General features: G+C 39.2%; 4 protein-coding genes and 1 long non-coding RNA gene across 6 annotated transcripts in view; 3 read left to right on the top strand and 2 right to left on the bottom strand.

Annotated features, from left to right (window-relative positions):
• LOC112560853 (protein DDB_G0287365-like) overlaps nt 1-3,494 on the bottom strand; it is a 10,292-nt gene extending 6,798 nt beyond the window's left edge. The window contains exons 1-9 of the mRNA XM_025232947.1: nt 3,412-3,494; nt 2,836-2,992; nt 2,443-2,641; nt 2,156-2,325; nt 1,782-1,908; nt 1,340-1,489; nt 805-1,005; nt 278-382; nt 1-20 (exon numbers count right to left, since the gene is read on the bottom strand). The exon at nt 1-20 is cut by the window's left edge and continues 165 nt beyond it. Coding sequence (XP_025088732.1) covers nt 1-20; nt 278-382; nt 805-1,005; nt 1,340-1,489; nt 1,782-1,908; nt 2,156-2,325; nt 2,443-2,641; nt 2,836-2,992; nt 3,412-3,419 — 1,137 coding nt within the window. The 5' untranslated portion in view covers nt 3,420-3,494. The remainder of the gene's footprint in view (nt 21-277; nt 383-804; nt 1,006-1,339; nt 1,490-1,781; nt 1,909-2,155; nt 2,326-2,442; nt 2,642-2,835; nt 2,993-3,411) is intronic.
• A 2,752-nt stretch (nt 3,495-6,246) lies between these two features.
• LOC112560113 (prenylcysteine oxidase-like) lies at nt 6,247-13,130 on the bottom strand. Its single transcript, XM_025231699.1, has 7 exons — nt 12,974-13,130; nt 12,032-12,238; nt 11,536-11,716; nt 10,541-10,749; nt 9,127-9,395; nt 7,975-8,259; nt 6,247-7,432 (listed from the first exon to the last, which is right to left on the bottom strand). The coding sequence occupies exons 1-7, from the start codon at nt 13,089-13,091 to the stop codon at nt 7,121-7,123; spliced, it is 1,581 nt and encodes a 526-aa protein (XP_025087484.1). The 5' UTR covers nt 13,092-13,130; the 3' UTR covers nt 6,247-7,120.
• Nucleotides 13,131-13,398: 268 nt separating this feature from the next.
• Nucleotides 13,399-20,123, top strand: LOC112560264. The gene is made up of 4 exons (XR_003098500.1): nt 13,399-13,825; nt 13,950-14,074; nt 18,288-18,368; nt 19,126-20,123. It is a non-coding gene; the product is annotated as an uncharacterized LOC112560264 (long non-coding RNA).
• A 16,177-nt stretch (nt 20,124-36,300) lies between these two features.
• Nucleotides 36,301-55,470, top strand: LOC112560864. The gene is made up of 7 exons (XM_025232959.1): nt 36,301-36,557; nt 51,596-51,700; nt 52,026-52,115; nt 52,359-52,400; nt 53,216-53,365; nt 54,016-54,105; nt 54,386-55,470. Exons 2-7 carry the CDS (start codon nt 51,606-51,608, stop codon nt 54,525-54,527), a joined length of 609 nt encoding a protein of 202 aa, XP_025088744.1. The 5' UTR covers nt 36,301-36,557; nt 51,596-51,605; the 3' UTR covers nt 54,528-55,470.
• A 1,834-nt stretch (nt 55,471-57,304) lies between these two features.
• Nucleotides 57,305-67,728, top strand: LOC112560898 (meiosis 1 arrest protein-like). 2 transcript variants are annotated; one of them, XM_025233008.1, is made up of 13 exons: nt 57,305-57,369; nt 57,673-57,741; nt 58,716-58,873; nt 59,286-59,474; nt 59,599-59,718; nt 60,198-60,300; nt 60,599-60,694; nt 61,123-61,202; nt 61,615-61,758; nt 63,500-63,601; nt 64,923-65,150; nt 65,556-65,684; nt 66,371-67,728. In XM_025233008.1, exons 2-13 carry the CDS (start codon nt 57,681-57,683, stop codon nt 66,629-66,631), a joined length of 1,671 nt encoding a protein of 556 aa, XP_025088793.1. In that variant the 5' UTR covers nt 57,305-57,369; nt 57,673-57,680; the 3' UTR covers nt 66,632-67,728. The 2 variants fall into 2 exon arrangements, with proteins under 2 accessions (XP_025088793.1, XP_025088794.1); XM_025233009.1 differs by having other exon boundaries at nt 57,327-57,523.
• The last annotated feature ends 4,161 nt before the right edge of the window (nt 67,729-71,889 follow it).

Genomic DNA, 71,889 nt, shown 5'->3' with positions numbered 1-71,889 from the left:
GTGCATGTTGTCAAGTGCTCCTGTTTCAAAATCATGTGAAAAATATGTCTACATTGTACCTGGATTTGTTTGTTTGTTTGTTTTTGTTTGTTTTTTGTTTTTTTTTGTTTTTGTTTTTTGTTGTTGGTTTTTTTTTACAAATGTGGACATTTATTTGCCTACATTAGTAAAATGAATCTTTATACGCTAATTAAATAACGTTAAAATATTTCGTTAAACGTCCTTTACGTGTTTATTTCTGCCAAAACAATCTCTTGAACAAATAATTATGGTTTACCATCCAATCGAATTTGATTCTTGCTGCAAGTACTGCAAGGCAAGATGCGCCGAACTTCGACCTGTTCCCAGTCGTAGTCCGTGGAGGTAATCACCACCTCATCCCCTTTAGTCAAACATTTCGTAGTGAACTTATGTACAAGCAGGCTAAGTATGCCAAACAAACTCAGGTAGCAAGACGGTTGATGGATTCCTCAGAATATTCAGTCCTAATATTAAGCTTCAATCCACCACAACTGTCCCTTACTACATATACACAAATTTCTTTTCAATGTCATATAAAAACAACAGTTAAGGTCAATTTTCTCAAAATATTTTGTTCAATTCAGTTGTGAGTCAGTTTAAAAGTATGAAAGGAGTCTACACTAGATGCTAGACAAACGTGTAAAGAGAGAAGAGGAAAAACGGATAACATATTTAATAACATATTTATTCAAAGCAGTTTACTTGTGCTGTGCTTCTTCACTGGCTTAATCGAATGTCACAGGTCCTGGGAAAAAATCCAATGTTTGTATACTTGATGTTTACCTGGTTCCCAGCTCGACACGTCGTTGTCCAGTGAGATGACAGGAAAGGCCAGGTCGCTCGTCAGTACGCGAAAATCAACATTGGTACCACTTGACCTGACACTAAAGGTCAAGTTACTCTCCGCAACTGAGAGGTGAAGATACTCGGTGTCGGGAGACTGAGTTCCTGAGGCCAGTCTTTCTAGCGCCGTGGTCTTGTCACCTGCCAGACAAACATTCTTTAAACTGGCCGGCACTTGACAAATAAGTGATCATAATAGCTAGAGGATGCATAACGATGACACCTAGGAAGACATCTATTTTGCCCATCGACTGTAAAAGTTTTAACATTCTGTAGACTTGCTGACATTGGCGCAGCTGCCAGACAATGAAAGGAAAGTAATCCAGAAGGAAATCTGAAATGTAAGGCATCTGCATTGTGAAAAAAATGTCTTTTTGGATGCAAAGCTACAAATTCTGGGAAATTCTTTCTGTTATAAAAATAACCTTCCTACGAAAACACACACACACTTCTTATTTCGTTAAGAACGGCTTACCCATGCGAGCTATAAAGGCATATGAATCGCCGAGTCCGATATTCCTGACTTGCTGAGCACCGAGGCGTTCCAGGCTAGTGAACAGCGCTTCACTGCCAACTCCCAGGCTGCTGCGCACACTGGCCGCCAGGACACAACCCTGCGGCATTTCTGTCAGAACATATTTTAGTTTGTGGCACCAGTCCATTGCATTACGAGTGATTATGCAGTTTTTTGTACCATCCAAGTCCACTTAGGCCCACGATATATATATACACACACAATACCGTGATATTACAAATATTGCGGATCATTTTATCTTCTAATTTTTCTGAACCTTTCGAATTCTACCATTATACTTACCACTTGAATCCAGCTACACCACCTACCTACTCCCCTTATTGCGTAGTACTACTGCTACTAGTACTCTCTGGTACTAACAGTACCACTTTGGAATACCTACTTTCTAGAAATGTTGGGAGATCCATCCACGTGCTGGCGTCGAAAGATCCAAAATCAAATACAGCGCCATCGGGGTACCATGATGTCACAAATAAACCAACTTTGTTTTCAGCCGCGTATGGTGAAGTCTGAAATTTGTGAATTCATGGCTGTACAAGTACCAAAAATTCGTTTGCTTGTTGAAAAAAAAAAATCATGTTTCTCTCATCACCAAGAGTTCCATCTAGGAAGTACAAAATATGTGCTTGTGAGGTATGTGTGGTTGATGACAGAGAAAAAGGTGGGATGGGGTGGGGTATTGGGAGGGAAACAAGAAGAGGAAAATGATAGTAAGGATGATTAATACTATTTAGCAAGCCCTCGTTAGCTGCTGACCGAATGACTGTAGACGAAGCCACAGCTGGCGGAGGACAAGGCTGGGACTGTGTGTGCTAGTCTTGTCCAGGATGTCTTGGGTTTGCCATGCAGCTCCATCACACCCCCACTCCGCACGCCAAGGAACTTTCTGCCGAGCCAGGTGTCCTCGTACTTTGAAATGGAGTTGCCTGATTACAGGAGAGCATATATAGGTAAGCACGAGACCCTGTATGATGCTGCTAGCTTCCTCAACAGTCATGACTAAAAGTTGTGAAGTATAAGGAAAGGGTGCGGAGGTGACTGACCGTATAGGCTGATGGTTGCCCTTCTGTTGAGAGGGCAGCTTTGACTGCCCATGTGGAACTCTCCAATAACACGTATGTAAGAAGCTTGAAGTAGGATGTCGTCCACATTGTCCCAAATGAGGGCGCCACCGGCGTCCACCGTGAGATTGGCCAGCCTGGGAGGACTTTCATCTAGTAGCAGCCTCTTTCTCACGGACACCTGTTGCCAAATAATTTTAAAACACTTACAGACTATAGACGCATATAAAAGGTCATTAAGCGCATGCTGGTTTTTTATTATTTTACTATCGATTTTATTTTATTAGTGAAGAAGATAAGTCTTGGTGACAATGAAAAGCAGGCTGAATAACCAAAGAGATGTTTGAAATGAGGTGTAAGTTAAAAAATACCAACCTCTGCGTTTTCTCCAGGCTTCTGTCCCAATGGCCACGTTGCACTGTCGCTCCATCTTAGTAAACCAGTCTGTTCCCACGGACATTGAGAGGCCATGGACAGGTGGCGCGTGAGCAGCGTGCACACCAGGTGCAGACAGCCAATGAACGTCTTGAGGCTTTGATTGAAGACAACATGTGATATACTGAGGTTAATTTTTACTTATGGTCTTCAAATAAATCCCTGATTCTACTTCACGCGCAGTGTGTTCATGTGTGCAAAACATTTGTCATGACGTCAAACAAACAAACAAATGATAAACGTCTTCCTATGACCTTTTGAACTGTAGCGAGTGAGGTGTTGGAGACTGCTCTCATATCTGGATGATTTATGAAAGGGGTGACCATCTCTCCTACCTCGTTGCTTTACTTTTCTCGTTTCTTTACCCCTTTGACAGCTTAATTTTGCTAATCAGCGTGGTGTTCTTCTAATGTTTCGCTTGCTGACTGAGCCTCAAAGAACAACTTGTGTAATTTATTGGTCAACACTGATGACACTTTGCTTGAATAGACGTTAGTGACAAAGTGCTTCTCTTACCGTGACATTATCTGTATTCACCATCAGTAGATACGCCTCTTTCTTCTTTTTCACTCTGACGATTCTCGGAACCTCGCAGAGACGCCACGGCATGCCACCCTTTCGAAAGGTATTTATAGAGAGTGTGCACGTGCACACAGGACGATCGACTCACGGACTGTGACGTGGGTGCGCGTGTGCTCGTTTAGTCTCGGACTATCGATACGATCTGCGGGTGTTTTGTTCCTTATCAGATATCTATTAGAACCTTAGGGCATCTATTCCGAAAAGACCATTAAGCATCTGGAAGTAATATCTTGCAAGACTGAATCTTTTTTGATTGCCCGTAAAATGGAGAAGTGTAGGAAATGAGAAAAGATGAGAGGCTCGCTGGTGTGGAGGCCGTGAAAATAAACTTTCTGACTGCAAGACCAAAGCAGTTACAGCTGTCGTGCTGGTCACTCAAAACAACAAATTTTCAGTAAGCAAGCGACAGAGTTTGAGGGTCTGGTACAGGAATGATCTCATATCTTAAGTATTCCCTTTTATGTGTGTATATATATATATTTCACGTTTTGCCATAGATTCCACGAGACTTTCAAGGTTTGCCCTCTAAATATTAAATAAAAAATTTCCAAAAAGTAATGAGAATTTATTGTAATTTATTTTATGAAAACAATACAAATCAATTTTATAATCTTTAAAATTGTATTCTTTTGAACGCACACAAGGTATACTCTGTTGTTCGGGGCTTTAAAATGTCAGCTGTGAAGTTGTTCGAATGTTCTGAGGTCTTCCCGTATTCACAAGTGTGTTGCTTTAAATATCATTAGACTTAGTATTAATTGGCTGCTTGATATCAGCTTCTTTAAAACTAGGTTTGTTGCAGTTTATCCTTCATTGTGATAAACCTCTGAAATAAAAGTTCTTCTGATATGCACTACATGCCTTAGTGCTGGCTTTCGCTATAACAAGGAGGGAATTCACTGTGTAGAAGCACTGGCTGTTTATACGTTCACAGCGTTCACAAGAAGACAAATCAGATCACACGGACTTATGGAAAGGTGACCAAATCGTACTCATATGTTTCCTTACATGCCTTTCTTGTCATGCTGCTGCAAGTTATGGCTGTTCATAAACGTTTCAATAAACCACATAAGCATCACTCATTGAAACATGTTTATTGTTGTCGATTTATTAATGCTCGCAGTTCAAAACCAATTCTACGCGCGCATCTTTACAGTCACGGAAATCAATCAGAGCTGCATGTTAGTACAACTTGAACATTTGTTCCCGTAAGCGCGCCATCTGTTTCACCCTGATGCCGAGTTGAGATCGGGAGTTGTCCTCGACTTCGTCCAACACAAAGTTTACAAGCTGACCAGGTTACCATGTTCCTCCATTTCGAGCTTGATTAAAATGTTACATTGTTCTACTGATGTCTTCAAGGTCCATCATACCTGTCGGAGTGAGTATCTGACATCTTACCATTGATGTGGTAGTCTAGGATCTCCTGGTGCTGACCTCTCTATGCCATGTTCTGTAGGATCTCCTAGTCCTGACTTCCATGCTATGCATCAGACCGCAAACATTTTACAGACGTTCTTCTTTGTTCGGCCACTTCGTCTGTAATTCTCTACCCACATTTCTTCAAACTGTCAATGTTTGCCGCGTTCAAGTCTGGCCTCGAAACACACCTATTTTGAAAATTCCTCTCATAATCCAGTGAACCGCTACAACTGTATGCTCTTGTTTTTCTTCGCGTTATCGTACACTGGTACGTTTGCGGAAGTCGCTAGTAAGCGTGAGGTGTAGAACCTTTTCAGACATTTCTTTTTCTCTCTTTTTTCGCAAAGTTTGTTCACTATTCTACTTTCATTAGAACTGTGGAAGGAAACTTAAGTTTAATATACTGGACCTGATGGCACATCTCATAACCAATACATGAGTCGCGTTTTGGTTAATAGAATATTTAATATCAATATTAATTACCAGATATCTACACATCTTTGTCGTCGGCCCCTTTTGTTCATAAAGTAATCATGTTAAAGATGTCTTGTAGCCATAGCTCTACATTTCCACAGTCAATGTTTAAGACTAGTGTGAACTTCCGAATTAGTTACAGTAAAACACATCAGTACATGAGATAAAAAAACAATATCGCGGGATCAAAGGATTATGACCAAATCCTGTTTTTCTGCAATAAGCTATACTTTTACAGACGCCATCCACCGAGCTGTTGACTGCACATACCTTAGACACTCGCAAGACCCCACAGCTGCTTTATAGAAAAATGGAGATGGTTGGAAATAAAACGGGCTACAAAACAGTAAAGGCTACAAAACTTGTAGGCTGTTAAAAGTTTGGCTACATCTCCGTTTGGTCACTAAGTGGGTAAGAATCTCTCTCGCAGGTTTAACTAAATGACGGTTCCAGAAAAAAACACCTTTTTTCAGCTCCCCAGCTGCTTACTTCCCTTGCGTGCACCATCGGTGGAAGGACAGGTGTGTGAGAACTTGAACTACAGAATGGGTCACTCATCAAATCCATCCCAATGGGAACTTCGTGTGATGTCTTACAGTAGGACTGTAGAGTCAAGAGTGCAATATAGGTGATATACATGTCAAAGTGTGTCTCTGTCATCAGTATAAATAGCTGCCAATGATGTATTCAGGAAACAAAATGCTATATAAATTTTGGATCATTTGCACTGTATATTACATGTTTACATTCAAACGTTTATCCAACAAAATATATGCACGCCAGACCTCACCTTATGTACCCATAGGTCTCATCAGGCATTCAAGAAGTACCAAGCAGCATGCTGATAAATAATAATGTCTTCTACACACCTTATAGATTAAATTCATCAAGTCATTTAATAAACCGTACACTTTTAACACATAAATTATAACCTGACAAAGAAGTGATATAGAACATAGGACAGGCAAAATGTCTTCCCCCACAGAACTCTTTTCTGATAAAAGTGTGACAAGTGTTTTGGCATAGCAGCATCTTCCCTTTTCCTTCAGGATGATACGTTAAACAAATAGTGAATAGGTGTCACTGGCAAAATCAAAACTGAAGTTCACTTATATAACTTATAAGCCTCAGAACTTGTGTAACACATGTTACCTACCTGTATTCTTTTTCAGTTTTTATAGTGATAATGACAAGTATTCTATACTAATGTTAAGACTACAGCAATTTTTTTTATTTTATTATGAATCTGCATACTATGCCTTAATGTTCTCATGATGTACATTTTTTATTGCATTTTTCCTAGGCTTTCTTCCTGAGGCACCCTGAAAGTATTTATAAATGCATATTTCAATATCTCACTCATAATAAATAATAGGCACATGATGTTGAATGTAAATGCATTAAGAAATAATAATCATAATCTCCCTCCATGTAGTCACCTAAAATGATTCAGACTAGAAACAAAGTAACTGAAATATTGTCAGCTATTTCAGTAAAATTTATCAACCCATTATGGCAAGTGCACATCAAATCTCCCTCCCTAATCCTCCCCTTTATATATCTCTCTCTATCTCGCACACACAAAGTGCATAGAACATCCCAAATGACAGCAGAATCACCAATGCCCAATCAAACAGCAAAGTTCCCAAAACAAACATTCTAAAGAAAAATATAGCTACAAAAGAATGAATGGCACTGTTCTCAAAGCACTTATACTGATCTTTAAACATGCTATCGAATTGTCCTCCTACAGTTCCTCAGACTTGACTGATTCCTGCGCCTGCTTGCCCTGAGCTGAGTCTTGAGAAGAGTCACTTGGGACTAGAACCTCATCAATCTTATCAAGATGCGAGTACCACTGGTTGTAGGCGAGCAAGGCAACATTCTTGGCACCAATAACAGACATTTCCATGGCTGATGCAGCTGCTTCAATGGCATTAATGAAGTACAGTCGATCATACAGAACAAATGATGGCAGCTCTTTGGTGGGTTGATACTGAGGATAGGCAAGCCAGTTCACCAGCTGGACAGACTTCCGAGTATCAAATAGGGCTTGAACCTAAAAAGAGATTAGATATATTAAGCACTAGAAATAATTTTTTTTCATAACGTCAATTAAAAATAGAAACAAGTAGCCTTGGTCCAAGGCATGTATCAAATGGTGTGCACATGGTTTCTTTGTGATTGTCATGCTAGAGCTTTCTAGCTACAAGTAAAATATGTAATACTTCCAGTGAAACAATGCTCTTCAGATGAATCAGAAAGTATTTTTTTCTAGGAATGTTATTCAGAATTAAATGTAATATAAAGCAACTCACATCCCCATTTCTAGTAAAGGTCCCCAAGGATCTCACTCCAAAAGATATGTGTTTCTCTTGATTCTACTGCTCTTCTCTTTCATTCTAGTAATCTTATCTTGTATACATTCCAAACCAATTCCTACTAAATAAAGAATTACCTTTATATGTAATAGTCATTACTTTGACATTGATATGTTTGGTATGTATGGAGCTTTCTGCAAATTTTGATACAAATTTATAAAGCTTACAACTTCCACTTTTCAAATCCATTCCTTAAACATTACCAACATTATGTTTATACCTCTGCTTCTGTGGGGACCTTGTTCAAAAACACTTTCCATACACCATATTCTTCACTCTCCTCTGGTTTGCCTGCTTTGTTTGATATCTCATCAACAGGTTCCAGCAAGCCAATGCTATTAAAGAACACTTCCGCATTTGTTGTCATTATACTGTCAGGGAGTTCATCTTGCTGATCCATGCCAAAAGTACTTAGGTTCACATGGCCACAGACAAACATAGCCTCCAACGAATGGAAAGGTATGTTAGGAATGTTGAATGTGCTCGGAAAACCTTCAAATACTACCTGCAACAGTTACATCTATGTTGTTAAATATAAGGTTCAGAGGAAAATATTGATCTTTCATAGTAGACATTCTCTCAAATAGGTCATAAACTAGGGCAGTTTGTCTTTTCTTTTACTATGCTTCTTAATATCCTTTTTAAACTCACATAATTTAGATATAACAGCAGAATGAGCATTATCCATTTACATTTTTGTCTTTTCACTGAGTTTAATCACTACAGGGCTCTGCATTTAGCTATGTGCTGTAATTACACTAAACGTTTATTCAAAATCTTTTATTTTCCTCTACTGATATTACACTGCATCAAACAACCAAAAAATAGCCTGTGGCTAAAGCATGCACTATATGAAATAACAAAAAACTGTGACAAGGGATGAACTAAAAACTTTATCCACTGCAGAGGAGTACCAAATCTTTCCATTATGGCCAACACTGGTTCACTATATCCTGTCTAGCAGAACTACACCAATGCATCACACTTACTGTATGCACAGAGTATCATGTTGGCTCTATGAGCTGCATATTTGTACTGTTACTTGTAAGCAGTAAGAGCACTAAATGGTACTATATGAATACCCATCACCACTGTGGTCATCATCATCCAGTAAATCACATTTCCCTTCATTGCTTTTTGAATGATTTTGATTCCCTTTTATGAATCTCAGGTGTACAGCGCTCTAGGCTATTATTTCATTAGCAACCATACTAAGCAGAAATTGACAAGATATGTTAAGCATTGGGAGTATAATTTTTCAGTATACAATCATTTCAGAATTCAATACTGCTAGATTCTACTCTTCAGGGAACCATGCATGTTGGAATCAACAGGTTTCCTCATGAAAAACTGGCTATCAAGCTGTCAGCACCTTCATCTTGGCATTCCCATCCAGTGGTGTTGCCATGATAACAAGGTCATACTCTGCAATAGATTCCTCTTGGTCTGCCTGTTGCCCAGCCTTTTCGTACTGTACTTCATAGGAGGGCATGCCAGTGGCACTCTTCATCATATTAATGTTGGTAACTTTTCCTTGGATGAGTCTTGCACCGGAGGCCTTCAGCAGACTTTCAGCAACATTTTTGTTTCCTCCTTTTACAGACCAGAGACCAGACTCCACCCCTGCCATGGACACTGCAGCTGAAAAACAAGATGATCATGCAGAATAGATTTTGGATCAGAAATATACTTAAATAAGGCAACTGATAAGAGAAATTACAATTTTGCTACATCCATAAAGTATTTATGCTCAACATTTAATGCAGAGCTAGTGTATATTTCATTCGCATGTTGCATAAAAGCTAGCATGCAAGACAATCAATTATTCTGAGGGTGTATGACTAGATGTGATGAAGCGAAAGTATTTATTAAAGAAAATCATTAAACGTCATTTGCTTGCCAGCCAGTTGTCCAGGTTTGTGTTGTCTCTGTTGCATGCAGGTGTGTGTTGGCATGTTGTCATGTGGGTATCATCTATCCTTATCCAGATGCATTATCATTTATTTAAAGATTATAAAGGTGTGATTCAGATACAAGTATCGTTTTCTCATTTGGATACCCCAACGTAATGAAACCACTGTCATTCATATTTCCATATTTATCATCCATCTGTAAAAGCTAATGTCATTTTCTGACATAACAGCATGACAATGTAATAGCTTAATAAACAACTGAGTTGTGTATGTGTGTGTGTGCGTGTGATTCACAGGTTGCCAGGTGTACAAGACTACATTAAGAATAAGGTGAGAAAGAAGCTGGTGAGGTAATATAAGCATCTTTAGAATGCACTCCTGTTTCTGTCAATAAAAATAAGGAGAGGGGAAATTGGTGTTTTACACCAAGCCAGCAATTAAGGCTATATCATGGCAAGGCAGCCAACTCTGTAAACAGATGCCACATGCAGAAAAAGAAGAGGGAGAAGGGAGTGAGGATAATACAGTTTTATTTCCTGAACACAAATGAAAATTCCTGTACCAATTGCGAATCTTACATAATTTAAGTACCCAATTCTGTTTTTACAGTCAGCAGTTTTGGTATTTTATTTTTGGAGTTTGCTCTTTCCTAAAATTCTTAGCTCGCCAGTCATTGCCTTTGTTCATAGCAAAGTTCTTGAACCCATGAACACTCATGCAGTAACCAATGTATTTTAGCTACCTTTGTGATAGTCGTGGACTTGCTTATGAGATTTATGACATACTAATTCTATGGCTTACATTATTTGAAAACATCAGATGTTGAAGCACTGATTTTACGAGGAAGGATAAAAAGTTAAGCAGTAATCTTACCAACAAAACCATGAGTATCTGTAGTCTGCCCATAGTTCACCCTCATTGCTGACATCACAAGTTCATTGATAAAAATTTCAGAAAACCCAGCATCTTTAAACATGGTCTGAGCAGAGATGCGTGTGTAGTTAATGAACTGTTCATCCATGGCTTTAAGCATATCCTCCACTGTTGTAAATGCCATGCCTTTCTCCTGATACTCATAGATTCTGTCATACAAATAAACACCAACTACAAATATTTTCTTCTGCAGTCAATTTTTTTTTTAGTGGATTACAGATAAGAAGACGAGAGCTAACCCAAAACCTACACATTTCAGATAGTTAATAAAAAGAAAGAATAATGAAGCATTTCATGCTGCATCCAGTCCAACCCATAAATATGGTCATCAACACTAGATCCGGCTGGTCACCATTCATTTGTTGGCATCATGGAATGGACATCTATGAACAATGACTTAGAGTTCTACATAACTTTTCACTTCTAAATGTATACTTTTAGCTGGAATATTCAACACTAATCCTCTATCTCAGCCTACAAACCTGAGTTAAAAATGTACCTATTCCAAAAGTACATGAAAATGTAGCACAGATTTGTTTAAATGTTTAAATATAATCATTGTTATGGCTGGAAAGTAGTAACTTCAGTACTTCTATAGTATTTTAATGGTGTCCATGGTTGAATGAGCATGCCAAGTATCAGTGGCATAGGCACCTTAAAAATACTTGTCATTATTATTACTACATCTACTAGTTATTTGTTGTAAGGTACACATTCTTAAATGTCAGCTTCATGTGGGTTGTTTTGTTTTTGTTTTTGGGCTTAGTCTCCTTTCAAAAAAGACCATATAAGAGTGTTTGCAAACATTTGCCAAATTAATTCTAAAATCATTTCAAATACTAAGATTTTTTCCAACAATTATAGAGAGTTGACACCAAATGCTGCTTGCAGAAAGCAACAAATAAGGCCTAAGCGTTTTTGTTCATTATGCTTACCTGCTAAAAGAAGACATCATGGTAGTAACCCATTCACCTATTCTCTTGATGTCCCAACCATAGCGCCAAAAGAGTTTTGCTATGGTGACAACTTTCCAAATGCTGGTTTTAAAAAAGAGGCCATCTTTGCTGTATAGACCCATGGTGCCGTCATCATCCTTTGGGTTTCTCCTTTCAAGACCTGGACCATTTTTATTACTAATATTCTCAATCAGCTTACATAGACATGCTTAATTCAAGTTTGAAGATAAAATAATATGACTGCATTAAAGACATCCATCTCCTTTAAACTTTACAAAGAAACATTTATTATAACTAACTGTAGTTTTCAAAATGAGATTAGACTGCATACCTTATATACCTCTAAGAAATGACATTTAAAACAGCTGATAAAACTAAATTTACTAAGGAAAATAAAACTGTCTTAATCCTTTTCACGTTTTCACTGAAGATCAATATTTCAGATTTTAATCTAATGCTTCATGATAATACTCACCCAATAGTTTTGTGAGGTTGACCATGTACTCATTCCTAGGATGGATAACTGCACCTCCTGCTTCATACTCTTGGCCTTCAATACTGATGACGGCTAGACGGCCACCTACACTCTTCCCTTCAAAAACATCAACTTGAAGCTGATCACCGAATAGTTGTCGCAAAAAATAAGCTGCTGCTGTCCCTCCCAGTCCACCTCCAACAATTGCTGACATGAAACATAAAAAAACTAGAATGACTAAAAAAAGCTGATAATAATAGTATTGCATTATTAAATTGAAGAACAACAACTCCACCTATCTTTTACAATGTAAAACTCTAGGTTCACAATGACAAAAAATGACATGCCACAAAAACATTCATGTGAAAAATTAATAAACAATATAATATAGAAAATGAAATTTATAAACAAAAAGCATACAAAGCCAAATGTGTTAAATATGATGGCAAAAGTGGGGGAAAAGATGGCAAAAGAACACACCTATTACCTTTTTAAGTATTTATTATTTAACTAAACCCAGAAATAGGTAGTTAATTTTCATTGTCAACGAACTAATAACTATAACAAAGAACGCATACTTTTAAAAAACTTTCCTTTTATGATATAACATTATCATTTTTACGTTAGCTATCAATTTAACAAATGACATAATAGATTACAATAGATTATGGAAGGTTTAAAGCAGGAAGAATAATCGTTTTACTAAGGAATGGCGATCATAACATGAAATTCGTAATATTTTGACGTCTGCGCTAGTGGTATTTTTTATGTTGTTTTCAAAATAAAGTATGCACACCACAAATAATAACTAAGGAAAAAAAAAAACAGTAATGAAAGTAAAACTAAATCGAACTTCCTAGTCACTGGCACGTCGATACTGACAGATGATAACAAATTTTCATGTTAAAGTGTCTTTACTATTACAGTAATTGATGTGAGTACCTATTTTGGGAAGGTCTGGGTCTTCTTGCTCAGCTGCAAAAAGAATGTGTGATGGAAGCGAAAGTAAAATGGCATACACCACGAAACGGTACGTTGCCTTCATGGTGCAAGCCGCCATCTTAGCAAAGCTGTCCGATAATCTGCAATAATTTATTCTCGAAGTTAACAGCAGTTGAAAGGAAGAGCATCAAGATTTTGCATGATTGTGACTTTGATTTTGTCATAATATATTATCGTAGCCACTAAGGACTTATTTAGTTTCGCATCACCCTTCAGCTTAGTGTCTTTCACGCTCTCATCATAGTTTTAGCTCAGTCGTGTGACTACTCCTCGAGGACTACGAGGAGCATAGGGCCTCAAACAGATCTCGTCATAGTTTTTGTTCAATCGTGTTACTCCTCGAGGAGCATAGGGCCGCAAACATCTCTCGTCATAGTTTAACAAATTATCCAATCTTTGATCAGTCTTATCTCTCAAAACACTCAAATCACATCATGCAGCAAGCACCCACGACAAGAGTAGGAACAATAATTAAGACAGTCTATGTCGTCGGTGTGCAATAAAATTCAGTTTATGCCACCGTAGAGCAGATGACGCATGCTCTCGTGTCGAAGGAAGTGCAAAAGGTCAATCTGCGAGCTGCATTTGAGTCGACGGCATGCAAGAGATCACTCGACCGCGGAATATGTCGAGGTGGTAATTAAATGATTAAGACAAAGCCACGTAGGGAATAGAAAGTTCTTGTTGCTCTCCAACGGATCGCGAATCTACCACCATCACGAATCCGCTCAAAAAGTAAACCCAAATTTATTTTTGCGGGCACTGGACGACTCGACCACTTTCAAGAGATATGTATGTATGCTCGTCGTTTTCTCCGAACATTATGATGATTTTCCTATGTGCATTGCGTGAAAAGTTTCTATCAAAAATTGCATCGTCATGAATCATATGTTCACTTCATTCGTTCCATGAATAGTACCGTTCGTTGAGGGAAGAGCACATGGAAAGACGTGGCATCTGACAAAAAGGCTCGACTCTCAGGCCTGTCTTGAACAATGGTGATCATGCAGGTCCTGCACGGAACAACCAGTCTTCACGTTCGTAAGCCAGTTCTATATCTTCATCTGACCACCTTAATTATTGTTGTCGACCTCCTTTCAATTACGGTACCTTTAACTGAAGGACAGTTTTCCTTTTTTTTAAAAAAAAATATTTTTCGTGCAAAGTGACTTATGCCAGTAGTGATTCTAGGTATCCCACGAGTGTGGTGACTGTAAGTGTACACGTGTTTCTTATAAAGTGAAATTGGTTTCTCCGTTCTAGTTACGGCTTCACCAGATGCTGTCCAGTACGTACTCCAGCCTAGCACTGCTGCTGTTACTGTCGTGATCCTGATGCGAATATGTCGTGAAGCTGCTGTCTTTAGATAACATCACGAACTTGTATTACATCCATGATATGATGGCTACCAAGTACTTATAACTGTTTACCTTTAGAAGCCATACCCCATTCTTGTAGATATATCTTCTTTGTTGTTGCCAATGACATATGACTTAACTCTTGTCAGTGCTGGTCTCCATTCAAAATGCGCTCGAACTATATCAGTCTGCAGTCTGTTGGTATGCCTCTGTATCTCTGCTATCAGGTTAATGTCGTCTACAAAGTGTAAGTGGCAAATTGGTCTTCCACCGATGGAACTGGAAGTGTGATGGTCGTGGAAGATTTCACGCATGATGTTCTCCAGAAAAACGTTGAACAGCACGGGCACTGGGGGTGGGGGGTGGGGCGCCCTTGATGAATATCAACTGTCGTGTGAAAGAAAGCTCATATTTGAAGTCTGCGACAGATGAATTATTATCTGCTCAACTCTTCCCCTGCCTAGTCTGATGTCAGCCTATCTCTCTGTTAGCAGTTCCACAGCGATTCTGGATTACTTTCAGCATCACTTAGCTTGGGTGGCTCGTGATTCTGTAGTTTTTGCACCGTTTAGTGTTTCCATTATTTGGAAGGGGTATGGCTAGTGAATGCATCCATCCTTTGCGCTCCAAGACTCTTTGTCGGAGAGCAGTTAGGGCATTTGTTGTTTCATCCCCACCCTGCTTGTGCACCTCATCTGGGACGTTGTCAAATCCAGGTGACTTTCTTCCTTCAGACTGCGTACCGCTCTTTTGACCTTTACCGTAGAACTGGTAGGTCTGCAGGTTTCAGATGTTTTGAGTGTAGTATTCTCTGCTGACAGCCGCCAGATTGCATCTGCTTCCAGTGGGAATGAGTATTTGTTTGTCTGTTTCAGCTGTTTTAAGCTAGGATGGTTGTTTATTCGAACTTGTAACACGCCTCTGAAATATCAGTTTTGGCCATGCACTAGATATCCTTAATACTTCTTTTTATCATTATATACACCTTTCGCTATTTGCTTTTCCTCTGGTTTTATAGACAGTTATATATATTTACAAACGGCATAAATCGGTACGGACGTGCTGCTCGCAAAGAATACTAAAATTATTCAAAAACAGAAGAGGCTGTTAACATTTCCTAAACAGTAAGTTATAACAGTGTGTAAACATCTGGCAGGATAAAGTGACAGTTCTAGGAAAAGACAAGTAAACCTCTTCACAGTGTCAAGGCCACAACAGGCGACTTAGGTGTGAATCAGTGTGAATACGACAGCGTGAGCGCTCTCTCGTACTGGGCTGTTAATTCTGTTAATGAACCGCAAGTCTGTCGTGCGAGCGAGGTTACGACCATCTGTTTGAATTAGCCGACACGTGCCGGGGTGTCAGGTGGAGGAGACGGTCTGCTTGCGACTGTCGGACCCGATCTCCTCACTCGACCGGACACAGTCTAGCCGGCCACACTGCTGCATCACGATTCTACTATGATACTATCACTTGCCAGCACCCCATCGCTCACATCCAGTGCGTGAACCATCGGTGGTAGGCCAGAGACTGGGGTACATGAAACCTTGCGTTACAGGATGGTGGAGGTCTTCAAACCGTGTCCCAAAGGGAACTCTGATAGCTCGAGTTTCAGAATGAGAACGTAGAGTCACGAGTGCGAACACACGAGAAACATCTGTGCTGCTAAGTAGATGTATACGGGTCAAGCACTAATGCTGGAGTCACAGAATTTTTCGCAAAAAAAACCATAAAAACCATAGAGCACAATTTTCCCTCTGTTCCGCCCTGACTATAAGAACATGACTACATCTTAAAATTAGAATAGTCCAAGCACAATTTGTTTTTCTCATAATCTCAAAGCTTCATTTCTTGCACCTGTGTCTAGACAATACCTCGATTCAGTCATGGTGATTTTCTACTAAAGTACTATATATTCTTCTATCTACTATGGTAGTCACTGATCAAGTATTTTCTTAACTTGAAAAGAAAAATTGTAACAGTGAAGAAAGAATATTTTGACATATCAGAGGTAGGAAAAAATACCAAAAATAATGTAGATAATTAGATGGCTAATACATGGAAGAAGCTGTTTAAATGATTTGCCAGTCTTTAGGTGAAGCAGAGATCCACACAGACAAGGTAGATATGTATCAGTGATTCAAAAGAAATTTGTTATTTTGAACGCGCTCTCCTCACAACCACTATATATATTATATACTACCAACTCTCCTTTTTAATATTTAGAGGCACAATGACTAATTTTTTGAAAACCTGGTGGAGGTCTTCAAAACATGTCCCAAAGGGAACTCTGTTAGCTTGAGTTTCAGAATGACTAATTTTTTTAAAACCTACATTTCCTTCCCTCCACCCTTCCCCCAGGTCAATTACCTTTGGCCACAGTTGTCACCTCTTTGTTCTTGTCTAAATACAATTCCACCATCTCCATCTGTACAACTGCAAAGCTTTAATAGCTCTATATCTTCAAGCTCCTAATTTTTCAAACCATGAAAATTTCTAACACACAAATATGGTTTTCTTTTCACTGGCAAAAGTCATTAGAAGCAAATCAAAAGGGCTGTGCAATGTGAAGTCACACATTTATAAAGTTAACATATCCAAAAATATGTGCACCTATAAAGCTTGCCGGAAATTCATCTACAAGCCCAGAAGTGTGTACAACACACATTACCTACCTATATTCTTTTTTAGATTTTTTAGTGATAATAATAATAATCATCTATATTTGTAGAAAGGTTGCCGTAAATTTGGAAAAATTTATTATTAATTTGCATATTATATCTTAATTATGTCTTAATAATAATTTGAGAAGCGTAATTTTTTTTAATACTGTGAATCACTTTAAAATTAATCATTTCAAAACATTAAGCATTTTATGAAGCAGCTTTTAAAGATTCATAAATACAGATTTATATTATTTAATATTTATTAAAATCAAATAATTAAATAACATCTTTTTCCAGTTCCAGCTGGGCTCAAAACAGTTAGCAGGCACACTAACACACTTTTAAATGTAGGTATCAAGTACACTTTCATGAACAAATACTTAAACATTCATACACATTGTGCAGCACACAAACACACGCACACATGATGGAGGAAACTAGAGTATTTGGAAAAAACTACAAACTGTCAATTATGTAAAACAGGTGTCACATCTAGAGAGAGAGAGGTAGCTCATTGCGAAAATGTGAACCCACTATAACTGATTCTCATGGTCATGGTGACAGATGCCTTAACTATCATGCCATCAACTACAAGACTAATGTTGAGTAAAAATGCATCAAGACCAAATAATTATCTGAAGGTATTGTCACCTTCAATAATTCGGACTAAAAATAGAATAAGTTGAATATTGTCAGCCAGCTCGGGCAAGATGTTTTAACCCATCATTGTGTACTCCCACCCTTCCTCTCCTCTCTTAAGTGTGCACTGAAAATCACAGATAACACAATCATCAGCATTCAACTGAAAAATCAAAAAGAAACTTCACAAAAAATACACTTCTCATAGTGAAAACATAGCTAAAAAAAGAATAAGCTGCATTGTTCTTGAAGCACTTATACTGATCTTTAAGCATGCTAATAGCTTGTCTTCCTATGGTTTTCCAGGCTTGACTTTATTTAGACTTTAAAAAATATTAAGCCACTCATATCAAGCCTTCTAGTGAAGAACCCTCCTCCAAAACATCTTCAAGGAAACTCAAGGCACAAGATATGCTGCTGTTGTTTTCCCCTTTTATGCTAATAAGCCTACCCTCTACATTCTACAACGTTGCTATAGGTGTGTGTTTGTCAGGACCTGAATTCCAGTTTAATTCTTAACAATCTCAGTCTATCGTTACCAGCTGATGCTGTTAAAGAACACTTCAGTACTTGTTTTCATTATATTTGCAGGGAGATAATCTTGCTGATCCATGCCAAATGTACCTCGGTTCATATGGCCACAGACGAATGCAGTCTCCAAAGAATGGAAAGGTACGTAGGAACATTGAAAGTGCTTGGAACACCTTCAAATTTTACTTGAAACAGTCATATCTATGCTGTTATCCATTAGGATTTTGGTAAGCTCCCAATTTTTCTAAACAGCCATTCTCTAATTATGTCATAAATTAGAGCAGTTTAGTGTCTTCTCTATATCTCTGTGTATCTTTTATTATTCCTTTGAAATTAGCTGATTACATATGTATCAACCATTTAATTTTTCATTCACATTTGTCTGTTTATTGCTAATGAGGAAAAAAATGAAGTACAAGGATTATTAACTTTCCAATTAAATCATTATACAGGCTCTGCATTTAGTTATCCAGGTGATGAATGGCATGTCTTCTTTCCTTCAGTGATATTATTATCAATATACACTATATATGCTATCAAAAGCAACTCTGTGTCTGACGTACATACAATATCAAATAACCAAAATTAACTCTGCAGCCTAAAGACTTTTCTGACATATCTTTTGCATCTTAGGTTGCATTTTTGGGGCCAGTTTTATTTGCGAGGGATGCCCACTTCTCTCTCACTGTTTCTCTCGAACCCCTATGGATCGAGTTAGTTGGTCAATTAGGGGAAGCCTTTTGCACCACATGAGTACTTTGAACCTTTAGGTTTAGATGCCAGTGCTTTAACCACTCAGCTATTTACTTCCCCTACTAATGTGTTAAGCATAAACTACTGAGATACATCAAATAGTTTGCTATTTAAGAATTCAATATTGCCTGATGCTCTATTTCAGGGTTGCATGTGAACCAGCTGTTGGAATCAACAGGTCTTCTCATGAAAAAAAGTGGCTATCAAGCTTTCACCAACTTCATCTTGGCATTCCCATCTAGAGGGGTTGCCATGATAACGAGGTCATACTCTCCACTTGTTCTTTCATCTGCTCTTTTCTCAGCCTGTTTATACTGTATTCATCGGAGGGCATGCCAGCACCAGTCTCCATCATATGAATGTAACTTTCCCTTGGATGAGCCTTGCACCTGAGACCTTCAACAGACTTTCAGCAACATTTTTGTTTCCTCCATGTACAGCCCATAGATCAGACTCTGCACATGCCATGAACACTGCAGCTGAAAAACAAATGATTGTGTTAAACAGCTTTTGCTTCCAAAAAAGTATATATGTTTTACATTTAATACTGAGATAGTATATAAATCACTCTCATCTTGTAGCAAATTACACAAAAGGTTGTGTTCAAGGGAATTCTATCAAGTTATTTTTGGCCACACTTTCACTGCATTTTGTGATATTGCTGACCCAAGTTAAAGAAAACCATGTAAGAAAACTGTTGGGCTGTCAGTTACCCACAAATATGTGCATGTATGTAGTCATACATGTAATGATAATGTCTGTCCTTATTCAAGGGTTGTGAATTTATGGTACATGTATGATAAGTTTTGTTATTTTCCTTGGATACACTAACATTATAAATTCTTGTCACTCAAAGATTTATCTAGTTTCAAAAGCTAGTGTCAGTCTCTATCATAACAATAATCAGGTTGTGTGTGATTACAGATAACAAATGGAATAGCAAAATAAAATCAAGCACCAACCATACCAAGAAAACCATGAGTATCTGTAGTCTGCCCATAGTTCAGTTTCAGTCTCATTGCTGCCATTAAAAGTTCATTGATAAAAATGTCAGAAAACCCAGTATCCCTAACCATGGTCTGAGCAGAGATGGGTGTGCAGTTAATGAACCGTTCATCCATGGCTTTATGCATATCCTCCACTGTTGTATTTTCAACCACATTCGCTAGCACTGCATGCAAAGCTCTTCATGGTCATGAATTTACATAGAAGGAATAACTAATATTGAAAATATTCTCAATCAGCTAAAGCAAATATATATAATGGAGGTTTAGGAGTAACATGACAGCACCATCAAAGTACATCATTTCAAAAATTTTCATTTTATAGAAAGCTTTGCTGTCATCAAACAAGAAGTAAAATATTCATTTGCCAAGTGACATTGCACAAAGATAATGTTATAATGATGGTCACCACTTAGCCAATCAAACCAATGAAACACACACACAAACACACACTCACTCTTGTAGATGCCACTACACAATACAGTATTTAAAAATGAAAATAAAATGGATAAGAAAATGAAATGGTAAAATTCCTCTTATTATGCCCACTCAAGGTACACACCCCTTTCACACGCATGCAAATATATGCATGTAATCACATACATCTGCATGCTCACACTAAACACAGATGCGCTCTTTAACATGGTATGACACTGTGTACATGGATGCCTATAAGAAATTGCATTCCACAGAGTTTAAGAAATGAATTTTCACAATAGGTTTTACTGTTTGAGGAAAATGTAACCTCTTTATTCATCTTTATTGCATATCTACCAAAGATCAATATTTGATTTTAAGATTCTTATTTACATACTCACCAAACAACTCATTCCTGGGATGCATAACTGAACCTCCTGCTTCATAATCTTGGCTTTCAATAATAATGAGAGCAAAATAACCACCTATAGTTGCTCTCCTTCAAAACATGAACTTGAAGCTGATCTCCAAAAAGGTGTTGCAAAAAATATGCTTCTGCTGTTCCACCCAGTCCACCTCCAATAACAGCTGACATAAATTTTAAAAACTATGACTGAAAATATAGGCTATAAAATAGTGTTTTTATATTGTACTTCGATGAAGATCAACAACCAGAAAACCAGAATAATGGATCTGAAATACATCAGTCTTTCATGATTTAAACTCAAGCCACAAAACAACGATGAAAAACAACAAGCCAAGCATAATAAAATAGAAAACAATTTGAGAAACATAATGCATGCAAAGTCAAGAGATGAGAATAATGGAGAAGATACATTACTTTTATTAACAATGCTATGAAAATAATAACATCAAAATATTCATTAAAAACATGTTTCACCTAACCTAACTGGAATGACTGGTGTGCTTAAAAATTACAAAGAGACCGAAGGAAGCTTCGAAGTTAAATCATTGGTAAATCAAACAAATGACACTCTGAGATTACAATAATTGTTATTGTTACTTATTTTGGGGAGGTCTCCGTCTTCTTGCGTAACTGCAATATGTCCAGGGAGCGAAAGTAAGGCAAAAGCAAAACCTCTAAGCAAAGGGAGGCTGCCATCATGTTACGATGCGATATTTTAGCAAAATTGCAGAGAAATAGAAATCTATGGCTTGTACAGCGGCGGCGTTTAGGGGTGCCAAATGCGGTGGCCACAGGCCCCGCTCTCGAAGGGGCCCCGCGCTTCAGCCCCGAGGTCATCTTCATGACTTATTGCCAGCTGTGTTAAACAAGTTGTGACCAAAAAATTGACGTTCAGTAAACACTTTTAAGTTCTAATTAAGCAAATTATTGAAGCAATGTCTTAACTTTAAACCCGGCAATAATAACAAGCAGTTTATTAAGTCAAATCAAATCAGACTTAATTGTCTGTCGAGTAGACCCTAAGACAAATTTTTCTTTTGCTCACACGGGCAGGCATACATACTCACACAGACATTTAACGCACACATAATCACTACTATCTTTTCATCACCTGCAGGCAAACAACATTACAAATTGTCATCTATGTCATCTATTGGCCTGTGACAGAAATCCCTGCATTTCATTAATTATTTAGATTGAGAGCTCGTCTTGTTTGTGCGAAAGAGAGCGCACATTCAACAAGGTGATGGCTGATAATGGATGTCATCACCCTCTTCTCTTCAGACTGTGTTTAATTCCTCCTAAATCCTTGTGTCTTTATTTAGGATGGTGATGGCTGCTGGCACGAAGGACCTCTGGTAGGCAGCTTTCCGTACACGTGGCACTTTATATAGCGCCTGCCTGAGGGCAACAGCTGGAAGTTGGGATGGAGAGGGTGCGTTAGGTCAGAAATGATGTTATGTGCCATCTTTCTGACTGCATGAAGGTACAAGTCAGAAAGTGGCAGCTGTGATATACCAATAATTTTATTTGCCTGGTTGATGACTCTGGCCAGCCTTGCCTTGTCTTGGACGAGGAGGTGACCATACCAGGCAGCGATGTTAAATGAGATCGAGGATGCTCTCAACAAGAGACCTGTACACAGTCACCATCACCCCAGAGCTGACATTGAAGCTGCGGAGTCTCCTCAGAAGGTACAGCCGTTGCTGGGCCTTTTTTGTACACTTGGTTCACGTGATCACTAAAGGAGAGCTTCCCGTCGATCACTGTACCAAGGTACCTGAACACAGCAGCCCTCTGCACCTTAAGTTACCGTCACCATATTATTTCGCTTAAAGAAAAAACCTCTACTGTCACAAACGGTGGCAAAGGTTACGAACAATTACAACACTAAATTCGCGAAATTGATCCAGCCTATCTAACTGTACATGTATATAAATCAGTGCTTCCGGCATCATATCAATAGGATATTGATACACGTACTCCATTACCCCGGCCCCGCGCGGATGGTCGGCCCCAGGCCCCGCGTGGTCCTAACGCCGCCTCTGTGGTGCTAAGACTACAGGAGTTTTCTCCCCTGATGAGGACTAACACCCCCCCCCCCAAGTGTCATCTTGACCTAGGTTGACACTTCTAATGGTTTTTACCCAAAATCAAGGCAGAGCATTTTGGGGGTTTTTTTTGTTTGTTTTGTTTTTTTGTTTTTAGCAGTTCATAATTTTACGATTTATGTCCCGTTTGCACCTAAAGTTTGTCAAATGTTCGCTTATATTTGCTGCTGAGCAAGAAATTTGTCAATGCGATGTTAACAAAAGATTTAAAGCATTTCTGTGTATAGTAATAATTGACAAAATGTCGGTTTTTAAACACAGCAGTCGAAAACCATAGCTTTAATAGGTAATGCTTAAAAAGTTAAGTGTTTGGCATTTTACATTAATGTTGATGTAAACATTTGCTGCTAAATGTGACAATAATCACTGTCATGTGAAACTCTGCATTTTCTTCAGACGAGATAGAAAACACCCAAGAAATATGAAGTTAAAAATAAATATAATATCAGCAAAATTTTCAACCTTCAAATGATTAACCTATTACACATGCATACACAAAGCCTCATAAAACAGAAAGTCCTCATTTTTTCGGTTCTGTTGGTGAAAAGTCGTCTTTGAAGCCTCCACCGTCAGGTTCGGAGCTCCACCCAAAAAGATCACAGATACAAGTTTGTTTACCCCCCATTTCCGTGCCTCTCAAAGTCCAGCGAGATCCAGCGCATAAATATACCAAGAACACAGATAAGAAAAAGAAAAAAAACGGAAAGATATATTCCTTAAAATCTATCAGTTAATCAGTTTTAAATTCATTATACTATTAATTTAATATTTCCCAATAACATTCTGTCAAAAATGTATTCACTCATCTCAAACAATGTGTCACAAAAAATTTGCATTAATAATTTACATTCTTTTATTCTTTTGATAAGTCTGGTCAGGAGACAAGGCAGCACTGAGGAAAACTGTCAAGCTCCCCCTCCCGGTCAAGGACACAAAATGACAACCCTAAATATTATGTTAGTGGAGCCTCGCCATGGCGCCATTACATCAGAGAAAAAGCTGTTGTCGTGAACGTTCACACCTTCGCTCGAACCTACGCCCACACCCATGCACTCCCACGCAATTCTCTAGCAATCCGCACACCTTTTCAGACCTCATCCAAAAATTTTAAAATATAGCAGGTTTGTGTTAATTACCACAAGGTCATTTTCCGATAAATTAATTGAACTTGTTTCACTAAAGTCTGCAAGTACGTTTCTGTATCTTCTATTTAGAGTAGTGCCAAGAGTTAATCTGTTTCCGCTGTAAGAATAGCATGAGGCTGCGTTCCTCTTGAAGCCAACCAGAAACACAGACTTCAGAGACAAAAAGCACAAATTCAATTACTGCATTGGTGTCAGAAGTAAAAGGACAGATTTTCTTTTGCGTATGTCTTTTTTTTTTGTAGAGAGAATGACCACAAGTAAAATGGTTTGGTATTTAACATCACTCTCATTATGATGCAATTGCTTTACAAACATGTTTTAATTTTTCTTAAGAGTTCTTTGTGTTTTAGCTTTGCCTGCTGCTCTTGTCCTTCACTAGTAAACTGTTGTAAAACAGATAAACTAGAAGAACAGCACACTTTCTATATGGGATCTCTAACATAGCTGAAGAAATCTCTGGGCAACGGAAATACCAACATCCGGAGAATGAGGAGGCTCACTTCGCAATAGACTGGGTATTCAAAGTTCGTAACAAACAATTGTCTACCAACGAATTTCATGGTAACACAATCGTGCAGGCGCAAAGATCTGTTTAAAAAGTAATAGTCATGTGATGAAACGGTTCCTATAGAATAAAAGAGTAACAATGTAATGTTTTTATGTGACATATTTGGGATCGATTACAATACCTAAAATATTTTAAATACATATAATATCATTGTTAAAACTAATTTATCCACGACCATAAGACCATAGACTGAACGTTAAAAATGAAATTGCAGCTGGAAAATAAGTGGCAGAAATCAACACGGGAGAAGTTAGATACCATGATTAACAAGTGATAAGTGATAGCACAAATCTTTATTAAATATCCAGTCCAGAAACAGTAAAATTAAACATAACCTTAAACCACAGTATAACATTATATTGCCTAAACTTCAGACCCTTTAAAGTATTCCAAGAAACCCAAACCTGCCTTGATGTTGTGTGGGATATGTTGACAGTAGTTGTTGACGTTAATGTCGAGACACTCCTACACCTGAGGCGCTGGCTTCTAGGGCCCTCGTAGTTGAAGGGATTACAATGTATCCTTTCAGGAGACTTTCTTGATCTCTTTCATGGAATAAAACAACAATTTTGCAGGTGTCAGGCACAATTGCATCGGTCAGCCCTCCACGCTCAAGAATGAACACAAGGGTGAAGAAACTATCCATTGAGAGCTGCAATGTAAAGTAAACATTTATTGTGGCAGAGAGGAGACTCGGGATTTTGTGCTAAAATTTGAACATAGTACGTGTAACTGCACGCTAGCTGTTTCAGATTGGCAATGTCTAGACTGAAATAAAAATAAAAAGCATTTACTACTCGTTATCTCCTTATATAAAGGAGTAACAATTTGTTTTCACACACACACAGTTAAGACGATCATGAGTAAACTTAATATTTGATCACCAGACCCAGACTTAATGTTTTGATAATCTCTTTATGTAGCTAGAAGGGCATCCTGTTCTTAAATTATAAGACTGCTTGATATGTTCCTCTGCATATGTCATTATCATCTTAAGAATGAAAATCTGACTTCTATCTAACTCTCGGTGCAATTTGGATATCTGGTGACTAAGCACTCGTACTAGTCCACGATGTCATCGAGCGATCAAGAACGCTGGTATGTTCTATAACTGGGAGTGCTACATTGGCTACATGATTGTTTATTTGTTTTATTCTGTGTTTAAAAAAAGCCACTGGCCTGCACTGTGCACGACGGCTACCAAACTCGCCCTCATCTACACTCCCTTGTGAGAAGCCTTCGTGTCGCGGCCCTCCGATGGTGGAGAGGGAGTGCCGAGAGCACAGAGCCCGCGGTAATGAATGACGGCGCTGCTCCAGCCCCACAATTAGGGACCCGAGGTCGGCACTGCTGCTAGTGCAAGAGGTCGTTTGGCGCCCCCTGGCGACGATTAGCACCACAATAAAGTACACAACAGCTGCTGGAAGCGCGGTCGAAGAATACTTCTTCTCTGTTTCCTTACCTGCAATTACAGATGCTCTTCCCTCTTTCAAGAAATACATGTTTGTTTGTTTGTTTTGTTTTAGTCATGTGCTACATTCCTAGTATCTCGTGATTACGCACGAATCCATGACAGATGTGTGACTGCGGGCCTGGGTACTGGACAGTGCAGACCCTGGAGTAACTTAGCTTTTGTTCTTAATCCACAGAAGGCTAATTTCTGCTGTCCTCCATAAACACTCTTTCAGTAATTTAGCTCATAGGTCTTGTAAATATATTTTTATAATTTGTCTCTTTATACCACTTGAAATGTTTCGAGTAACACTAGCGAGATATTTTTAAACCATTCACACTCCAGTATCTATTATATTAAGCGAAGTTTGATCACCCTGTATATCGAAGTATATCACCCTGTGACCAAAGACTTAAATACCATAGTCTTTATTTACATTCCAGTTAATTTGCAATTAAATTACTAACGGCACTATACGTTACTAAGTTACTAAATGTTTGTCAAGTCCATGCTGATCTTGAACCATAACCACAAGAGAAAAAATCAAAAAATATAAAGTCAAGACAGGCAAATAGACAGATAGGTATATGGATATTTCAATACGCAGATAAACAGCTAGAGAGGTAAATAGAATTCAGATTAGTAGATAGATAAGTAACATAGAAAAATTTCTTTCTATTAATCTTAGTAAATTTATATTCTGGTGAATTTGTCAGGAAAAGTTGAATATCATGCCCTCTTTGTGCTTCGTTTTTATCAAGAGACTGAAGTAGCATCATCAGTGACACAGCCTGTCAATATTTTCTGTAAACTCTGCTACTAGTCCTGTTTTGCAAAGTTCATCATTCTGTAGGCATCCTGGTTGTAACACGTTGAGTGATCTTACATAATAACATCGTTGTTTACACATTGTGTATACTCATTCCCTGTCAACATATTTCCTATCCCTCAGCTTGGCAGCCGTTGCTTTGACTCAATTACTGTGCAAATACTAAACAGACTTCCTTCTTAGGCAGTATTTCTTCGAGTTTGTTTTATTTGCTTCGTAAACATTACACCGACAGAAAGTGTGTGACTCAATAAGCCTTGTACTGACCATACCAACACCTGAATGTTTTATTCTGTGGAAAATTGCGATGGGTGTGCACAGAAGAAAAAAAAAAACGGATATGATCTTCGAAAACAAGTAAGGAAGAAGGGAAAAATACGAAGATGTGAAAAACTGTGAGAGATTATAGTTTTCTGAATCACCGCACTTGAAAAGGTTGGAACCCATCCCGCAACTTCACTTCCTGATTGCTTTCCTCTCTTGGAAACGGGCATGCAGGGGAAAGAACTGAGTAAAGCTTTCCGTTGTCCTTACAGTGGTTGTGTGACAATAGGAACACTAAAAACTCTCGAAGAGTTGGGTTGATAATGATGACAGCCCAAACAAAATATTGTGCACTGGATTGCAGTGCAGGGACTAATGTATGAAGCGAGACAATGACTAAAATCCGAGAATGTTCTAAAAATGCATTATCGCCGACAAAAACCATTATTCTACCCAGCGGTCGCCATCATGTTTCCATGTTGCTTTAGTCCGAGAATAGAATTGGAAGAGGCCTCCTTTCTATCGTCAGTGACACGGCACTTGTTGCATAATACAGGACTTCAGCCATTGCCCTGCTACACATACAGGACCTGAGGAGTTAAGTCTGGCTTTAAACAGTGGTTCGAAATGGACTTCCTGGAAATCAGTTCAAGTTAGGCTATGTACAATAAATTAAAAGTGCAATTCTTTTCAGAGTCGAGTTACAGATATGCAAGAAAGAGTGGCTTCAGGGCATTGAAGAAAGACGTTGATGTTCGGTTCTGTGCCGCCACACTATGCGTCTGAAGGGTCTTGTCAATCCAAAGTCTAACCATTGTGACAATTTGATTGGGTGGGCTTCTCCCCGAGCACCATATGTGACGAACGCCAGTCTGGATCAACCGCAAAAGGACCAGAAAAGGTATCGTCCCAAGACGACCTGGTGAACATCTGGGCCATGACAGTGCCGCTAGCACTGATTGGCATCCTTACCGGTCAGTGCGTGGTGGACAATTTGTATCCGCCCTGTTCAACGCGGTGCTCCAGAACAACGGGATGGACTTCCAGTCTCTTATCCGGCCGCGCAACAATCAGCTTCCATCTGGTGCCCAACGCTTCGCTAAAACCGCTGCTATCGCTCAGCAAATCATTTATTGACAGTGCCAGCACGACAGTCGTGCAATAAACCTGCGCAACAACCAGTCTTGCCTCACCCAGCTTTCACCTCCTATTTAGTCGTGTGGTAACGCCCGCGCAAAACTCGGTCTGTATCACCCGCTCTAACCATCTCCCTTGATTCTGTCTTGTGAGGTGCTGCTGTCCACCCACCCTACCCGATGCTAAGTCTTGTGCTCATGCCTCAGCGCACGTCAAACATTGCCAACGACTTTGTCAGGAGCAGCTCATCTAACGACAAAGTCAAAGTAAGGAACCATTGAACCAATGCTCACCAAGTGGGTGGGTGTGTGTGAGCGCACTCGCGTACAGTCTGCCTTAATCTATTAAATTACTCTTGACATTCAAAGCGTGGTCAGACATTGCCATTTCTGGCTACTTCTGAAATTCCGGGTGGGTGAATGGGTGGGCTTGTTGGCGGGTGAGAAGAAAATTTGGAAGGAAAAAATAAGCCTCACATTCGTCTTTCTCAAATTACACATGGGTGCTCGCTGAATAAACACTTCTACTAGCGATGCAGATCATCGTCGCCAACATCAATTTATTTTCCACCTCCGAACCTGAAGAGCGCCGAGAAGACGGAAAGAAGCAGGCTTATTACATTGGGTGGCAGCCTCTGCAGTGAAAGCTGATTGTTGTGCATGGGAACAAGTGAACCGCCCTGGTAACGTGTGAATTTCCGGAAGAAATCTCTCCTATTTGACATGGCAATGAAATCAGAGTGGCAGATGTGCGGATTTAAGTAGAATTTGGCGGGTAATCGCACACTTTCAGCAAGTCTCGCATGCCGTCCCGAAATCTCGCGAGAACATGACGGAGAGAGCAATGGGATTCTGTTGCGCCTGCAGTCGTCACGCGCATAAGAAACCCCTAGGGATGTGCGAATGGGTATCAGTCTAGTGACAGAATGAGCGAGTACGACAGAGAGTACGCGTGTCCGCTTGCTTGCTTGCATATTATGTGCGCTTGCATCGATGCATACACGCTAAAATGTACATCGACATGCGTGGAGGGGTAGTCACAAACAGACTAAAAACGCAGAGATGAATGGAGGACAATAAAGGGGAGGCTACTGGAGGGGAGGGATGGTAAGAAAGCCTGAACTCTAAGGGTAAGAAATTTGTAAAAGCATAAAAGGGAACTTAAGGGCAGTTAAAGAATTTCTAACTTTTTACGTCTGCTCGTTGAGACAGCAGTTATTGTGCCGACGTGTCAGGAGCATTTTATTGCGAAATACTGAGTAACCGCCTTAGTTGAGGCAGGCAGCAGCTGAAGCTACAACACCGATGAACCTTGAGTGCTCAGTCACACAGTGGGTGGTTACAATAACACTCTTGAACCCTGAGTGTGCGTTCACAGTGTTCAGTTACAGTAACACAGATGAATCGTCAGTGTTCACTCACACAGTGTTCGGTTACAATGAATCTGTATTTTGCCGGGGAAAGAAATTTTCAGGACATTCTCATTATTATACATTTTAATATTAAGATATATAAAAATATCTTTATGGCAAATGACGTCTTAAATTAGGGCTCTTTTAAGAAAAGAATTTTTCTAATAAGGATTTTAAAACGGTTTTTAAATGTTTGCACATTGACTCTGAAAGCAAGCCATACAAGTATACTTATACTCCATCATGAAACACTGGAATCAGAGCAAGGTAGAATAATATTCTAAAGCAATGTACGCTGGCAACAGACTAAGATGCTATCATAAGGCAATGAGCACCGCATGCTTAAAGCTTTCGAAGCAGAGCAAACAGAAGAAAAATTGAGCAAAAGGGCATACAACAAAAACACAAATATGTGAAAAACCAGAATATTGTCAGGGGACTCGAAAAAAATATGAAAACGGAAATAAAGCAACTTTCTGTTGGAAAATAAAAGCGAAAAAAAAAGAAATAAAGCAGCTGGTGCGGTTGACAGTATCATTGTATTACACCGGGCAAGGAGAGAGCAGATTGAGGAGGACGGCGATAAGGAGACGAGCGGGGGAAATGAGCTTATCGCGCCTGGAGTGGCTGTATGAGGGGTGGATGAGGAAGGGTTACTGCACGTGTCGCAGCCACCGGCAGCGTGGACGCCGCCAAGCCGGGTTCTCGAGAACTGCCTGGAGGCTGTGGTTCGCAGCACGATCTATGATCGTCTTTATGCAATGTCGTCTTGGCTGTTCCCGGCCTGCTGTAAGCAGCCTGTTGCTGTGTTTGGCCCTTGCTTGGCAGTCAACTTCTTTGGTCCGATCATAGAAGGGAGTCACCGTCTTCTGACCCTTTCTGGGCAGGATGTCAACGCCTTGGGCACGTCCTCGGCAGTTGCGGCTTTTAAGTCTTGTTTGGGGCATAAGGTCACTGCATATCTGACCTGTCTTGCAAATCTTTGCTTCCCTGCGGCAGTCATCGACATCTTGCCAGGATTTTGGTAGAATGTATGGTTTTTAATTGCGTTTGCTATGATAGTCAAGTAAGCGATTTGTGAAAGGCTGACAGAGATAAAGTTACATTCTGAGCAAGAAGCTTATCTAAATATGCAATAATTATTTCTTTAGCTTTAAATGCCTTATACAAAGTAGGTTTCTACAAGCTGCTTTATTTTTGTGCACAACAGCAAGGCTAAAAGAAATATATCTGCATTTTTATAATGCTTGGGAGACACAGAAATGGAGAGAGAAAGAGAAGAAAGAGTAACGGAAGAAGAGCCAACAATAGTGTGGAAGTGAATCAAAGTTTCGAAGTGAGAGAGAAAAAGAGAGAACGTGTGAATGAGAGGGAAGAGGGAAAGCGAGAGCAATGAAACTTTAGAGGTATTTCTGTGAGCTCTGTATTTCTCCTTGTTTCAGAACCACAGAGGAGCCACCTCCATACTGAATGCCTCTAAGCTAAATTGCCGAAAACATGATTTCGAGCAAAAAGGTGCCTTGCACAGAACTCCCTTCGAGTTCTCGTGTAAACTTGCACCTCGCACAGTAAGGAACTTGATTGCCTGCCTCGCCTAAAGCATCAGTGTTTGTATGTCAGCTCGGCCAACCTGTGGTAGGCGTGATCAAGTGTAATGAGATTTCCTATCTCTGTGCCTGGTCCTAGCGACATGGTTCCCTGTTTCGCACTAAACAGGTTCGGCTGCAAAAATTAGCGACAGCAAATTAGCTCAGGAGGTCAGAAGAATAGCTGGATTCCTAGATGCTGCTGCAGGCGTCTCCATAACCTGTGATGCCGGATGCTGTTATCTATCGGGAATAAAAAATGCAAATGTTAGGCTTCAAAATTCAGCAATACTCTAGAAAATGGCAGGTCTGTAGATAGTAAGCACCGCCGAGGGTAGTCAGAAGGAGTTATCGACTGCAATGATTGAATATTTTACAATATTTTACCGATAGTAACTCTAACCTATGTAAATGTATGCAGGCATTGAAGGAATTACTACCAACACAGTTCCTATCCGTATTAATGTTCACTCACAATGTGTACAGTTCATACGAAAGCCTGCTTCAAATTCTTTTGAAATGTGTTAATAACGTGTTTAAATCCGTGATTCTGTGTTATTTCTTTATCTGTTTAAGCTGCAGAAGAAAGTTTTTTTAACATTCTATTCACAGTTAAGAAGGTGATAACACGAGACGAATTGGAAGTGTCTTTTGTCAGAAGTCATCATTCGTGGAGTGTAAAATTTTCTTATCCATTGCTCGAATCATCCAAACCGTTTGCCTCATACGTTGGTGTGCTTTGGCATTGGATTTGAGAGAACGTGGACATTAAAGGAACAATAATACCCTTGCCCTGCACACATTCCAGGAAAGGAACATATCCAGAGATTGTACATTCTATTAACTCTTTAGAGTTCTGTCAAGTGTGGATTGACAATAAACATCAATTACTTTGTTCTTCAGCAAGAAAGTCTAAATATACAGAGCTATTGTACACATCCAGAACTCTTCACAGTTTCTACCTCGTCTACAGATAACATATTTACAGCAATTACAGCGCATCCACGATCCTTCATGGACGACACTACGGCTATTAGTGGATATCTCGAGTGTGGGGTAGTCATGACTTGAGTGGACCATGGACGTGAATAGGTGGATTGCTGTCTGTCTGCCAAAACCAAACCAGAGCCTCTTGAGAAGTTCTCCACTGTTAGTCTCTACGAGTCTAAACAATGAATGTGACTAAACCGGAAGTTTTACACAAACATGCCTGATTTTAGTAGTTAACTGAAAAAAATCGTGTGCTAGTAGTCCAGTAATACAAGTTGATGAGCGAACGGAGCCTGGCTTGAACGTTGCGGCTACAGGCGACAAGGGCGAAGAGTTCTCACAAGAGCAAAGAGTATTCTGGTTTGCGTGTCATATTGTCATAATAAACAACATGTATATGTAAATACGCTCGTTGAAAAGCAATTTTTAAATTCACGTATTGGGCAACGTAACCTATGATTCAGCTTTTAAAGCTTTTTAATTTAAACCTAGCTAAAGACAGAGGTGTCGCAGGAACTTGGTGACCAGACTCCATTTGTCAGAAGGACGCCTGGTCTCACAGCAGTGATTTTTCAGTCTTTGTCCACGTGACATAGCACCTGCTCTTCACTATAGGTTAAATGTCACATTTATCTTTATTTCTGGTGTTTCACATATTGTAGGACATTTTACAGAACATTTCTCCCTTTCTTTACTCAGAAAACAGTATGAAAGAGGAATTTTCATTTATCTCAACAAATACAATCTAAGCTTAACAAGTTTAGATATGATATTTGTATCCTGAATAAAAAAAATAAGAAATTTTACAATGCCTTTGAATAACAATTGAATTGAATGATATACATATTTTCTACCTATGAGCGGATAATAATTCTCATTATGGTCGGCGTGACCTTTATAATCACGATGATCCAATGAACCCTCATAATAAGCAGAGTAGTCTTTCCTTTCTTTCTCTTTTCTTTCCTATCTTTTTTTTTTTTTCTCCCGCCTTCTCTTTATCCATGTTTTTCTATGTATGTGTCTTCATATATACATATGTGGTCTTTATATATATGTGGTACACGTGCTTCCTCTCTGTACCTTTCCCCTACTGTTTAAATAACAAAGAGGAGGCCACAAATCTTATAAGTTGATAAATCGACTTTAACTTTTTGTCATTTCATCTTTTTATCAACATGTTTATACCTTATTTCAAACGTATAGCTTGAGAAAGCGGTAAAAATTCGTTATAAAAACTTTACCAAGACCCGCTCCCTCTACTGTAATTTGGAGATCGTGCGATGTGTCGTGTGTTCGGACACCATGCCGCCTCACAATACCATTAAAGACTCCACTGCCCTGGTTAGGCTTTCTTTTTTTCCTGTGGTAATGAGCTCTCGTGATCAGGTGGAGAGCCTTTTCTGGGCCACAATTGTCAAGAAAAAAAGTCGACGGACGTCAGGTTTGTCACCATATGCAAATACTTTTGACAGCAAGTCTTGATTATCTCTGTGAACTTTGAAATTTCCTGAAAATCTGTCTGCCATTGTGCTCACATATAAATCTTTACAGGCTTGTTTCCCCCTTTTTGTAGCACTTCTTCAAAGCCTTTTGTATCCTTTTGAAGTAGAAGCATCCTTGCTGGAAGACCTTTCGATGATGATAAAACCTTGCCCCCATTAGATGATCTGAATCATCCTGATATCAAAATAAATTCAGATATGATCTGTGAAGCGAGAAATGAGACATGTCAGAATACTGGCGTAAATATAAATTTTTTGCTCTATTTTACCCTTGTTAAAATTTAACACACAAGTAACATTAGGTAAAAGGAAGAGAGAATACCACTGCTACGAAAACAGAAGTGATTTAATTTGGTTGTTGTTGTGTTTACAATTCATGAAGCAGCGCTCACTAGGTTCACAAAAAGCCAGCTGTTCACAGTTTGGGAGAATGGACTTGAACTTGAGGAACTGCGTCTTCCATCGTTCTCTTGTGGACATTCCACACCTCGCTCACATAAAAACAATTTTTAAAGTTTTGTTCTGTATCAGTCTTAAAGGGCTGTGGAATACCAGCTATGGCTTGTTTGCACCAACATCAGGGAAAGTAATTAGGCGTCACCCCGTTCGATGAGTTTCTCACCCACGGGAGAATAGAATAACCATTACTCAAAGGAAGGTCGGCAAACTGAAATAACCCACGAGCACGCACGCGCGAGGGCATACACACACAAACAAAGAGAGAGAAAAAGAGAGATAGAGTGAAAGAAAGTAGGGTTTACAGAGAAAAAGTTTTCATTATGAAGATGATTTTTAGACAGATAGAAGCCTGAGATATTATAAATATTGAAGTCTATATCAAGATTAGGCCTTCAGTTATAGAAAATTAAAAATTGAAGTCAAGGCTGTGTTAAAGGTTACGTTGCTCCAATCTGCGACTTGTTGGGCTTCCAGGCGGACATTGATGCCAGACAAGGACTAGCAACACGACTTGAGATTCGCCGACCCACGGGTTATGACAGTATAGAACTATTCACTGTTCTTGATATTGTCGTGCAGCATCATATCAACGGTAGGCAGATGACTCTTCTCTCCTCTCTAAAAACTTTTTTTCAAGTGTTCATTGTGTTCATTGTGTTCATTCTGCAGAAGAAGAAAGCGATGAGGAGGAAGTTTGAATGTTCCGGCTGATGAGAGCCGCGAGAGATTTGTGAGCTACAAGTGGTTGCTGATCACCAGACACTTGGGTGGCTTCATCTATCTAGCAAAATATTTGTCACGAAGTTTCCATTACACTTCCTTATTACTAAGAGCCAAACTGTAGTTTCAAGGTTTGAATAGAATTTATAACTTATTTGAAGATTATAAGAAAAAATATTGTACTGTAGTTTTTTGTTTGAAGTCAGATTTGTTGAAAAAAATAAGTGTTAAATAGAATACCCACGGACATGATGTACGACGGAGAGCTTAAGTTCCTCTTCCAATCTGTTCGTTTTTTGCTCCATGAATTTCCTGCTTTTTTGGAATACCTTACTTCTAACGAATTTTTATCTCTGGACTAGAGACAAGACACGAAGTTAGGATAAGAACACGCACAAACGCGCGCGCACACTCACTCATATACATTCATACACATATTATTTATAATTTTTACAGTGCCGGTGACAAAAGGGAGTGTCCAAAGCTTCGTGTTTGTTTGTGAATATGAACGAAGACATCAAAATAGAAAAAAAAATCTTATTTGTCGACATATCAACCTTTATGATTGACCCTCTCCTAGAAATTTCGTTGCAGTCCTCGTCACTGATATTCAGAGGGGTGAAAACTTGGCAAACAGAGATAGTGTATCTGAGGGACAAAACACTAGTCACTCAGGCTGGTGACGCTCAGACGGTTTCCAAGCCACTGCACAGCTACTGAGCACCCACACGAACACCTGCCAGGTGTTGGTCGAGTGGCGCTGCTTGCCGACAGGGGAGACAATGTCATAACGTGTCGTCACTCTTATTCGTCGCGAAGGTATCACAAACAGGTAAATGGCGACCCCCAACATTGAATTCTCCTGTTTTTGATCTGCCTGGTCATGTTTTTCTGATGCGGATCTGACCTTTGATGAAGTGTGTGTGGGTGGGTTGGTGGATTCGAGTGTGACAGAGAGAGAGAATGAAAAATCGCATTTGGACGTTAAAAATGACAAAAAGACAACTTGTTTTTCACCTGACAAATTTGCGTTAGTGTTAACTGAACCTTCGTAGACTGAAATTCCCGCAATCTGTGCAACAGCCTGTCGTCAGATGCAAGCACAGCTTCAGCTGTCCTCCGCACGACAGTGGTCTGTCTGCAGCAGCAAGGCTGGAGCTGCTGCTGCTACTGCTTGTCTCCTCCACGTGCAGCACGTGACAAGGCGGAGGCTGACTAGCGTGATCCCCTCCCCCCGCTCCATCTTTGGTCTTTGTCTGTAATTTCGGCATTGCAGGTAGCCTACATAAAAGCTCGGGTTCCTCGGCCGTTTGGGTACTAGCGGGTCTGCGGGCTGCACAGGGCACGAACACAAAGTCCTTTCAGGAGGAAGAACAAGCGAATGAGAAAGAAAGAGAAATAACTGCCTTCACCACCATCGTTACTGCAATATTTCTCAACATCAACAGAAGTACAACATAAAAGGACAGGACACGGTAGTGTTCCAAGAACAATTAAAGAAGTGTCAAGCTCCCGGCAGAAAAATAAATTTAACAAGAGGACAGAAAGAAGGTGAGTTCTATTATTTTAGTTTTTTTAAGTGAGTTTGGAAATTGTTTGGGGATTGTGAAATCGCTGGGATTTTTTTTATGTTGTTTTAGATGTTTTGTATTTTTAATTTTGAAAATATGGAACATTTAACAAATACAAATCATACGCTTTTAGACATACATTTTCAAAACTAACTTTAGGTAACTCCATAGGTATGGACCTTTTCTCTACATGCACGCTTTTAACTTTAGTAATTATAATAACATAAAGGACACTTTTTCAAACAATTAACGATTCACATGAACAAATTTAAATCATTAATGTTGTCTTGTGACGATAAATTTATTTCAAAATTCTTTTAGTAGCCTGAACTACCAAGATAGAAAAAAAAGTTCTTTCTCTCCCTGTTCTGTCTAAGAAATCAAACCAAAAGAATTGTTTTTCAATCCAAAAAACTAAAAGAATAGAAAATAATGTGTAAGTTCATGAAACTTTCGACGTGTACTCAACTGTATCTTATAGAACATAATTATACGCTTCGCATGTTTCGTTTTCTCAAGAACTAATGATAGCGATACCTTAGTAAAAATTGCAGACTGAGAAAGTAAAGTAAAAATGAAGAAAATAATCGGTTTTTAGGAAACATATTTTTTTGTGCGCAGGTGAAAATGCAGCCATAAGTAGTGACTTAGAATTTAAGGTGAATATTCTTACATCAAGTGCTTATCGTGGTAGGTAGTTTTTACGTCGTAAGACCATTGCAAAAAATATAGTTCCTTGAGAGAGGCTTACTGTGTGAAAAGTTCTTTCGTTGTAGTAGCCACAGTCTATGTTGATGCTTTACCGTGTCTGTAATGTAGTCCTTCAGCGGTGTTCTGATTGGGTTATCCTTTCCATCATGAATGAGGTTCAGGTAATCAAAGTTACATTCTTAATAATGTGGTAACAAAATATGTCAGCAATAAGTCTCTCCATGTGGTCGTTACTACTTTCTATCGTTACTACATATATATATATACACACATTATACAGATTTTGTTTCATACTAATCATACCTTTCTTGCACTTTCGTGAAGTGCAGTTGATACTGTCAGGTGTTTGCTGAAATAAACTCGTTCTTTGTCTTTTTTTTCGTTACGGGAACCCAAGAGAATTTTTCCCTCCTGTCTTTGTACACAAAAACTCAGCCAGTGAACTGCAAGGATCGATGAACAGACGATAAATTTCCCTCCACCATCTTTCTCTAGACTGAACATAGTTCGTGCCATACCTTCAAACTGGAGTTTGTAATGCTCACTCTTTCTAATTAAGAACGAAACTTGGAGTCGATGTTGACCGACACTCCTCCTGAACAGCCAGGCAATAGTAGCATTACTATGGTTTAGTAGTCAATATAATAAATACTGCGATTTTAAGTATTTATTGTTTTTTAGACTCCAGTAGCTGTCCATGGAAAGGGAAATGATTAATGTTCCAGCGCGTGGTAAGGTAAATGGCTGTGGCACTTCAACCTCACTTTATTTATACTGTTGTTTTTAATAATAAACATTGAATAATCTAATACAGGGGGAGAAAATACTGCGCATTAGTTTTGACAATACTGCTGAACTGTGTCAGGTAAGAAATAAACAATCTCATATTTTATTACCAAAAAATACGGGCATTAGGGGAATGCTGCTACCCAGCAGAGAGGTTTGAACATTTGAACCCGAACTTCTGCTGCGCATGCGCAAGCCGTCCGCTGGTGTCTTTATGTCTGCAAACTGCAGCACTTGAAGTAGATCATCTGGTGACCGCTTTTATTCAAGTTTTTAAAGCATAATCTGTGCAGGAAACGGTTTTGAATGCAAACGGTGTATATAGATTCTTAAAACATCCATTTTATGTTTTTGATAATTACGTTTACGGTTGTTTGTATGTGCGCGCGCGTGAGTGTATAATATTTTAATTGTTCATAAGATAACGTTGGAGTTAAAGTTACAGTTAAACCTTAAACTGAAGGCTTGGGTTGGGATTTTAGTCAGAATGTTGACAGTAGTCATGCAGAGAAAGCTGTCGGCTGAGGTCAGGGTCTGTAAGCTTAACAACCTACTTGCACATACGAAGGACAGGTGAGTGGCAGAAGCGAGTGGAGAATTATCTCGTCCGGTTAGTCCTTGACAGATTGTTGCATTAGCTCAGAGGATGCTAGCCCGGTTTCAGTTCATATGCGAAGTATGTTAATCATATATTTCATCGAAATAATGCAAGTACACCTAAATAGTAGAGTGCGGCTGCATTTCTGAGATGTTTTTAAATAAAAGAAGCCGAACGTAAACACATCAAGTGTTATTGCTGTGTTTATCCAGGGCGGTGAACCTATTACATTTCATTTATCATCAAAAGTTTTTAAAAATGTAATTTATATGTATTTCTCTTTCTCGCTCAGTCCACTTTTCATTCATTTATTTGATTACTCGTTTATTTGTTCGTTTTTTCCATCTTTTTCCTTCATTTCTAATTTCTTTTTCTTTTATAACTTTTTCTTTCTTACATTTAATATATAGTATAGATTCCATCTAGTTTAGTTATTTTAAAGAAGAGCAACTCGTTATGGCAAGAAATCACCATAGAAAGCAAGACTGAGGCTGTTAGAGCCTGCTGTTAAACGAACCTCCCTTGACTTCCACAAAAAGGACGATTTCTGGAATAAGTACTTTAGGGAGGTGCTTCAGAAAATAAAAAACAAAAAACAAAGAAAAAAGGACCTGCAAACCACCCGACGTGCTATGACGGAAAGGACGGGTGGCGGCGTTGTGTAGTATCTTTTTGACTTACGTGAGCGAATCACAAAGGTGTGGGTCGACATAGATCATTGTATGTCGTTTTTAGAAATATACTAAAACTTTACGCAGTCGAATGCCAAATGTTCCAACTTTACTAGTTCCAAATTAAATGTTAATAATATTGCGAGAGAAGAGAAGGTTAAGAATTTTTTTAAACGTGAAAGAGGAAGAAGGGACAAGCTAATGATTCACCCTGCAGGGAGTGGGGTAAGCACGACAATAATCTCCATCTCCATCCCATCTCCATCCCCATCTCCATCCCCATCGAGCCATGCTGACTTACGGGACATCTATAACTGCAGAGATGGCTTTGAGATTTTGTCAGGGTTACTGATGGCCAGATGCAATGATGTAAAGCATTGAGAACAACTCTTATCGCTGCCCCGAGTGTCCCTGCATTCAGTCTCGCGCTTATCAGCAGCAGACAGCTTGCTCAACAGCCACATCGCAACAGCAGTTGATGACACCTCCCCCGCCTTCCCGGGACCTCTGCTCACCAGTGTAATGTCTGGGGAATGTCGCTTGACACAAACAGATTTCTGAAACTCATTACAAAATGTACCCAATTCCAATAAAAGCATAAAGAAAAGGATTTTGCTGATGCGATGCGTCACGTGACATATTGATGCCATAAAATATTTGCGTTATGTTTTTGAAATACGTTCAACACTGAATCTGAAAAAATCAGACAAGAATACAATGCAAAAGATAGTAAAAAAAATTCCGAAAATATGTGCATCCAAACCATTCAATCAGGAAACAGATTTCTAAACATCGACATGCACACGAAGAGCAGATGCCCGTGACGTTTCCATAAAAATGTAGAAAATTAAATTCACATAAGGTTCCTGCCAACGAGAAGGCTTTGTAAGTTAAAGCGCATTCAGGTTCATATGACATCTATATATATATGAGCTTTGTATGCCTACATTTGAAGGACAGAATACACTAAACAGAAATACCGAGATTTGAACTACTTATGGACAAAAGACTGAGATTTCAACCACTTCTGCCTATCAGCTGAAATTTTCCTTTAGTTAATTTTCTTCACATGCTTACTATGCATTTAAAGGTTCTTTTTCAGCATGCAAGTCAACTATTATTCATGCTTCAAATCAGCCTTTTACCAGATTTAACTAAAAAAAGGGCATTTTCTCATCTTTTATTTAGAATGATGTGTTGAATTTGGTGATTCTGATGGTCTGTTAACATTGCTACGAAGTCTTTTGACGCCGTCTGTCGAAGTGGTTACAAAGAGATTTAAACATACACTTGGGTGGGTCTTTAACGACATACATTTATTCCTAATAACAGGTTGTTTTTGTTTTTTGTCTTGTGATTGTTTTTTTTTTTAGTTTGTGGGTTACCTTTGGAAGAGTTATTGTCTTCCGCATCACTGAGATTGAAGACAAAACACAGTCATTTCGTGGCTTTCATTTCACACCTGTACCATAAACTTTGCAACCTTGAAATTGCACGCATTAGTACGCATGCGCGGACTCCCACTACGTCAGTTCCGGATTGTATTTTGACCTGATCGTGCCTCTGGCCTGCAATTAATCAGGAGGAATTTTCCAGACTTTTCGGGTCATGTTCACCACGTTGTTCAGACCATCAGCTGATCCAGACTCAATCTCAGTGCCTGATGGTCTTTCAGCACGTTATGTTGTTGACACAGCTTGATGAAAATTAGCGACCTGGAGTTTAGTCACATCCAGCTTCATAGACGGGAAGTGAGCGCAGCGTCCAGGCTTTCATAGAAGTGTTCATTGTTCACTGTTCACTGGACTTTTCTACTGCTGGCGCAGCTGGACCTTAAGTGTGAAGCCGTTATTGTTCCGGCCTGTCTTTACGACAACCGCACTTTCGTGTTGATCGCATTTGCACTACCATTGGTTGTGTTGATTTTATTTGCACTCACCTACCGCTTCCTTTCTTGATTTCGAGAATTAGATGTGGCACTTGCGAGCGACAACGACCCTTTTGCACAATCGTTCTTGGCAGGAAGTCATTGTGACGCAGTGGTTTGAGGACCCGGTCCACCTGGAAATTCAAGGATTCAATTACTGAGGACAGTTAGAAAGAAACTAGATTGGGCACTGAAAGAAAATAGAGAAACACTAACAAATCTTTGCCATAGGTAATGACAAAACTGTCTCATAAATACACATAATTCCTGCATTAAAATATTTTTAAGACCTGTGTGCGTGTGTGCAGTCTTGCCATTTGTCCCTAACGGATGACTTTGTCATTTAAATGTGCTAAATGCGAGTTTCCCATTGACGAGAGAAAATAAAACAGTTAAGCAAAGATTCGAGTGCATGATGTCTGGGTGGGAGACGGAGGCACCTACAAGACGGCCTGGGGGCCAAATGCTACCCCAACCATCATGACTAGAAAAAAGTTGTTGAAATCTGTTGTTGCGGCTGTAGGTGATGAGGTGAGGACAAAGCTCGGCCTTGAGGTAAAGGGAGGACGCGAGATGTCTTTTGAAATCGGTAACCCAGAGCGACAGGCGTTCTCAGGCCAGAAGTTCTCGCTGCTTCGGATGAAATTAAAGTGACGAATAACGTCTCGCTGGCGGCAGAAGTAAGTCCTTTGTCACTCGGTGTTCCCTGGCCACTTCAGCACGAGTGGCACGGCTCGCACTGTAGACGGCGGCATCCCAGGCTTTCAACTGTGGCGACACGGAGGGCGCGGCTAGAAAGTCATTGAGATCGGGCTCCACGCACCATCTTGGACAGACCGATTGTTCAGCACAGACACCAGAAGTGGCTAAACTAATCTGAGAAAACAAGGATGATAAATAATTGAAGAGCGTTGCATCCCATGTGTCGAAACCCGACAAAGCACGATCGTGGTGGATTTTAAGTTTAAAGTTTAAAGATGGAGCTTCTAACACGTGTGAACTGTAGTGCAGGGTGGAAGATGTTTTGTACACTCCTTTTGTAAACCTCACATATCCACAGAACGTTCATGTGTGCGAACATGTGTAAATATTCATAGTTGTAAAAGTAAGGCGTGTTACTAGAACATTCACACCTTCATTTATTCGACTGGTACCATCTATAGAGGTCCACTGGTCTTGGTTGTCAAATATAAGCTAGCACATGCAAAAAAAAAAAAAAACAGTTTCACCGATAAACGTGATTTATGTGAGGAGCAACGTGTTTTTATACTCCTGGGCTGATGGGAAGAGTAACATGGTTTTATACTGCTGGGTATAAAACATATTAGGGAGTAATTTTTTTGTACACTGGTGACTTTTTGCAAGGAGTGTAATATGTTATACTGTTAGGTTTATGTCAGGAGGAACGTATATTTATACTGCTGGGTCTTACTGTTTGCGTAAATTTATAACTGAACGCACTTTTCTCGTTCCCAGTATATCTGTGAAAACAAATCTTGACTAAGGTAAGATTGAATGTAAACAGCGTTGCAAGGTTAATCCTCGTTTCTACACCTTCTTACATCAATCGCTAAATCAAAATGGATTTTTAATTTAAAATTCCTTTCAAATACAGTTGTCATGTACTCGTACAATCGTCAAGCTCGTTTCATTCACTCGTATCAAAAGACGCAAGGGAAATAAGGCAGATTCTTTGCCCCACTTTCTCCAAGCAGGAAAATCGTCTTGGTTTCAAGGACCTCAAGTCCTTACCATTACTTGCTTCAGCTCCAAGCACCTACTGAGCAACAAGAGGTCTTCTGGCGCCCTGTGAACGACTCAGCGACCTGCGGTTTAAAGTTCCATTGACGGTTTTGTCTCGTATTTTGGTCGTCGAGCTGTGATCAGCAAACATGGGATTTCCGCTTGTATGGGATGAGCCCTTCTGAAAGACTAGGCATCTGCATAAAGCAAACTGTTCACCCAACTCATCCTGCCTGCCACGAACACTATTCCCGTTACAAGCTCTCACAATAAAAATATAGTATTTATGAAATGCTTTTCACAGAAAAGGGCTTCAGCGGATCTTGAGGACAGCGTCAAGACAGCATGCGCAGCTCCACAAGTGGGATTAAGTTCGATGGAAAACGGCGATCAGAGGCCAAGTACAAAGATATGTTGTGCCAGGAATGTCCAAACCGGAAGGTTGGCCTTTCAAAACATTTGCGAGAGGAATACCGGAAACAGTGGAGAGCCATTCCAACGTAAAATCGAACTTGTGAAATCAATCTTGTCAGAGACAGTGTAGGAAGATTCGGTATGAAGTAGCTCCTCTCCCACAGATGCTGAGGGAAGCTGCGCCATTACTTGCTTGGTCTTCGGAGGAGGACGACGGTTCTCGTGTGGAAACGTGAGAGTGGCGTTCTCCTGCTGTGAAGCGCGTCAGAGTGGTGTTCTCCTGCTGCTGTTGAAGCTATCTAGTGTAGACCCAGCATGCAATACGACTATATATTTATATGTAAGAAAGCCTGATGTATGCCTCTGTACGGTGCTAATTTTAAACTTCTGACGTCATAGCTGTTGTAGGTGTTGTAGGTCTTTTACATCTCTACATCTCGACCTTCATCTCAAATCAATCTTAAGTACTTACTGATCTGAAAATTCTGAGTTCTTTTCCTAATGGCTGTGAAAAGACATCGGCTTTATGATATTCACCAAATGTTAAAATGCTAGAACACGATAGAACAAATCTGAGCACGGTTCAAGCTATTCAATTAATATAGCATTAATACTTTTTAGCTTTATTTATTTTGTTGTTTTTTTTCTGTTTGTTTCTGTAGGTTTTAGGAACTGTTCTCGATGATAGCCTGTACATGGTAGACAACTAAATAAGAGATTTCTCCCATCTCTCCATAGGTTGCCTGTGCTTTCTTGACTTTAACAGCATTAAGTGAACGGCTTTCTCTTGCACAGCTTCATTATAGGAAGCTCGCAAGAATAACCACCGAAAAGAAAAAAAGATAAAAAGGAAGTAAAGAAACAGAAAAAATAATTAAATAAGCAAACAATAAATTAGAAAAAAACTAAATATCTAAGAAAAACAAAAACAAAATAATGTAAAAGTAAGACTTCTACCTAGTAAAAGATAATGAAGTAATGGTCCTTACTAATTATAAATTTGCATTTTCCCAGACTAGAGATACAATGTAACTCGATTAGTTTTAAGGACATTACCTTTGCATACTTAGCAGAGAATATTGCAGCATGTTACATTCACCTAAAGATGTTATGTACGTTTTATTAAATGGGTTTGGGTCTTTTAAACAATATTTATGGTTCTTAGCGGGGCTCATGTGAAATCTTCAAAGACTCTTTTTCATCCCCCTTCTGAAGAAGTCCTCACCACCTGCTGCATACGTTGTCAACGCGTACTGTCAACTTAAATTCCATTAGAATGCAAAATTTGTCTCTGGGATAGAATCAGAATAAGCTAGCATTTCGCAAAGTGTGAGTGAAAAGCCCGCCTTTTTGTCTCCATTCTCGCAATAGAAGCCTTCAAAAGACAGAAAAAACACTATGTAAAGAATGAAATGCACATATGTGTTTAAGGTAGGAAGGCTATAGACAATAGAAGAGCTGAAACTACATTAATTAGGCTACCCTTCATCATTTACGACATCATGGCGATGATCTTTCTTACGTGAATGCGTACAAAGAGCGTACCTCGTCGAAGAAGAGTCGGGTAGGAGGCTATTCTTTGAGAATAGAGAAAATATCAAATCTTGTATTGAGCCCAACCCAGTGATTTGAAAATAAAGGGCTTGCACTCTTACAGACAGTTCCACACAGCTGCAGCTGGAGTGTAGGGGCAAAGATTTTACACCAACGTCCTCGAGACCAAAGGATTGAAAAGCTCGTCTTCATACGGGGAATCAGCATGGATGGAAGGACTTAACCAGAGGAGGATTGCGATGCGCCTTTGAATAAATGTCTCGATCCCCTTTAGGTCGATTTTTTCGGTCGATGTTCTCGTCTTTGTAGCCTGGTGGGGGAAGACGGAAAGTTATTGAGATTGGCTTATACCACCCTTTAAATCTTTCGTCCGTTTCTTCTTATGTTTGTGATCAGAGGTCGGCTGTCTGACGACGGTCGTGTTAACTACGGTCGTCTCATTCTCTCTAATCCTCAGAAGAGAGGTTGAAACGAAGTGAGGGTTTTATGAATGAGGAAACGACATTGCCACTGAATGTGGCGTACTTTTTCCCACCCGACCACTCATGTCATGCATTGTTTTGTGTGATCCCCGGGCTCTCACTCTTTGGCAGTCTCTTGCTTCCATGTCTGTATTTCACTCTCTTCGTATCTCCATCTCTGTACTATTGTCTAAAAGCCTTTCTCACAGTCATATTGCTTTTATACACAACACATCTCAGTCCTAAACGATGTCTCGTCTCAAACTAGTCAGCAATGATAGCGCAGACGAGAACGCTTGTGATGTTATGACAAAGGCATGATATGCATACTAGTATCTTCTTGACATGCACTTCTCAAGCTTATGTCTAGAAATAGTAAGCGAGGGATTATCTTTCACTCTCTTTATGCTCATTAATTATTAACATATTAGAAAACAAGGAAAATGCCATGTACATGTATTAGCAATGTCGTTTCACTTCTTTGTATATTGTCATTAGGCTGCAAAGATTTACAAAAATCTATGGATACTTCTTTCTCTGGCCACTGCAAGTATCGCGGTGGGTCACATTGACTGACTGTTGAAAGAAGAGGTTCCTGGTATTTAGCGAAATGCTAAGAACACTAACATCCAAGACAAAGTTTTGTTTAGATTTTTCTTTCGCTCAGGTATTAAAGCATTGGTACTTTAAACAGAAAAAAAAGGATTTGCTCGACGATTCTTCCAGCCCTCGTGTCACGCTGGGATGTTAGTTAAAACCTTCACGTGAATACCAACCCAAAGGTTTTGTTCTGTGTGCGTGCCTAGGTCCTGAAAAAGGAGCTAAATAGTAAGGAGAAAGGGAGCTTATTCGATCAGCCGATGAAAGCAGCAAAAAGCAGCACAGTCTCCTACATACCTCGTCTGTCCTTTAAGTGTCTAATTCAATCAACCTTTAATCAGTATCAGCCTCACCCCCGCAGCCTCTCTTTCAGTGCTTATGTAGTCGTGTTGGAGACGAGTATCCTGTGTTAACTCCAACTCTCCTTTCAATATGCTTCAACTCCATCTGGAGCCAAAGCTGGAAGATTCAGAATTCCGTGTGAGAACTTTACACTCGAATCAAGGAAATACACCGTCAATTGTCGAAAAAGATTTGGAAGAGGTTTACTCATCATGAGGACTTGCTTGATGAGGACTCCCATCAATGGTGTTGTGGGAGCAAGCCTGATTTAAGGAATGAGTTTACAAATTTCTCAGTGTCATCAAAATGAGCAGGCCTGAGGAAATTAAATTGTCCTGCACATAAATTTCAATACATTCACCGTCCAGCTCTTAGTCCTGTGTTCTGTACAAAGAATTTTTGTGGAGAACAATAACCAGTCGCAAGACGGCTCACAGGGCGTGAAAGCGAAAAGAGTCCCCAGAGGGCGCCACAGTCGATGCATCTCCATCTGCAGGGACTCCGTGACCAGTTGGCATCGGTTCTCGTTAATGCTTTCATGCTGTCGATTGTAGAAAAGGAAGTTGTTTTTTTTTTAAAGAACGGAGATATCTGCATTAGGCAAGTAGGGAGGGATAAAAACTTATTTTTGGAGGAAAAGAGCATTCACATGCTTGTGAAGAATGCGAACTTGCGCCTGATAAAATGATGGTAGATAGGAAGGTTACAAAAAACGGCTCTAATATCAGAAATTTCAAGATTGCCTTGCCAAAAAAAAAAAAATAAATAAATAAAAACCCCAAAACAACATATTTTTCTTGTCAGAGAAGCTACAAGGTCCCACTTCAATTAGAGGGCAAGCTGTCTTGTCAGACAAAGGGAATTCGTGGGAAAAAAGAAGAGTTTTTTTTACAAATTCTTTTAATGCAAAAATAACTCACTTTAAATATACACACGCACACAAGCATACAGAAACATTACCGTGATAGTAGTTCATGTACACTAAACACACACACACACATATGAAATTTATGCATAGTCATTAGAAAAGCGATAAAGAACAAACACGCAGTTACAACAAACGAAGCACATATGTCAAAAGATATTACACAAAACACACACTCACACGCACGCACGCACGCACGCGCTCACGCATGCACACACATGCACGCACCCGCGTGAAGACGCACATTAACCTATTAATGACGACCGCTGTTCTTAATGTGGTGTGAACGCAGTGACCGAGCAACACAATATCCAAACTTTGCAACGTAAAAAACAAAGAAAGCAGAGGTCAAAGTTCGAGAGTGCATGAGCCTGTAAGCCGGCAGGACTGTGCGTCAAGCCCACGGTAAGTTAGTTCAGCTCTGCCGACGTCACTCATCGTGTCACTTGTCATCTCGTCAACATCCTGATGTCATTAGTTATACAAAGTAACGGCCCGAGGTCTGACGTCATGAGTGCAGACACAATGTCTTACATTCCTCCAACCTCCCTTCTACACCCTGCTGTACTCATGTTTACCATGTCTTGTCTTCAATTAGAGAGCTTGGCACACAGTCGCTTCCAGCATCGACCCTCTGTCTCGATGTCTACAGGAGACAGAGGCTGTCTTCAGTTATTTTTAGCATCGTGTCTCTTCCTTATTCTGTAAATACTAGTTAATGATTTCTAAAAATGATCTCGAAACAGTAAACTTGTGCCGAGATAATTTTAGAAGTAATCAACTATTATTTATGGAAAAAGACAAATATTATTCTATGTACGCTACGGGAGTACAGTTTGTAAACCAAACTGATAATGTCAGAGTTTAAAAAACAAGAGAAAAGTCTAAATGTATTGAAAAGAGTATTTTTATATCTCTGGGATGTGGGAGCAGCTCATCGAGATGAGGAATAGTTGTTTTAGGACTTATAGGGGGTCCAGTTATATCAGTACTAATATTGTTACTATTCTAAACATTTTTTCCTTTATAAATCAATGCAATGTTAATATTAAATATGAAATAAACCTTGTTTTTCTTAGCATTAATTGACATAAACTAACATTTGTCATGAGTACTTAAGTTTTCTTTTTTGCTGTTTGCGAAAAAAAATCAAAATCTTGACAGTTCATATCATTACAAATGCTTTTTGTTTACAAAAATTACCGTTTCGCAATTAAAAACTAATAAAACAATAATCTTACCGATTTTATTATATATATATTGCCTAATACCTTGATTTATGTCGTTTTGATTGTCTTTATAAACAATTATATATATATGTTTGTGCACGCGCGCATGCATTTTAAACAACAAAGAAATACAAGAGATCCTAGAAATGATGTTAAACACAATCCCTATGCATATTTTCCATAAATCCATAGCATTCACTGTTCATATACATGCCCACCATAACCACTACTACCGATCCATCTTTTCTTTCGTCAACATGATTTTTTTTTCCACACCAAAACTCACACACATCTTCCTCGTCAGATTGACCACCGTATTCTACACCAGCCTCCGATTTTCTGGTGCCATGCAGAAACACTGTTTCTGGAGTGTTGCAGCCTGGTAACCAATGCGAGGCCGAGGCTGATGACAGCGCCTCCATGTGTCAGGGCCGTGAATCAAGGATTGTCGATGGCTGGGGCTCTCTGCGGGTCGCCTGTCATCTTATTTAGAAATATCTCACCACTTTAAACGCCGCAGGCGAGCTGTAACAAATGAAACGGGTGGAGGATTTGAAATGAGGGCCGAGATGTCAAGGAATTGAGTGTGAGGTTGTGGAGTTTTTATTCTGCATGAAGTGGAGAGGGGGTGGGGACAGAAATATTCAGATGGGTTGTGAAACCCAAAATCAGCTTTTTTTTAAAAATGAGAGTGAGGTAGATGAGCTGTGATCAGCAATTAAAACTGAAGAGAGTAAGATTTTGACCACTTAGTAACCAATTTAGAATGTTTCCTGACTCACATGTCTTTATCATATTACAAGCCAACACTTTTGATTTAAATTTTATTAGTTTTGAATTGAAAAAATTATCGCTATAAATATTTTACAGCTTCCACAAAGCTGTTAAGTTCAACAAATGTAATATCTCAATCATTTTATAGCTTTTATAGGGCAATATTTTATATGCTAGAAACCTGACAGGGATTGACATTCTTTTGTCTTGAGAGTAAACGTGAGAGTGCCTGTTAGTCTGATGACCAAGCTGTTGTGTATATGTAGCTTATGCTCCTGGTAGGGTGTAGAGCGGATTTTTCCGTTAGTCTTGTCTGATTTCCACTCATTCACACCAAGCCCACACGTATTTTTCTTTTCTTTCGCTTTGTGTTTTTTCGGTAATAGTGACAACAAACGAAGTAAACAATGCGGGGGCTCTGGTAAACGCTGATGAGATGCTGCAATGTCCAATAAATACAGTCCGTGGTCATCGGTTATGCAGCCCACCAATGCATTTTTCGGATCTTCACATTTCAGATGTAATGGCTTTGCGCGTAAAGCTGAAGGCTGGTGCCAGACCCTAAATTAAGCCTTGAGTTTTATCCGACAAACAAAACAAAGCAAAAAAACTGATTTCCAACAGCGGCACGCTCGCAGTGAATAAGAATGTAGAGTTCCTGTTCACCAAAACAGCATGATGCCAGCAAGACAGAAGGGAGTGATTCAGGTGCAGAAATCTGAAAAATCAGGGTGTTTGTCCTGACGAAAGGGTAACATCAAAGACAACGGAAGAGAAATAGTGTCTGTAAATGTATGCTCGCCTCTACATCAATGCACGCTTTTTCGAGCAGTGAAAACGCATTTTTTTCGAATTCATTTCAAATATATTTCGATTTCTACTACTTTAGTTTTTCTCTCATCTCTCTTTTCTCCATCCCCGCATTTCTCTCTCTCTCTCTCTTCTTTATTTCTACTTCTTCTATATTCTCTTCCTGTCCTTTTTTCTCCTCAATGTCTTTCCTTCCTATATTTTGGTGACAGACACGTGCTACTTAGCAAAGAGCTAACAACGTAAGCATTAAGAATGCATGAAAGTAAAATAAGTAATTTACATAAAAAATAAATACACTATATCGACATATAATATTGAGTTCACGGGAAACAAACCTTACATTTTTGGAAAATCCGAAAACATTTACCTTACTCTACTTCACTGGTACTTTTTTAACAGCTGTAAAACTAACCAAATGCGACTAAGTAAATAATAAATGTGTCCTGTTTAAAGTAATTACTAACTTTGAATAAAAAAAATGTTATAATATAGATGCACAAATATTTGGAATTATAATGGATGCTGATTTTAAAAGTTTGTTTTATATGAAAAGTTCCGTTTATCTGCAATTATTTCAGAAGTGTGAGACAGCCAGTTATGTTGCTGACATTTCTTCACATCTTCATCCTCTATGGCTCACCTTTTTGTAGAGTGATTGTATTTGGGTCATTGGCAATGCACGCTCTAAAGACAGGTAATCAACAGTGATTGAGCATATCAGGACAGGATAGGCCACGTCAAATCTCGTTACCTTCACCTCTCTTGTCGAGCTCGTCTTCCTCAGCCACATGGGACAAACTTCTTTCAAACTCCCACAAAGAAAATACTCGCACTTAAATGGGTAATGAGGACAAGCCCTAAAAGAAGTTTCCAAGGATTGCCAAAAGGGAGATTTTTTGATGGCCACAATTTTTGAGAAAATTTGCGAATGTCTAAAAGGTAAAATAAATAATTTCTAGTGGGAAATGGCAAGTTACCGACTAAAAAGTATTTCAACAAGCCGTGATGCACGCGTATAAATTCCTGAAGTCTGCTGCATTGTTCGGGAGCTGCTCTGACTGTTCTGCCAAAGAAGTGTACCCCTAGATTTACGGAATGCGATTTGGGAGTAAGGAAGCATGAGAAAGAGACACATCACATCGTTTCACTACCCTCGTGTTATTATCCAGTGCAAGTTGTCTGTAATTTGAAAGACTACTAACCGTCACATACTCATTTTTCAGTTTTCGTACTCCACTTGAAATAAATACCAATATGTAGTATATGTATTTATTATTACATTATTGAAAACAGAGCAGCTTGACACTTTGTATGTTTGTGTAATTTTGTATTTATGTGGACATTGTGTACATGTGTACATACATGTTTGTATTATGTGTATATGTATGTACATATTATGTATCCGAGGAAGATATTTCTGTGTGAAAAACAGACTAACCAGAAAATATTTATCTGTGTCTTTATATGTAGAACGACGAGGATGTGGACAGAAAAGCTGCTGGTGGTAGCTGCAATCTTCTTATCGAGTGCCTGTGCTGGACACATCAACATCAACGAAAGGCGAGAGCCTCCACAGTGAGTATTTGGTGACAGACAAATACTGATGAAAGGGCTATTCCTTTGATTCCATGCTTTATTAAGCTTAGCAGTTAAAAAGAACCTTCTTCTACCTCTTAATTAGAAAATCACACGCATTTTTCTGCTTTATTTATTATTTTCTGTGCCCTTTCCAATTATAGAAGATCGCGCGTGTGGGAGAGAGAGAGAAAGAGGTTGCTACGGGTAAAGAGGGAGAGAGAAAGAGAGTCTTTAGATATCTTCGTGTAACTATGATGGACTTGAGTGGCGATTCTAAATGTTATCAGAACTAGTGTGTAACTCTTTTGATTCCATGATCCAGACTTGTGCGCAAGCTGGACCTGATAACCAAACAGCTGAGGTCATTATCCGGGTCCTTGGAGGATCTCGACTCCGATCTGCGACGTGCTTTGTGAGTGATGTTTGTTGGTTCCTGCCTCTAAAGCCGTCTAGTCGATGTTGTAAGACTTTATTTTGTTTGTTGTTTACAGGCTTACACAATTTCAAATACATGTCTTTAATTTTATTCTAATAGTTTCGAACACCAAACGGTGTCTTTTGACTAGTGCAAGTGAGTGTTTAGCACAGGTTTTAGCACCGAACATCTACAAAGGCTAACTTTCCATGATGTTTAGTTTTTCTGTTTGTCTACCAGGTCCCTTGATTCATCTGGAAACGAGAAAAGAGCGGATGCTACGTAAGTCGGTCGACAGCCTGGTACATATAGTTAAGATAAAAGGTGTTTGACTGGTTGCAAATGTTGATACAGTCTGTCCTACATCCCCTGGTTATCTATTGATGAACATCGTGTGTGTTTGTATAAAAATGTGTGTGCAGAGGGAGTGATTGATTTTTATAAGATTTGTTTAAAATTCATGTTAGTAAAGAAGCATCGTTAGAAGTAGCATAGTAGTCGGAGAAGGACTGCTTTATGCGAGATGTTAGAAGTGTTGGTGGTAACAACAAAACATTAATACTGTTTGGGTAATAATAAATAATAACAGCCACAGTAATGCTGTAGCAGTGTGGGTGACAGCAACAGCAACAGTAATAATGTAGTAGTGTGGGTTGTAGCCACGAAAGCAGTAATAATGTCAGCAGAAGCAGCAGTAATACTGTAGCAGTAATGATGAGGGATTTTCAGGCTCTTGGCAAGTAACTATTCTTATCTCCTCTGTCTGCACTTAATGCTGTCTGTGGCACAGTGCGCCAACACTTAATTCGCACGTTTAGGTCGGCGCCACGATGGCTTAGCAGGCTAAGTCTGCAGTAACTGTGTTTTGTGACCATCAAGACACCATCCAGGCCTCTGTCTTGTCCCCGATTTTCAACACATTTGTGTGCGCATCTAGCGGAGTTGTTTCATATAATCGGGTTCTCAGAGAAAAAAAAAAACAAACAAACAAACACTCATTATGTTGTCGTCGTGTGCCTGGAATGGTCATTCTTATCTCCTCTTGTTTTGAGACAGGCAGATGGCTTGTCAACTGATTTAGATGCTTATTTTCTCAGCGATTCCAGCTCGTGTACCGGCTTTAGAGACAGCATCTGTCAGGCCATGGAGCTCCTGAAATACCTGGACTCGCAAAACGGTTACCTAGGCAATCCCGCGTCACCCGGAAAACGTTCAGCGGACGTCACAAGTCTGGCTAAATACCAAAGGTACTTGTTGTGTATAATGGGTAATTTTCTAACGGACATCAGCTTGGTCAGCACTACAGGGAACAATACAGAAAAATAACCGAAGAAGTTTTACCTTACAACGCAGCCCAAGTACCGAACGCCATTCTCTAACATCAAAGCTTAGTCTATGTATCAAAGGCGTTTGATAGTTTCCTTTTTTGTTTTGGTACTCGGCTTGGTCAAATGTCTATCAAAGTACTTTTTTTCATATGACTTGGTTAATCTTTCTGCACGCTAATACTTTCCAACAGCTGAGTGAATAGGGTTCTTCAATGAGTACGTGACCTCATTAAAGCTATTCTTTAACATTTTATACATGGATGTTAGACCTTTAAATATAAGAAAATATGACAGAAATGCTACTAAGCTTGTAAAATGTTTCGTCTAAAGACTAGGTTCTATCCGTTCTTTATCTAAATGGAGCTGTGACTGATACGAAAGCTTATTTAGGCTAATTTACAATACAACCCTTTCAATGAATCTATTTTTCTCACTTCCGTCTGGTTCTTCTACTGGAAACCAGTTCACTTCGGTTCCAAGGGGAGTTATGTTTTAGAAATACAGCGCCATATTAGTTTATAAGGATAGAGGTCTAGGACAGGACACTGACTGAGTGACGTATGGTGCAGGATACTGAGTGACATGCGGCAGAAGCAGCGAGAGGTAGAGAGTCTGCACAACGTCATCAACACTGCAGGCCACGTGATGGAGAGACAAAAGTAAGAACCACGTCGACTGTTCGCTTCCGTGCTTTCGCGTTTTTAATATTTCAATCAGTTATATATATTTCCATACTAAATACTCTTTTGAAACTTCAACAATTTTATTGTAAAATATCTTGAATGAATCTCTTAAAAAATTAAATATTTTAATCACAAAGGTCTAATCTATCATATTTATGGACTGTCGAGCATGATGGCTAACTTATTTTATGAAATGAAAATTTTGCTGATGTTTAATAAGTGGTTTAGCTGTCACCCAAATGTTGGTCTTGTTTAGGAAGTGGTTCAGCTGTCACCTAAATCTTGGCTTCACGTGTCAGACTCAAGAATATGCCGACATTGCTGACTACTACGACTTCCTGAACTCTGCGGAGAGTCCTGGCAAGAAGAGAGCAGTTTTAATCCCTCAAAGTCCATAACGGCATCACGTTACACAAGAAGCTATCTGAAAAGTTTTAAAAGTGAAAAGGAGACAATAAAATAAAGACATTGTTTCCAGTCAGTACACCTTTTTGTGTCAACATGTTTGTTAATGTTTTCGTGGGATACATTGTGCACCTTCTTACCCTTCATTCGAAAAGTTCATTTTCTGTGAACTAAGGAAGATTTCTAAGGATCTCGTGTGTATCTACAGAAAACTTTCACTAATGTAAATTAAAGAAAAAAACCCACTGTAAACCGTATAAACGAGTCTTCCTACACTCACACACTAGAACCAAAGATACTAAACACATCCAGTGATAGCAACTGCAAACGGAATGAAGTTATCACTCTTCTAACTCTATGCCATGCCCTGCATACTTATTAACAACACGCACGCGCATGCAGACATGCACACGGGCATACATATACACATAAACTGCAGTCTTTTTCTTTTCTGCTCTATGTCAGTCTATCCCAATTAATTATTTGAATCGTCTGAGTTTTTATTATTTTATAATACAATGACATATTTCGATCATATCTTGCCAGGTTCCAGTCCAGTATAAGTATGATCTTCGGATCGTCTTAATAGAAGTAACCGAAGACACACATACGCATGCATAACTGCGTCCTCAATTTAAAACATTTCCAACAGCTTGTAGTAAATACTGGCTAAAGAATTCAAGCAGTTCTTTGTATTTGATTTTACAAGATAGCAGATTGATAGACAAGTGTAAGAGTGAATGTATGGCTTCTCTGTAGTATCACACACAAACCTCGCAAAGCTTTGACATTGTTCAAGGCATTCAGAGTCAAGTAGTTATGCTCCACATTTTCTCTAGTACTGAAAATCAAACAATTCTACCTCTCCTTCAAGCATTAGACATTGTCTCTGTGTAATATTTTTCAGCATTTTATTTTGAAGTATAGAGGCATTTAAATGAGTGCGTTTGCCTTTCGCAAATCTTTTGAATGTGCGTGAAAGTGAATGTATATGTGGTTTGGGCCCTCCCCTCGTCTCACACAAAGACATCGAGACCTCAACAGGATATCAAACAAAGATCAATGACCGCAAATGAACATCAGAGTTTTAGTGATGTGTTGGGACTTTAACTTGCCTTACAACAGCAGTCACCATAAAACAAAAAGTGATAATCATGTGAATCTATAGGTTATCGTATTGCTGTCTCGGGACGATGAACATAAATAAACAAAAACTGTCTTTAGGGATGGCAGTCAGTAATGCTATGATTAATAATAGGCTCGGGAAAAACAGTTACATAATACTGAACTGCATACATACATGCTTTATAAAATATTGATGGACAACACAAACACACACACACAGAATATCAAACACGATAGAAGATACACTACAGTAAATATTCTCTAGAATGTTGTACGTTATATTTTTACTCTGAGATATTGACAGCTTAACCACTTTCACTAAAAAATGTCCAGCTTTACAAACACGAGATCACTTTCTAGGTCAAATTGTTTTTCATTAATGTATACGTGTAATATATAAAACCTAAAAGAATTAATGTACTTTTAATGAAGTTTTTCATCAAATATAAAGGTTTCAATCATATATATATATAGATATCATCATCATCATCATCATCATCATCATCATCATTTCTTTCAGGAAAAATGTACTTTTATAGCGCATTTTAATTCCATGCAGTGTGTTAGATGATCTTAATTAGTAGAGTAGTACAAATTGACAAATGCAATCAGCACATACCAAACACTTGAGCAGGATAGGGGAAATGAAGGAAAACAATAATTAGTACAAAGCTCTTCATAAATCGCTTTCCCCAGTAGATAATTAGTATATCTGACTGATTTTTTCTGCTGCATCATGGTGAGGATTAGTTTATTTTTACCTTAACAACACCTAAACGGACATCAAGAATGAGACTTAGATCATTTTAAGCATCAACAACAATAAGTTATTTAGCCAATCCATTTTCGCCCCATCGTAAAAGAGGACAGAATTCGACAGTGCTCGGATGGTCCATAAAGTTCAACACGGATCATTTATCCATCTTCCAGAGAAGGAAATTTTATAACAAAAAAATATCAGTGCAGCAGCGAAAAAAAAACCGTCGTTTTTCATCAAAAGTAGTATGAACAAAATGACTGAGAAAAGACTGATTGGTTAAACGCAGCTTTGAGAAGTTTCCAGCAGCACAGTACATGTATTTGACAAGTGTACTGCAGACAAATGGAAGCTTTGTGATCAAGTCCACAGCACGCAAATAAGTTCTTGAACTATTCTATAAAACTAAAAATCCGGTCGCATTAAGATAAGTAATAACATTTACAGGAAGATAGATGTAGACTTCAAGAACCATGCAGTTTGTTCTTCGACATCGCGAGTGGTGCGTATTAGTACTGCAGACAAGCAGCTGCCGTATATCCCCTAACCCGAAAATAATCCACAGAATGGTATGTACAGATGCTCATGATATAAGGTGTACCCCAAATATAAGCCCTTGCTAAGATAGTAATCGATGCGGACGGATTTCGGTAGTCCGTAACACACACACACACAGGCACATCATCATAAAATAATGATAATAATATATAAATAAATAACGTTACGAGTTATTAGAATGCTTCAGAAAAATAAGACCTAATACCTGTTTTGGAGTAAAAATTAATATAAGATCTGGGTGGGATTTTTTTTAGGTGGGTAGAAAAGCACGGTAGTACCAGACATTACTATGGAGACAGCTCTAGGGGAAATCACTCTCACAGATACGCAGACGACAGTCCCAAGATAAGAGATCTCACTTCGCAGCATTTGTTTAGTTCTAGGACGCCTTTCAGGTGACGACTCACTGATTTCATTTCATAGAAGCTGTTATACTAATGCTTAATATTTAAAATAATAATTACTTGTTATTAAAATTGTATTAAAGTTGTTGCAAAAGAGCTGACTACAAGGTCGTAAATCGGAAATGTTCGGCAGATTTATATACAGGTTAGTTTAATTTTCTTCAGTTCTTCGTGTTTATTTTGTCATAAAAATGTTTAAAAATGTTAAATTTGAATGAAAACTCCGGGTAAAAGTTTCATAACAGCTCAGCGATAATGATGAAAGGAGACAGTAGGCGTGAATTTTTTTTTTAGTTGCAGACATGGCTGATAGTTATCAACAAATTCCAACATGTGGATGGAAGCTGGGAGGTCACCAGCCGGGTAGGATTATATTTAGTCACATTTTCGTTTGCCTCATCTGGAATTTTTTATTATTATTATTTATTTATTAACCTGTCTTACTAACTAAATCGGCTCATAAGACAATCCAGTTTCTGCAGAGCAAGCGTCCAGTCTGAAAACTCACAAGAAAACCAAAAACAAAATCCGATACAGGATACAGGGTTAATGATGCGGTGTAAAGTATGATGCAGACTACTGTAAAGGCTTGACTCCCTGAGGAGTGACACACGACTGCGAGGATCAAGCGAAACGAACCATTTAAATTCATTCATGATCCCCACTTGTTCCCAGTAACCTTTTGGTGTTGTCGCAGACTTGGGTCTCGAAACCTTTGCTCTAATTAAGTGTTCCACTTTCTAAAAATAAATAGGTCTGTAAACATAAACTTGTTGGAACCCGAAAAGAACATTATACATGTATTTGAAATCTTTATCTGAGTTTCTTGTAGCACAGCACCATCATTCTCCTGCCACAAAGTTTCCTTTCCTGTACAAATTTAACCACTTCTGGATGCTTTATAAGCAGACTGTTGTAGAGTTCAATATGTTATAACAGAGTACATATTTGGAAAAAAATGACTGATACAGATTCTCCATCATTCATTTAGTTGATCAGCTAGAACTAATCTTGTCCTGTTGTATTACGTTTGTGCAGTATCTCAATTCTATATGAACAAACGATTACACGTTTGCTGTAGGATCTTATTGTGAACAGTTTGCTCCAAATAAATGTTTTTCTATAGTTTTTCTTGCTACTAACTGCTTCATTTATCTTATAAGTACTACGGTTACTTGAAATGTAAACATTAGCTCAGGAATGCAAACATGCAAGTTCAATATTATAACAGAGTGCATGCACGCACAAAAACACACCATTTGCTAAAAACATAATAGTATAATGCTGGTGTGTTATGAAAAGGGCTAACAATTGCTCTGATATTTATCTGCCATAAGCTCGAGCACTGTTACTGGATGTGATCCATGCGGTTGAACTAAACGTATGGGGCCGAGTCATCGCCGCCCTTGAAAATTTCTTCGCCATCGCATCGAGCATTGCCAGGCCTGCAAGTAATCTGGTTTTTACGATATACCTGCTTGATAGCTACCCACAGGTACTTCATCACCTTTAGTGGGCGGACTAATGACACCCTGACGAATTGCACTTTCTCATCTGGCCCTCTTTGTCGTCTCCTTCTTTCTCTCTGTATGTCTCTACCTCAGTTACGTTGGTATTTAAGTGCTTGCTAGAAGTGCCTATACGTTAATCAAGGGATGCTTTTATATTTCTCAGATTATTACAGATTTGTTAATGATGAAAAATAAGTGTCTGAAGAAAAGATTATGGGTTCGTATGGGTGTATAAATCATGTTGCAATACCAAAACCAGCCAATATGCTTTGAATGTGGAATATGGAATAAATTTTTCTTTATTATGTCCCTTTAAAAGACTCGAAAGTTTAAAACACCTTTAGAACTTCCCTTTCCCTCTACCGCCCTATCCAAAATTTGGCTATCTGTCGACAGTTGCTGCTGCCCCTTTCTCCACTAAAAGGCAATTTGTGTAGACTTCAAGCAGCGCTGGACGCTGTCAAGACTCATGTCCAACAGGGCTTACCGTCTAGCCCTCTCTCGTCTCAAGGATGTCTCTTGCGTGGATTAGCCGAGGCGTGTAGCCAGTTTCGACGCTATGTAAATGCTGCAGGACATGTACAGGTTCGGGTACTCGGGTACTTGCTCAAATATCCTATCAATACTGTTCACCAAATAAAGATCTATTTTGAAAGTATCACAATATGAAGTGAATCCCAACAAGACCAAATTATTTTTCTATCAACAGCTGAGAGAAAACTTGCGGTGCCATCAGCTGGAGGTCATTATAATCAGCGGTGCCAATCCTGAAATTCTGGCCAAAGAACTGGACAACGGAAAGTGCATTCTGGACACACACAACATCAGGGTACTGTCATCTTGCTCTGATATGGTCATTTTTCCCCAGGTTCATAAGTCATATATCTAAAGATATCACTGTGGGATATATATATATAACGTATTCGGCTAATCCTTTCAACATATTTATTTTCACACATAGCTGAATCGTAGATGGAAATAGGAAGTCACCCCCATGTTACGATTATACGATTGTTTAAAAAGTAAAACAAGTTCATTTAAGTTTGAATCTGGATTTGTTAGAAACAAAGCAAACGACATTGCTGAAACACAAACACAGCATTGCCCGAATAAAACCTTAGCAAGGAAGGTGAAATAATGATATTTCTGTATTGCTGACAATCATCTCATTATTCGCTCTAGTGGCAGCAGTAATAGAGAAAGTACTTCCTCTTCCGAAATGCTTACAACACCTTCCTTTCTGCCATTCCCCGAGACACCTGATAGTTTTCATGCGATCACTGCTGGAGTTTCTGTCGTATTTTACAGAGGGTGGCGATCGCTGTCCTGACCCAGATGACTGACGACATGGCGGGGCCTCAGACGTTTTCCACCTGTACGTCTGCTTTTGACCTGATCCATCTGCAGACAGGTAAGTGTGCGGTCAACTACTGTAGATGTATGTTGCAGAATTAAAAACTTAGATGAGCTCTTTACCGCTGTTAAGACATCAGTAGGATACACCAGCAACTGATTTTGGCTGAATTTCCAAATGACTTTTGTTTCCTATACAAAACACACTTGTATGACGAAGTGCATGAATTTCAAATATAGACAGCAGCACTAAGCTCAAATAGCGAGCAGCTTTAAAATGTAAGGTAGTGGAATAACCTGACTCTCGAATGATCGCATACAAAATCCCATACCTGTAATCTCTACTTCAATAACAGACGATACTTCTCTTCAGAAGTTTGTCTACACCTGGCTGTTAGACCGATACTCCGACAGCGAGCACCTCCAACTGCACTTGCCTCCTGCGTCTCCAGGTAACAGGATTCGAGTAACTTGAAACTGAAGCAGACCAAGTAGGGTCTGTAAACAAGCTAATGTGTGTAGGGTCTGTCTTACATTATCAGTAAGATGCATTATGAAAGGTAAGATTATTATAGGGTTAATTATAGACCGAAAGCGTTGTAGAGCCATGTAAATGGAGATCTCTTTCTATGTACCTACTATCCACAGCTATGGTGGTAAAAGGCTCTGCACGTGCAGATTGCAGGTGAAGCAAATATGGAGGAGCGGATGTACTTCTGCTTCATAAATATGGTCCCAGGATACATTGTCTGACTGTTGTTCAGCTCGAAGAGTGTTAGTTAGCAAGAAGATAACAACTTTAAAAATATTTAATGCACTTTCAAGACTAAAAATAGAGATAATCATATTTCATCTTATCTTTGCCTCTGAAACCGAACAGCGGACAAAGAGTTAATCATCAAGTGTGACCTTGCACAGAGAATTCTCAACCCAGCGCAGCTGCCTTACTACGAATGCTTTGTAAGTAAATGTGGTGTGAACCATGTGCAATGACAGGCAAGTTTCATGCTAATACAATCCGTTAAGCTCTAATTGTTCGATCTATTCCTAGTATTGACAATGGAGGTTGCTTTTTCAAACCGAGGACTGTAAGTTTCCTTTTGTTTGTGCTTTTCGAAACTTTTCTCATTTTTCACCTGTGTTTGACTCAAAGATTCGTGTCTAGAAACTGAACTGTTGATGGGAAGGGGGCTAATCGCAAAAAAGAAAAAGCAAGCATAGCGAGCAAAATTAGTTAAATCAGGGTGCAAGCTCGTTTGCCTTAGTCGGTTACAAAGGAATTTACGCAAACAGTATTACATTGGATCTGTAAAATAAGTATTTTTTATATTTTACGATAACGAAGCGATAATGCCGTTATCATGTTGGTCAGACCATTCAACCTGAAGTAAACGCTTATGAGGCCAGGTCTGGGAATAGTGATACATCGCTGGACTTCATGGTGCCCGCGCTCACTCTGCAAGCTTCCGCACTCCTCCCTGTGGACAAAGTGTGCGACTCCTTGACCTTCGGCTTGGTGTGTGGGGCATGTGTGCACGTGATGGTACAAGCTTGGCTGAGTACCTCTTTAATGTTCCTAAATATTTATGTTCATGCACTCACACATATCTAAACTGTTACTAATTTGCCTTCTTTATCTCGATTATAATTTATTTCGCACTGTAATCAGTGGTTAGACGAAACACATAAAATAAATACAAATTTACAGAAAAAAATAAATTAGTGATATTGCATGTCTTTCATAATTTTGGATCGAGCCCAGTTAAAGTTTTCAGACAATAACTAATACTTTGTACACGGCAGCTTTGTCATAGTCGCTATCAATTATCTAGAGGAGTGTTAAACGGTGCTTATCGAGGCCTGGCACTCTCGTAAGTCTTGGGAGAGGAAGATTTCCGATGGGAGCGTACCTGTTTCTTATTACACGAATACGTACACTGTTTCTGGCTAGACGAAATATTACCTCAGGCTTTTGTAGTGACCTGTTCCGAGACTCAACGATTTTCCACAGTTCAGATGCTTTGTGTGGTGCCTACTACCAACCCACTTCTTTGGATTTGATATGAATCTTTGCGCTGATCCATAATTATGCTTTATGAAACGTTTTTCACTCTTTTTCGCAGATTTTCTTCAAGGGTAACTGGAAAATTTTGTTTGTCTTTGATGCACCTGGCAAAACTACTTACGTTAAAAATGACCCATGCTTCTCTAATCTTCTGACGAATGCTGTCATGCACAGAAAGGACTGTTCAACTTTCGTGACACAGCACAGGAATACCTATTGGGAAAAAAATGTATCGCAGTCTTTCGGTTCATGATATCCTTTCGTTCAAACCTGTGTCTGTTTGTTCTCCTCCTTGATATATATGTTCCTCTGGTGCCAGAGTGTTACCAAAGGCATTACTCTTATTGCAAATAACTATATTAAAAGAAAAGCAGAAATCGAAGATATAAATTCACACAGAAAGAGAGACAAACATGGAAATAAAGATCCGAAAAGGGTTTATGGGGAAATGAAAACAGTGGTAACTATTGAAAGTTGCCAAACTCATTAAACAAAGCACACTAGCCTATTAAAGACAAACCTGAATGGTTTGCGTTTTTCAGATATCGGTAGATATAGGCGATATAAAACTAACCTAAAAATTCAGCCTCCAAAACCCATCCGTTTATTGATTATCCGCTACGATTCACACCTTCAATCAACGAGCCCTGATAACAGTGTACTACGTTAGGCTGGTACACCATTCACGGCATTGCCTGCAGTCAACACCAGTCAGAGAGAGAGAATGACCGACAGTTCGGATTATTCAGACGCGGACAGTCTGTATTTCTCGTGGTTCTGAAAAATTGCTACTTTAGCACAAGAAATGCAGACTTTCAAAGTCCGAATAACCTCACTTTCCCTGTAATTGGTATTGACGACCGGCAATGTTGTGAATGGTGTACCAACGTGACGTAGTACACTGTTAGCGGTGCTCGTTGATCACAGGTGCGAATCGCGTACTTTGCTAGCGGATAATTAATCAATGGATTGGCTTTGAAAGCTGAAATTTACAGCTTAGATTTATATCGCCTATATCTACCGATATCTCAAAAAATGCAAACCATTCAGTTGTTTTTGAATAATTTGAAGTTAATTAGTAAACATAATTATAATTTCATAGTCCCTGTTATTATTTTTAAAACCAAAATATATTTTTTCTTCTCTGTTTTATTTCATTCTTCTGTCCACGACGTCTGACACAATATATCAGCCTCTACTTGTGAATGCCACCATGTGCTGGCGGTTGGCCTGGGAGGAGCTGAAGACAAATGCTGCCAATTTACGGGGCCTCTGCCAAGAGTTGGTCAGCAAGGTCAGTATGTGACAAGCGTTACTGTTACTCCAATGAGTGAGGAGGTTTAAAGAAAAGTAAAATGAAAAGAAAAATGAAAAGAACATTTGCAAGAGGCTTAATACTCTGTCATTTCCAAAGATGGTGTTGAAGATTTGGAGAAACACCCTGATTGTCATGTGGTTGAGAATTTTCAAGAGACCAGTGTTTCCTGTCTTTTACTTAGCATTAAAATAAGAGATCATTAAATGAATCATTTTTTTTTTTAATTTGAGGAAAAGCGTCTTTCATTTGAACATCACTTAAACTGCAGGATTTGTGACATGGGCTTCCATCGCACATTTATCAGTCCGGTACATTTTAAAGGGAAAGAACACAGTGTAAATGTTCTCTGTCACAAAGTGTAGTAGCTGCCCTTTACCTGTGTCCCACTCTCTAGTCAATCGGCTGTTTCCCAAACCTGCATCTGAAACATACTCAAAGATTTTATAGTAAATTTTTTCCCTCTTTAAAAGAAGCGTTTCAAATTAAATTTCGGTAACCACCCAAAATCCATGTAAGGATTATGAAACAGTTTGTAATTCAAAATTTGTATCAAACGTTAATTTGTAAATATTTTTAACGTTTCAAATTAAAAGTAATATAGGTAAAGACCAAAATGGTTTCAAATTTAATTGCGTTAAATGTAGATAAAATAATGTTGATTTTAGTTTATTGGTAAAACTTCCTTGTCAAATGATCATGCTATATGTTACTTTATGAAAGAATAATGCAATACTTTGATAACTTAATTCTTGAGCAGGAACAACTGGTATGATAATAGCCTTGTATCATATTCAGTCTCTAAGTCTGTGTGTGTGTGGACATAGAAAGAGTTTGACAGCTACATTGTATCTCAATTGTGTGTGTAAACCAAATCTTTATGAACAAAGAAAAGTTAAAAGGTCAAGACTTCAGTGACTAACAGTTATAAACCTTAAGCGTTTGTCAGATGGGATTACCTCTAGATGACTTCGAAGGCTAAGTGTTCTTTATATGCTGACGTCTTCTCATGAAATATGAGCATACTCTTGTTAATAAGCGACGCATAAACAAAGATCAAACAAGCTTTTTATGAAAGGTCAAAAGTCATGATCTTTAATAAAGACATAGTAAACGAGTACCAGTTAGTGAGAGGGTCTTACATGCGAGAGCGTTTCGTTGACTGGGTCTTAATCTTCATATTTTTTCTCAGAAAAAATGTTGAAAGGAGGCTTTCGCAGTTCTGGTCCTCTTCAAGCAGTAGTATTTGTTCCCCATCGCACGCAAGAAAGTAATCTTGAATCTGTGGTGCTGTGCCTAGAAACAAGCGGTCTTGCTGCAACTAAAGCATCAGTCTGGCGTTGTAGAGTCCTCGTTGCCGCTCTTTCCTCGGGGCTTGTTCATACTGCTTCCTGCCCTCAACAACACCTTGCTACTAAAGGCCATCGCAAATAAGGAACTGTTGCTGCCTTCCACAGTCTCTGACACTTTCCTTGACGCAGCAACTCACGACACTAGCGTTCTGAGGGTGCAGTCATCGCTAACGCAGGTAGGCCATCTATTCTGCACTCTACTTGCAAACCGGAAGTGTGCAAGGTCGCCGGATGGACGTGCCTTCTCTTACAATTTCCAGCGATGGCGGGGACCAGATACATGTTATTTTCAAGTTTCAATTATGTTATGCACTTATTTTTCATGGTTTTATGCACTTATTGTGTGTGTGTGTGTGTTTAGACAAGAACCATGAGTACGACTAAGTTTTTTATTGAATGGACTACAGGTACATTTATAAAGATTATTTGTTTCTTTCTCTGTACACACCGCCTTATTTCCTTAGAGACCGACATCAGAAATCGTTGTTTGTCTGCATAGATTTAGAAACCTACAGTATTTTTTGTCGCAATAACATGAAGAAAAAAACTGTTCCTCCTGCAAGACATGCTTAACCTTGCAGGTTCCATTGGTGGAAGAGTTTAATCCCCTCAACTACAGTTCCGGTCTGGCAGCTGTGTTGCTGCATCAAGCTGCATCAAAGCAGTTCGTCAGAAACAGGTCCTCGGAGAAATGCAAGACCGCCGCCAAGGTACTTGTGTATATACTTCATTGATGTTGACTTGCTTACTTCAGAGAAATGTACAGCTGGACTCTTAAACTTTCAACTCTGAAACAACATCGGAATCGTCAAAACTAGCTCACAGTTGTGCTCAAATGAATAGGCATACATTTACACGTAAATATGCACACACATCAGCTGTGTAGTGAATTATTTCCATTGATTGTAGCTTGCGCAAGATTGAACGTAGATGATTGCGGGAGTGCCCCATAATGAGGAAAGGCAGAATGTTTCAGACTTGAGCAGTTTAACTTGTTGGGTGAATTAGATGAGATGAATGAAGCAAGGACACATGTAAGTATCATATCCGCTTCCTTGGTCAGTTCATTGTGTGATTGACTGCACTGGAAACTGGAAGAAGAGGGGAGAAAATGTTCTCATCTACACATACTTATTGATATTCAACCATTTGTAACCAATGCAGCATTTGTTTTATTAATTTAAATCTTACCATTAAGAGCACCATAAAAGACAAAGGAGGTATTGTTCCCATCAACCCTACACCACCTGAACCTTCTTAAAACCAAACCACCTTTATTAATTTAGTTTAACTAGATTAATTTGGGATCTTTTGTTCACAAACAGAAGCTCTCTGTGGCCAATTAACACATACATTTTTTTACGCTTTTCTTCTCCTTCGGCCCTGCCGTGGTCAGACTAAAAGATCTCATGCAGGGCTACACACTCCTCTATCGGCGCTCAGCATCCGGCAGTCTCCAACAGCCGGAGCCTGTCTTTTCACCAACGGCCCGAGGACCGGCGACAACAGATGTCCAGAAGGTATCAGACCATCACACACGCCCATCAGTCGTGTCCAAAGGCATCACAGCAAAGGCGAGCACCAGACGAATTCTTGCTTGAACTGGAATAGGGAAGACTCACTCGTGCGACCACGTCATTCTGGTCAGAAGTTTTAGTCGCGATGATGATGATGATGATTATAATGATGATGATGACAATAATAATAGCAATATGTATCATCTGTCTGTGTCTTTCTCTGGGCTGCACTGGTTTGGCACAGGTCCAGAACAGAGAACAAGAGGGAAGCAGAAGATATGTCATGCGGTCACTTTATTGTACCAACATCAGAATTCGCTTTCGTGCAAGTTAGCGCTTGAGCACAAAGACGGTTAGAGCTTGCATTCCGAATTCCTGCCACGTGATCAAAAACATCAAGACTGCCTGTTGACTGCATACTGACGTGAGATATTAATCGCATCATCAGTATATTGATGTGGATTGTAACTTTTTTCCAGGAAGTCTTCCGAACAGTACTTTCAATAGAAATGTTATGATTGCATTTTCGAGTTATGCAAGACTGATCTTGTTTTATTTTTTTTTTCTACTCATTAAAAAGTAATATTTATATTTTAAATGAAATAATAATACGTGAGTCATTTGATTACCTAATGGTCTTTTTTTTTATTTTTTGTTGCTCAATAGCTTTCCCGTCCTTTTGTTTTACGGTAACGAAAGAACAGACAGGTCTCGTGAAGCCTAACCATAGAAAGATATGAATTTTAGCACAGTGGTGCTGACAGTGCAATAAACCATAGCGCTGTCATCAGTTTGTCGTTTAAGCGTGTTGGTATCTTGGGCTTTGTTCACTTGTGTTCGTCGGTTTGTTTTGGACTTTTCATGAAAGGATACGCAAACAAATTTAAAATATATCATCTGGCATATGTCAATGACCCGTTTGCTCAACACCCAAAATACTCTTGTTACGTAGCGAGGTGTAGGCTTTGTGTGGGTTTTTTGTTTTTTTTTTTCAAATATTCAATATTTCCGACTTGTAACGAATTTTTTTTACAGCTTCTTTAAATTATGGGGGTATTTTTGCTTCACAAAATTATTGGTAGCGTTTGTGCCACGTTTTCTTCTTTTTAAAGTATAATTTATCTCTTTACTATTTTTTTCATTAAAGTATAAAGTATCTGTTTACTACTATTTTCGTTAAATCGTTTTTAAGGTCTTAAAATCAACTTCTGCATGATTTTTCAATCCAAAATAAATTTCTTCCACAGCACAGTATTCAATTTAATTATTTAATTTTGAATATACATTTGAAGGTATCTCTCACCTGTTTATGTACCTGCAGAGAGAAAGAAAGATTGCGTGAAGCATCTTTTTTGCCATTCCTTCATTCACCCATTTATCATCTCTTTCTCTACCTCCCTATCTGTATCGTTCTGTCTGTCTGCCCCACCGCACTTCTTTTCCTGTCTCTCTCTCGGACACGTGTAAAAAGCCAGTATTTACCCTCCCTGACGGCACAGTGCAGGGATGCGCTGGACGGCCCTGAAGGATAGTCTACAGGAGCGGGATGGGAGTGAACGACAGGCAGATGAAACGGTTGTCAGCGCCATTATAAACACAAGCTGCGCACGGCAAGTCGGGGGCTGGGCTGCAGCGCCGAGACGGTTACAGCAGTGCGTGATGATGAAGTAGCACCCAATTACCCGCCTATCGCTTCTGTCCGCCGAACGTCACCTTCTCTCATCTGATCATCTGTCATCACTGGGTACTGAAGCAAATAGTCTCACCTCTCCCAGCTGTTCGTGCGAGAGCTCTGTTTAAATCTGTTGGTCGACAAGTACTCAGCTGGTCAACAAGTTCTCACTTGCTGATTTGATTGTGAAAGACATTTTGTTACTGTATTAATGACTCGAGGTCGGAACTTTGTCTCCCTTCATTCTCAGTCCTGGAAGTCTTGCTCGACACACTCTGACTTGCAGACGCAGGTTGTGTGAAGATATATATAATTGTATGTGGGAGATATCCGTCTTGTTTATTCTCTCTCTGGGAAGTAAGCTTACGGTAAATGATCCAGCAGTTCCTTGTGAGAAGAAGCTTGTGTATGTGACAACCACGATGAAGAGTCCCTGGTTCCAGCATCCTATCGTCATCGTTAGCAATGTAGGAAGGAAGATGTACAAGACAAAGATGTGTGACTGACAGCTCTCATTTCTGCTTTGAAGAAACAGTCGAGTTAATGTGAACACACACCTCTCCTGAGAAAGAATATTACAACAATCGTATATGTAAACCCTTAGATGTGTTTACACAAGAGACGTTTCTCTCAATCTCGAGTTATGAATTTGTTTTAATATTTTTCTTTTGTCTTTTAAATTGTTATTATGTCAACAAATATACTAACATTTTAAATTATCTTATAGTTGAGAGGGAAGCATTGAACTTAGGGTCAAATATTTTTAATATTTTTATTTACTTATTTATATATTTTTGATGATGTGACTAAACCCGATGCGCTGACACAAGGGACCAGCCAGGGTAGAGAGCAGGTCTGAAGCAGATGTAGAGAATATTAAAAAGGAGATTTGTCAGACACTGCTGCCAGGCCTCATCGTCAGCCAAGCGAGTCACTCTCAACAGATGAAAGCAACTGTAGATCGATTGGAGTTAATATTCCATATTTCTACCTTACCTTAATTACCAGCGTCGGGTGGAACTAATCTCCAGCATGTACCAACCTACAAGGACCCACACACACACTCATCCACGCACGTACGCGCGCACACACACACACACACTGTCGAGCTTTTGCCTGGGAATAACCAGCCACGCGTGTGTTGAAATAATAATGTACATATATTCACTCGTATACAGATGCAATTGGAATAAACAAATACGGTCTGGTACCTTCGAACCCCCTTCAGCTGTGTGATGACAGGTGTCTAGCAGTCGCGAATTCCCTACCGACACGAGTATGTCGGAGGTGTGTAGAGGCATTTTCAACATGAAACAAACTCATCTATTTGCTAGTCTTACTATTCAATATCTATTATACATATTTTTTTAAATTGTCGTTCAAAGTAATTCTGTAAAATGGTTGTAGTCAAATTCGTCTCTTTTAGAAAATTAATGTTCTCTGAAGCTCTATTTGCATCGAAGCTCTCTCTCTCACACCATTTTCCTTTCGTGTGATCCCTTAGTTCCACACGGCTCCAACCCTCCTGACGCTCGCCGTCTGTATGTTGTCTTCCTCTGAAAACATGATAAATTTTGCGGCTGCTGAACGGCTTAAACCAAAAGACACATAGCAATGAGTCACGAACGAAACATTTCTACTGCGCAAAACTCGCCAGCCAAGCGGAATGAACAAATGTTGATAAATTGGAGGTGCTGGGACGTGCGCCAGGCTAATCAGAGCGACACTACAAAAGTGACATAAATTAAAGTCAAGAACGCTTTGGGTCGATTTTATCAGATCACCAGCCTCTGGGTGTACCCAGAATAAAGTATTGGAAAGCTAGAGGCCGACTTTTCCTCTGGTGCCCTGCTCCATGGCCCTTGTGCCCCCTTGACCGGTGGCCAGATTTTCTGATACACAGCTGACGTCAGTTGCGACTTATCGGAAGTCGTCTGACACGGAGATGGGGGGAAGTGCCTGGAGCTCCGTCTGTCACTTTAGTTCAATTCTCAAATGTATGCTCTATCAACTGTATCATTCAATCCATTCCAGAGACGGAGGTGACAAATTTGTTTTGGCATGCTGACTGTAGGCTGACATCAACAAAATAAAATTAAGGATGTTCTAGAAATTTGAAGTAATTTTTTTAAGACATCTACTTCTTTCTTCTTTACGAAGAATCACAGATCAGATTCTGGTTGTTTGTACTTTTTTAGGCAGAGATTCCGGCTATTAAAATATCAACCGTCTTATTCTGGAATGAATTTAAGGACGAGAGCTTCAACTGAAACATAAATTTACTGAAGCTTTTAGCATACTTCTGCCTAATCGATAGACATCTAATCAAAAGCGAATTTACTTCCTGAATAGCCTGCAAGCACTACATGGTTGGCATGGTGATACAGCAACTAAGGGGTTTGATGTAATACATCCATCTGGACGTTAGTAGTTCGTTTGAGTTCTCGGTGCTGATTAGCTTAGAGCTAAATTGGTGAATCAGATATGTCTTCTTTACTTTTGAGAAACATCAGTGGCGCTTCTCACGCAGGCAGGACGTCCTGTTTAAAGGCTAAGTGAGTAGCGTCCCGCAACAAGTGCACCTGCAAGATGAAGACATTAAGAACTTTATCCCATTGTTGTTGGATGCGGGTTAGGGTAATTTGGAGACAAGTATGGTAAGTAGGGAAGGCATATATAAATGTAAATGAGATTAAACTGACAGCGTGGAAAATTCGCGATAGAGGATTTTGATTTTGTTCGAAGTAAAAGCAAACAGGCCACATGGGACGACAACGATGGTTGGGGACAATGGTCACGAGGGTGGTGTATGTGGTGGTGGTGGTGGTGGTGGTGTTGTCAGGTAGAAATATGAGCACAGCGTTGTTTCCGTGTTTAGATGCACTGGAATGACCTTGCCTAAGACGGGTTAAGTCACAGGCTCGTTGTGTAATTAGTGCCCACAGCCATCGATTGCTCTTTACGGTGATGACGGGCAGGCCAGGTGTCACACTCCTGCAGATGCACAAGAGGGGTGCGGCCGACGTCGCAGAAAATATTAGCAGCTTATAAAATAATCAGGTGCCGACAAGCCTGCTAGGTGGACATGATTGCACTGGGTGTCCCATGTTGTCTACCGCACCTAGCAACTGTCAGCCTGCAGTCACGTTGAGCTGCACCACGTGTTGGCACCGTAGACAGAGCCAGTTCCTCATCAAAGGCAGCGTCTGCAAGCAGCAGACAAGATGGAAGAGAGCTAGCGGAACCCTTACATATTTTTGTCTGAAAGAAAAATTTATTTAAAACAATGGTCTCAATTTTTGTAAGTGGGTCTAACTTAACAATGCAAAAGTATAATGAAATACTTCTTATAGTAATCGTAACAGTAAACTCTTTTGCATTTTTGTATTTGAATGAACCACCAAATATAAATATGAATGCAAATTCCTACGTTAGATAAAACCTACTAAAAAAAATCTAAATAAACTTTTAAGCATTCTCAAAATACACCAAAACATCTAAAAAGAAATTTTAACCCCATCAAAACACGCTGAGTATATTATCAGCTATTTAAAAACACAATAAAATATTAAATCAAAATAATATGAGTTTTATCCCAAAAACATTAAAACAAATCATTCTCGGTGATATTAGAAACACAAAACATTTATCTCATAAAAACCAACATATATTTTTGGTATTCCTGCACAATTTTTGGGCTACTATATCTTTTAAACTACTAGCCAT

The sequence above is a fragment of the Pomacea canaliculata genome, linkage group LG3 (assembly GCF_003073045.1).
Source record: "Pomacea canaliculata isolate SZHN2017 linkage group LG3, ASM307304v1, whole genome shotgun sequence".
Lineage (NCBI taxonomy): Eukaryota > Metazoa > Mollusca > Gastropoda > Architaenioglossa > Ampullariidae > Pomacea > Pomacea canaliculata.
Note: the sequence above shows the minus strand (reverse complement) of the source record. Positions and strands in the feature narration are given on the sequence as shown.

Coding starts and splice junctions, on each gene's coding strand:
- LOC112560113 (XM_025231699.1), bottom strand. CDS start 13,091: ATGGCGGCTTGCACCATGAAGGCAACGTACCGTTTCGTGGTGTATGCC. Junction 10,750..11,535: donor ATGATGTCTTCTTTTAGCAG/GTAAGCATAATG, acceptor TTTGTATGACAG/AATCTATGAGTATCAGGAGA. Junction 8,260..9,126: donor ATGGGAATGCCAAGATGAAG/GTGCTGACAGCT, acceptor TAACTGTTGCAG/GTAGTATTTGAAGGTTTTCC.
- LOC112560898 (XM_025233008.1), top strand. CDS start 57,681: ATGGCTGATAGTTATCAACAAATTCCAACATGTGGATGGAAGCTGGGA. Junction 63,602..64,922: donor GCCAAGAGTTGGTCAGCAAG/GTCAGTATGTGA, acceptor TGCTGTGCCTAG/AAACAAGCGGTCTTGCTGCA. Junction 65,685..66,370: donor AATGCAAGACCGCCGCCAAG/GTACTTGTGTAT, acceptor TGCCGTGGTCAG/ACTAAAAGATCTCATGCAGG.
- LOC112560864 (XM_025232959.1), top strand. CDS start 51,606: ATGTGGACAGAAAAGCTGCTGGTGGTAGCTGCAATCTTCTTATCGAGT. Junction 51,701..52,025: donor GAAAGGCGAGAGCCTCCACA/GTGAGTATTTGG, acceptor TCCATGATCCAG/ACTTGTGCGCAAGCTGGACC. Junction 52,116..52,358: donor TCCGATCTGCGACGTGCTTT/GTGAGTGATGTT, acceptor TTTGTCTACCAG/GTCCCTTGATTCATCTGGAA.